The sequence below is a fragment of the Thunnus albacares genome, chromosome 6 (genome assembly GCF_914725855.1).
Source record: "Thunnus albacares chromosome 6, fThuAlb1.1, whole genome shotgun sequence".
Lineage (NCBI taxonomy): Eukaryota > Metazoa > Chordata > Actinopteri > Scombriformes > Scombridae > Thunnus > Thunnus albacares.
The window spans coordinates 17,359,891-17,423,844 of record NC_058111.1 but is presented as its reverse complement, the minus strand read 5'-3'; the positions used below and the strand labels follow the sequence as shown (position 1 = coordinate 17,423,844).

The window sequence follows — 63,954 nt, the reverse complement described above, 5'->3', positions numbered from 1 at the left end:
TCACACACTCCACAGGAAATGATACAATTAAACAGGCTAATGAAATAAACATAAATCCTGCCTGCAGAAAGCAGTCTCTTCCTTGTGTTGACATTGCCTACATCTTTCTTCCATAATGTCCTCTAAAATGCATAATTACTCTGCCTGAGCGGACAAGCAAAATCAGTTTCTGTTAAAGGAAGAATAAGTTAAGCAGCTCTACAGTAAATCTCTGGGGCGGATGGTAGTTTTCTTTCTAATTAATTAAGATTTTCTAATCTAAATACTATTACAGTTTTACAATTTAGTCTAATTTTCCTCTTTTATCCTCTTTCTCTGCCCTTCTTTTTTCTCTCTTACAACAGACCATACATTTAATTATTTAAAGTAATTATCACCATCTTACAGTTTAGTTTAATTTTATTTACTGTCATTCTTTCTCCCCTTCCTCCTTCAGAAAGACAAATCTTTTTGCTAATTTTTGTTTATTGGGTAGCATTTTGGATACACACTCCAGATAATACATATTTTCCTTTAAAACATAGGATGAGAAAGTCACCAAGTTGTTCCCATCATCTGACTGGGGGGGGCATACTTGGAAAGATACATAATTGGCAGGGGGGTAACTCATTCTCGCTCCTGTCTGTATATACACAGCGCGAGAGGAGAGTGAGAATGTTATCTGGCCGTAAAAAGAGATTATGAATTGGCAGACGATCTCTCTACTGTCAGAGATAGAGAGCAGAGACAGATCTTAACCAAGTACAGGCTCAGTGACCACAAATTGGCAATCGAAAAAGGATGACACAAAAAATCATGCAACTCAAGAAAACAGAATATGTGGTCACTGTTCAAGAGGTAAGGCTGGGACAGAGATGCACTTCCTCCTACAATGTAAAACATTAAATGAAATAAGGAAGATTTACTTTAATAAGGTCAACTCTGTAATTTCAGATTTCAAAGAGCTAGATGACTTCTCAAAATTAAAAATACTCCCAGGAGAAGGAGACAAGGCATTTCTTGCTGCCAAGTATGTATCAACATGCCACAACCCGAGGAACAGTGAAATGACCTAGACACAAACACACATACACACACACACAAGAAATGCATAGGATATACTGTGTATATACATATATATGTATATACCTTAAGAGGTACACCTATGCAGTCAAATGCAATCCAATACAACAGCTCTGCTATAAATTCTACATTTATGAAGCTTTCACATTTTCAGTTTTTGTTGACATTGTCAGAAAGGTGATAATTCTACTATGTTTCTTATTGAGGTTGTAGTGGGTCGCCATGGTGTGTTAGGGTGCATTATATTGAATGGTGTTCCTGATATTTTGGGGGGGCAAAATATTAGGAACACTTTTCGATATAATGTGCTCCAGTACACCATCACCACCCACTATGACCTCAATGATTATCCCACTGCGTGAGAAAATTAACGTGTGGCGTGGGAGCGTGTGAAAAGTGTCAATTGTGTGAGTTTCACGGTCAATGCATGAGTTGGCAGCCCTGCTAAAGCCCAACTGAACACAACAAAACCAAACAGTGTGGAACCCAGGGGAGAGAGAGCAAGTGGAGTCCTCCACAGAAAGAGTCATCACGATATGCTAATTAGCACTAAACGCAAAGTACAGCTGAACCTAGTGGAAATGTTGTTAGTTTTTCGTTGTTAACCAAAGTACTGGGCTAATTAAAAATTTCACCTAATGATGGCACCAGATGAAAAGTCAACCTGCAGGCAACATGGATGTGACCAAATTTCATAGCAGTTCATCTGAGCTAAAAAAGTCAACCTGCTGGTGAGGTTACAAGAAAAGACATCATCTGGGAACCATTAAGGTCTTAAGCAAATTTTCTGCTAATAGTAGACATCAAGATACACTGGATAAGTAAAACCTGCTGGTGGTGTGAAATGAAAACTTGTAGGAGGAGTGTGCTGCTGCTACTTCACCAGCCAACTATGTGCTCAAATAAAAAAGGAACAAATGTGAAAAAAACAACTTGGCAACACTAAGCTGACTAACTGGAACAATCTTCTTCACCGTGTTTTGGCACATGGCCTTCAACAGGGTGATTAACAGAATGGGCATTAATGAAAAGACAATGGATCACCAAAGTCATCACGATTCATCCTCTGGGCACCATGAAGGTCTGTACCAACTTTCATGAAAATCCATTCAACAGCTGTTGAATTATTTCAGTCTGGACCACCAGACCAACAGCATTTCCATCCCTAGGACCATGCCAGCTTGGTTAAAATTGGTTAAATTATTTTTCAAAACAGCTGAGCAATGTAGTGTCAAGCAATTATTATTCAAACAGTAAACATTGCTTTTGTTGGGGACTATTTTCAGCCGTGTATTACAGGAAAACAAATTTGGTGTGCTGGTAAGGATTGACCATAAATAAACTAAAATACATCGTAATGAAGGATCATGTCACCCACTGCAGCGGTGTGGCTCTGGTTTTTGGACAACAATGGAGGCATATGGCACAGGGGATTAAGATACTGTATATCAGGCATTTGATACACAGATACCTTGTGAGTAGTATCAGTTCATTGTGTTTTCGTGTTGTGGTATTTCTCTTGAGAGAAAAATATAGAATATCCCCAGGCTTATCCTTCAAATATCCCACTCTCCCTGGAGGTAAAGGATTCGCTAGTACTTCTCTCATATCTAGATATCTCTTCCCAAACTCTATCTCTCTCTTCCTCATCTCTCCTTCACTCCTTTCTGCTGTCACCATCATCTTTCAAACAGGCAGTCATGCCAAAACTCTGCCTTTTTGTCTCACTAACTCATTCAACACATAGTGTGCACAGGTTATAGTGCCAGTCAGGCAATGAGCCACAGCGTCAAGCACGGGATGTCACACAGGCTTATTTAATCCTAACCATTGGCAATATAAATTCTTTATATGATGAGGTGAACTTTAAAGTAATGACTGCTGGTGAATAAAATATAATTCACTTTCAGGACCTTACTCAATGGCTTAGAGTACGTGCGCTGTATGTGTTCATGTGAGTGAAAGGCAGTGAGAGCCTTTTATGTCACAGTAGCGTCCTCCTTCCTTTGCCGTGTCTGTGCCTTTCCTAGGCTGACCTCAAGTCGGCATCCGCTCACTGGTGGTGGTTCAGTGCCTCGCCAAGCTGTGAAAGGTGCTCGTGTGTCTGGAATCTACAATCTGCCTGTGTGACATGAGGCTGAAAATGCATGCCAAATAATTAGGTGAATTTACCCCCAGTCCGTAATTAACATTATATGCAATACTGTGGATCTCATGGCTGCAAAAAATCCTTGGTGGATTATGGAATGTTTCATTAGCATGACACGAGGGTGAAGCTGGTGTGTAAAGTAGCATGAATTGAACACTGTCACCAAAGTTGCTCTGATTTATTTAGCATTCTGCCAACATCAACTCATCAACACAAGTTAATGGAGGCTGTATCAGGCAGCACCAGGCTGCAATGTTTCCTTATGGCAGTCAGACGTTAGATGTGTCTGTGCCTCCCACAACAAGCCTGGGGACTGTGTGTGTGTGTGTGTGTGTGTGTGTGTGTGTGTGTGTGTGTGTACTGTATGGGCATATGCATCTGAGTGTGTGTATGTTGTTATGTGTGAGTGAGTGAGAAAGTCTAAACTGTGAATTTGCAAACTTATTGGGTACAGCTGTCCCCACGAGAGCACAAAACTGAGAAAAGCCATTCTGCGTGAGTGCTGCTTCCCACAGAGGAAAATTCCACGCTCGGGTTGTATCACTAATCAGTGACATTTCATCCTTTTCAGAGTAATTTTTTATGATGATTTCAGTTGTTGTAATTTAGCTTTTTCGCTTTACCCATGTTCCCTCAGCTTGTGTTGCTTACTCATGCATCAGTAACTTGTTTCCTACATTTCCTAGAATGCCCTTTGGCAGCCCCAGAGAACATCTCGGAACTTGTTGCATCCAGCTGGCTTTTACAAGAGGCAAAAACAGAAGTTATTACAGGTAGTATTAGTGCTCATGAGTGTTTCCAATAGGAAAAAACAATATTCAAACACAATAAATCTGGCTGTTGTGTGGCTTTAATGGGAGTTTAGTGTGCAGAGAGGTGTTGGCTGTTCTTCTGCCACGGTGAATATCTCCCAGAGTGATTGCTCATTGCATCATATGAATGCAAGACAATGACAAAAGTCCTTTAATTTTAATTCTGGGGTACTGAGCATAACACCTAATATTCTTACAAGAAATGTTTTAACGTGATGTTACGTTTTTTATTAATCATCACCAAGAATGACCAAAATACATAGTAGGTAGAAGTATTCAGATTCTTTACTTATGTAAAAGTAGAAATACCACAATGTCAAAGGTTACTGGGGTTATACTATTGTATTTTAAATATTTGTGTATGGCTGTAAAAAATTACTCAAATAGAAGTACTCTCTTTGAAGAATTCTTACAAGCAGTATTTTAATCTTAAAGGTAATCCAGGAGATGCTAACTACTACAGGTACATCATACTGTTGGGTTCATGAATCTCCATATTTTATAAGCTTATCTCATGCTGAATGTAAAATATTTATCTACAATATCAGTAAGTAAGTGTAGTAAAAACTACAATATTTCATTTATGGCATGTAATGTAGTAAAGATTAACATAATGGAAAAACACAGATAAAAAGTACCATTAATTGTTCTTAGATACAGTAGAGTAAATATACAAGGATATAATTTCTGCAAGTAATATAAGACAGATATCAATATTATTAATGTTTTTGTATTTTTTATGCTTTGTCAGTGGCATGAATTCCAGTGTTTCCTCCGGTGGTTATGTTTCTGTGCCTACAGTCAATGATTAATACTTCATGTCAGTGTCAAATTAATATAGTTTAAAGCTAAAAAAAAAAAAAAAAAAAAAACCTCATGGACTGATCTTCCCTGACAACACAGAACTGTTCAGTGCTCACCCTCTTTTTATCCTCTGGTAATGAGAACAAGCTACTCTTTTGATTGTACTGAGTGTTGTGTTACCGTGTATTAGCCAGGTTCGCTTTAACAAAAATCCTTATTCAAGTCTCATCTGTGTGGAGGAGTAGGAAGCAGGGTGATGTAAAACTACCAAATAATAATTGATCACACTGAACTAAAACTTGTTTGTCAGGAATTTAATTATAAAAGCATCTATGTGCTCCTTAAAAAATAATTACTGAAGCTCTACAGTAAAGTTGATATACACCAACACTGTCTCTCAAACGATGAGACCTGTAATGAGGATCATCACTCTAACTATGATGCTCTCCAGGAGGAGTCACACATAAGCTACAGAGAGAAACCACATTCAATGACAATTACACTTTATCTCCCTATTTTAAGCCATCATATATAAGGTCAAAAGTGAGTCCTGCTGCAAAACAATTCAGTTAGTAACCAAACATGCTCTTCCCATTATCTCAATCCACAGACTGAAGTGGTCTGTATGTAATCTTCGTTGGATGCATCTCAAGTCTACAGGCTGAAATGAATCTCAATGATGTGATGTGAAAATTGAGGTACATTGTAAATTAGTGTACTGGTTACTGGTTTCCTATCCTTCCAGCCACTTAATTGCATTCAAAAGACATCCCAGGTGTAAACCAACAAACAAGCTCCTGATTACATGGCAAGAATGAAAGCTAGCAGAGCTCAGAGGCCTGAGATATCAGTTTCTACATAATGACAGGGTTTATTAATGGAGAAAAAACAATTATGGCTTTTCTAACAGAAAAAGAGAGAGACAGAGAGAGAGAGAGACAGACAGACAGAGAGAGAGAGAGAGAGATTTGTTAATATAAGTGCATGGTTCCACAGTCTACCTATTTATTTCCCCGCTGTGTCCAGTTTTCACTAAATTAATTCAATTTCAGAAGCTGAGATACCACATATTCACATTTTTACTTTTAATCTATTACTTACTAATTACTAAAAAGCGCAGCCTATGAGGGAAAGTGGAGAGTGCAGTGCGACGAACTGTGAGGGAAGCGTTTTTTAATGTAAGGTTTCATGCTGGTAACATTAGAGGAAACATACGTCCCTGCCAGGATTTAAACAGATGTAACCCCGCCTTTATTTTCCACAGTCCTTTACGGTCACCGTGTCTCTCTCCTCCGTCAGTACCGAAGGTAACTCCGTGCGTAAAGCTGCTGGACACCAGACACACACCGCGCGCTTTCAGCCTCTGTTTCACTTCTCTCGAGACTGAAACTGCATAAAAGCATTCCTCGAGGTTTTCAGTAAACAACCGGAAAACAGTTAACGATTTAAAGCGTTTTATGTATTTATTTATTATTTATTTATTTATTTTCATTTGTATGTGTTTTTGGCTCTCGGTGGCGCATTTTTTCCCTAACAGCCTGTACGTATGCCTCGCACCCTCTCGGTAATTCATAAAGAGTAAACAATGTGCAAAGCAAATGAAGGATACAGTGGGAGTTAACTGTGGATACTCTTGGATTTAACAGTCGGTGACTGTAAAAACAGAGACTCAGTCAAACTTATGGCGTGAAGGTAAGGCATTTTTTTTCTCTGTGATGTGCCAAACTTGGCAAAGAATAAGATAATCTACAGCTTCAATCACTCTATAGCACTAAATATTGCCCTAAGATATATATGTAAAAGCATTTCGGTCCAGCAGTAGTCCAGTGCTACCTACCAATGAAAAAATCGGGGTGATACAAAATGATTTATTGGGTGTAATTCCTGTGATATTAACGTTCAAGGTGAATTTGGCGCTGCTGTTGTGAGACTATTTGTAGCTGAACAGCAAAGCACGTTTTGCACATTTCAAAATGAGTCCGTTTATGTGAATCAGGGAGTGTGTGCCCGTAAGCGCACTAACAGTGCATGTGTCACATACACAGTTATGTATTATAAGGAGGGTTTTATTTGTAAAACAGGTCGACTGTGTTGATCCGGGTTGGCCTTTAATGTAAATCCAGTCCAGGAAAAGTGCTCTGAGTGAGCTGTAGTTTATTTCTTGAGATGTGACGGTGCGCCTGTGTCAAGCTATCCTTCCCAGCCGGCGGTGCGCTGATTTCAGATCTGTTTGTGCCTTACAGTTTGTAATTAGTGCTGGGTTCTCCAGAGGCAGCGCTTCTTGCAGGGCAGGTGACTGCTGTTCTGGCTGCACAACCCGTCCTGTATCCTATCAACGCTCAATGAGCAGCTTTAACAAGTTAACAACAGCAGGCAATATAAATGTGCTGAAATAACGGGATGGTTTATTATCTGCAGCTCCCCTGATTAACATGTCATGCTTACAGCGTATCTGTGGCATTCAATAGAGTTTATAGTGGCCTTTTCATGCTTGATGGTATTTTAATAACCTCTGTTCATTTTTCTTGATTCATTTTTGCTGAGATGTATCTTGCCTCAGTATTTTAGTGCCTTCTTGTTTGTGGTCATTTTCCAAATAACAGATGATAGAGAGTGATGATCATGGTGATGCCGATATTGATAGTCAGCTATGTAGTTGTTTTATAATGAGTCAGTAACAACTAAGGACAAAAGGGGGAAAGAAAAAAATGTGATTGGCTAATGCAAAACATTGCCAAACCCTGACTCATAAATCCAGTAAAATATGAAATATAAAAACTGCTTTGACATTTGGTCAGCAGCTGTTCTGTCAGTCAGCAGGTATGTTTCTCTAGACAGCGCAAACATTTGCACCATGGTCATAACACCTGGCTGCCAAATTGGTGCTGGCATGAAAAAGGACACTGTCAAGCTTTATTTGACAAGGGAAAATGGGTTATGTCAACTCCACTCAGGCAGAATTAACAATTTCAGTGCTTTCTTAATAGAAGAAAGCAAATCCCAAGTGAAAGCATCTTTAGTTATATATCTGCTGTGACTGGATGTTGTGTCCATTTACTGTCTAGCTAGTGACAGTCTTCAGACGCACTGTTCATCCATATGGATTCTACACCTTCCTGCCTGTGATGTACCGCACCTCATTGTGTGGAAAACAGCCTTGCCTGAGCTGCCTGATGCAGCGCTTGTCAAGCCCAGCTGTTTGACACAAACAGCTCTATTGAATCAAATCCCCTGGACGGTTCCTGAGAATGATCCGTTCAAAAACAGATATTTATCTCTGGGTGAATTGAATTAATATCAGGAAATTATAATACAAATGACTCAGATTCCAGAGCATCCCATATATGCAGAGCTGCTATCACTTTACCTTGAAAGAGATTGGTTTACATGAGGATATTTGCTGTACATGAAGGTGCTACACTGTCTTTAAGTGGATAAGGCACATTATTAGCACAATAGTTAAGGGGTTTAAAGCCAAATCACTTGATGCAGCTGGTCAGTCAATACTGACATTTAAATTCAACACACTGCTCCCAAGAGAGTTTACATGCATTCAACAAAAACAACACCGTATCTCAGCCTGCGCTTATTAAATCCAATTACAACCCAAACAAAGTTGTTTGTTTGTGTGGCTCTGGCATCCAAATTTGATCCAACCTGTGAAAATACAACTTCTAAACAGACAGATCTGAAGGCTTTTCATTACTGAAACCCCACATGTGCTGAACTGTGGTGGTCCAAGAACAGAAACCATGAGCATACATTACCAAAGCTTTCAAAATGTTACATTACTTCCATTTTCACAAAACGCTACATGAAGTTATACGATGAACAAAAAGGGAATGTTTTTTTTATCTTTTCAGCAGTGGGCCATTAAACATTTATGATATAAATAAACTCTATTGGAAAGTGAAGTAAATGTTTACTGCCTTAATGCAGGTTAACTGGTGTCATGTATATTTTGATACTTACAGGATTATGTGTGTAGCTGAAACTATATTGATAAATGTCAAGGTCCAGAAGCACCTTCTAATCATGCCGCTGTGATAATGCAGGTCTCACACCAGACCAAGAATGTGAAAAAGCCATTGCTGTATCCCATAGGTGGGTCAAAATAAAGCAGATGAAAAAAAGCTTAGTTGTTTGGACCAGAATGAACAAAAAAGGCAAGGGAGTGGAGACAGTGACCTTTGCATGTTCTGGTTCTGTCTGGAACATAAGCAAGCTAAGATGAAATATAGATAATTTATCTTTTCAGCAAAACCAAAAGCATACTAGCCGGATGCCCCGAGTGACCTCCAAATAACAGACAGTGTAAACATGTTCCCCTTAACCTAGCGGTGGAATTCTTGCATATTTCAGAAAAGTCACATGTGACAGTCCACCAGCTTCATGGTGCAGTCACTATTGTACATCTTACAGTACATATACAGTGGTCATGTGGCTCAGGCAGCCCCATTGTCTTTTGACAAGTAAATCATTTAATTGTATTGGATCTATGTGAATGTATCCGACTGGCCTATGTTCTCTCTCTCTAGAAACCCATTCCCCACCATGTCAAATACGTCAACACTCTGGGGACTAGCACCATCACTGAAAGGATGGAGGAGCCAATTAGGTCCAAAAGCCAATAAGAGATCCATCACGATCTGGTTATGCTCCAGGTTATAGTTATATGCTGAGAAAGTTATGTCAGCTGGTTGGTCTGTACATTAATGGTGTGTCCATATTACATATTGATCCACATGGAGCATATAAACAGTTCAGTGTATTATGTATGAGTAGTAAATGTAACCCTAAATGAGTATGTTGCTTGTATTTTGTTGCATTCAGTAGGTTCTGTTTGTCGCTTTTTCACTGAATATTAATTTTTTAGCACTCATTATAATTGCCATCACACATATTTTGCTTCTGAGTTCCTACAGGAGTTACACGGTTAGGTGCACACACACAGCATATTCTTTGCCTTTACAGTGCAGTCTAAACATTTGAATGTCACTAACACCTTCACAGTTTTGTATTATATTTAGAAAACATGCATATGCAAATGCACAAAGTTGCCAAAGTGAATGCCTAGCTGTTACAAGAGTAACAAATAACTTGTGCACAGCTACTGCATCACCACTTTCTGTTTAATTTGAAAAACAGCCCATTGGTTTTGATCGTTTAAAGCAGGAGCAACAGGCACTCCAAACTCAAGGTGCACAGAAAGAACTGTGAACCTTTCCATGACTCTACCTCACTGATCCAGCATGGAGCCACACACACACACACCCACACACAATATTCCCCTGAGAGGTGTGAAAGTGCTTTAGCTACAGTTAGGCTACGCTGTCAGAGGATATCAGGCACCCCTTGCACAGCCACATATGAATGCATGAATGCACATGTGCACTGCATACAGACACACATGTACAATGAATATCATTGAACAGGGAATGTCCTAATTGGCTTTGACTCCTGTAGACCCTGATAAAATCTCAGAGGTATATGGCTTAAAAACTACTTCCAGGCCCATAAGGGAATTCTTTGAATGTTCCAACAAACTATCTGGACCAGTGGCATGACAGACATTGTGCAGTGAGTGACAGGATGACTATTAGAAGAGAGGAGAAAGAATGAGATTAATAATAGAAATAAAGAACAGAGTTTCCCAAGAGAAATAAAATTTCTTCCCAATTATCCTGGTGTGTAGTGTGTTTGGTCTGAACACCCTGACATGTGAAGGTGTAGTCCACTGAAGAGTTTTTCCCCATAGACTTTAAATTAGTAGCACGAGTTCCAGATCATTCCAACTCCAGCAGATGGTGCTTGACACACACAGACCCTTAAGGTGTTGAAAGAAACATTATTTTCACGGCTCACTCAGAACTACTGAATCTTAGCCTTTAAAAGGCCAAAAATTAAAAGGTGAAAGTGAGATGATGTGTCAGATTCAAGCTTTGCGTGACATGACTCATGCGTCACTTTTCAACAATTTTTTTTTAACCTCTTGTGTCAAGTGCCAAATGAAGCTGGGGTTGTACTAAACAGCATTTCAATGGCAGCTTCCTTGACATTTTCCTCTAGAGTCTGGGAGTCTTTTGTTTGGTGAACAAAGCAAGGATAGATCCTCCTGCCTGTACTGTATGACCTTTTGGTCTTAGCTTTGATAAATTATTGTCCAACCAAATACTTTCTTAGCAGCTTCTAATCTCTGAAAAGAAACACCTACAAAGAGCACAGCTTTGAAATAATCTACAGCAAGATCCTCAAAGAATTAAACAAGTGAGTGTCAAGGGCAAGTAATGCCTAACAAGATGAATAACAATTCCTCATTAAGGAGGTTATATCTGCCCATTTCAGCTCCATTTTGTGATTTTACCAAGGGTACAAGGATTGCAAATACACCCTCTGGAGATCAGGGGGAAACAGTGAAGAGCAAAATATGAAGTGAATTCTATATTTTATTCTATTTTTTACATCAACATCCAATCAAATGACTGCCTGATGTAAAATGGTTGCTTGTAGAGCCAACCCCAATGAGAAAAAACACTAAACCTGGCAGTTCCATTACGCTCGTAGCCACTTTCAACTAATTGTTTTTGGTTCTCCGGTATAGACTGGGTGGTTGCTTGCCAATTGTTCTCACCAACCCCCCACATAACCATGGGAAGCCATTTCCTGCAGACAAGCTCAGCTGAGTGTACACTGCCTTCCCAAAATGAAACAGCAGAGAAATGAAGGGAACTAGTGGCTGGTGAAACAGGTCAACAACCACTAAGCATCAAGCAAGAGTTTCAAGATCAAACCAGGATTCATAATGTGAATATTGGCCTTACAATTTTGTCAGGGGCCATAAACATGATCCCAGTGCTCAGATGCTCATGTTCTTCTGTCTCTACTGGATGTATTTGCTAATAATATGGTGATTTTATTTGGTCACACTCAGACTGTTCACCTGGTGCATTTTTAATATGGTAGTTCTGTTTTCACATAATGTGTGATGCCACAGACAGATACTGACAGATACACTCCCTGAGTGATCACAGAGCAGCTTGAAAGTAAGTGAAACATCTCTTGTGTAACTGGTAAAAGTGACAACCACGAGACAACAATGCAGTTTCTGTTGTCACTACCAATCCGTCTGCCCATGTGACCTTTTTGGAAACTAACACTTGTTGCATCTCAAGTCCCACTGTGGTCTGTTAATTCTGTTGCTCAAAATCAGATTTTAAGAAGTTGGGTTACACTGTGGGCATGAAATCTCACACACACAAACATAACACAATAAGCTGTGTTTGCTTGTAAACATGCTGTCACAAGCCCTAACATTTGTATAGGCAAAGATAGTAACACAGATACCAAAACTTTTCATTGAAAAGAACTTTCATGGAAGAGTGATGATTTTAATATAATGTAAATTACACAATAACTCACAAGTCACTGAAATTTTTCTCTCCCCTCTTCTCACTTTGTTTGAAACCTTGTATGTCCACAATTATCCACAAGGAAAGTGATTCAAACTGTGTCACATTTTCACCCATCAGTTGTGGAAATTGAGGACTGGGAGTGTGACCAGGTTACTTCTAATCTCTTCTTTGACAGTAGATGATGATAACGCAGCGGTGTGATCACAATTTACCAGCAAATGTGTTAAACAGACTGTATCTCTGTGCAAAAGGACATAGAGGAGGTTGAACACATTGTTTATATTTAGCTGCTGCTTTAAAAATCGACTACAGAAAGACACAGGTATCACGGTATCCATAGTTTTTATATCTGCTTATCACTAGAGCAAAGATTCTTTCTGCCTGATTGCATCTCTTATCCCAGCATGGCCAACAGCACCATCCAGGTCAGTATGGGGATAGGCAGGATTATAAACTGCCTCAGATGACTGTGCAGTAAGCTCAGTCATGGATCAGGAAGGAAAAAACCCTGTTTTATTTACCTCACCTATTTTATAAACAACACAGTTGCTGCAGACAGGTACAGTAGAACTTGATTTACCTGGGGCTTACAAGCCTCTGTTGAGCAGGGGTGTCAGGAAAAAGCAGGGATAGAGATGCTGTGAATGTCTGGATGTTTGTGTGTTTGTGCACACACACACACAAGCAGCCGTTCTTACATGTGTGTCTGTATGTTTCATAATGTGTAATGGAAATGCAGCCAGGGGTGTGTGTGCATGCAGCATGCGGCCTCACAAGAGACAAGACCGGTTGTTAGGTCGGAGCTTCCCTACAACCTAATGAGGTCGATGGAGGCTTGTTACCAACCTCCCTCTCCTCTTATTCTAGTGGGCGGGTGCTCTACTATTTTCCCCCCTCATGCCTTCATTTAACATAACATTAATAGTTAGGTGGAATTTGTTCCTCAAAGCTTTGGTCATCACGGATGAAGCAATGATGCATTTTAGTTAGCCTCTTATGCCCATCTCTCCCTTTCTTTAAATGTTTTTTTTTTCTTTCTATATGACTTTTCTTGACACTTCTTGGATCGTCTCCAATATTTAATTTGTTTTCACCTCTGTCTGACAGCATCACCATGGTGAAAAGTCCCTTGTCAGTGTTAAAATTTGTACACTGAATGCCATTTCCAGTGATACAGGTTATTGCATGTGTCAGTCAAATAAACAGCTGAATGGTCCTAGTTGGACTTTTTTATAAGTGAAGACAGGTATTTTAATATCCTGACTGTCTTCTTCTTCTTCTTTTTCCTCTTCATTTTCTAATTTTGCAGTTTGAGTATAAAGGTGTTAATCAGATGCACCATACCTGAAGATAGATTTGATTAGTACTCATGGATATAAACACTTTCCTTCATTATTTTTAGTATGTTTATTATTTCTAAGAACACAACAAACTGTGGTATAGTGGTTTGCTGTCTTTGATATAAAAAGGAAAATGCAGTATATTTCTGATTAAATATTCACCATCTTTACATTTTTTTGTAATGATAACCATTTATTGCCCTTACCCCAGAAGGGTAAAAACCAAACTGAATGAACCTTTATGGATCTTTCATAATGATAAGTGCAGAGACAAAAGGCCCATAATTGCAAAACCAAGATAATGACACAGTAATTGCTGCTCTGAATGAGCAGGTTTATTTTCAGCACAGTAAAAGTCATAGCAGCTACCACCTACTCTGCCAGCGCGTACAAAAAGTGACTACAAAATTGCGGTGCCTTGCTTCTTCACTCATATGGCAACAAAAGAGAGCTCCTTTCCGAGAAAGGGAATTCACAAGATAGTCATTGAGTTTGCCAGCATCAATTATTTTGACCGGGCAACTAAGAGGGCTGTTGCAGATAGAAAACTAATTAGGATGAAGGCTATCGCAGGGTAGAATCAAACACTTTGATAGTATTGACACAGTGGTATCAGCTTGAGGTTTTGCCTTCCTTTTGTATAGGCTGATACTGGGAATTAGGAAAAGATTTCATGTTGCAGGACTCTCAACCCTTTGAACTGCAAATGCTTATTATCTTATCTACATAAACAATTCTATGAGGATAATCAGGTGTGAATAATTGGTGTAATCCATTTATAATCGACAATTACCCTAATACATTATCCACACAAATTTGATTTATGAATCCACTATAAGCAGACACTTCCAGTTGGTTTCAGTTAGGATAATTTCCTTTTGAGACTAGTTTTTAAATATGATGCATTCACTGCTACTGGTATCATAATGCTTCTAACATAAAGAGAACATAGAGAAAAGAGAGCAAAACAACACTAATGAAGTGCATCTTGTATTGCAGAGGGATAATGAAGGAGTTGTAGTAAATGGTGTGCTTCTGTTTTATGTAAATGCTCTGTTTGTGCACATGTGTGATGTGTGTGTGCATCATGAAACCGTACATGCATGTGTGTGTCCATGCGTAAGTGTGTTTGAGGCGACTTAACAATCAAATTTCAGGGATCTAGAATAGCAGAGATTCAGTACAGCCAAATTGTTGATTAAATGAGGCTTATTGTAAGATAAACAGTGCAGTTTATTGCAAGGTTTAATAAAGTGATGACTGCATCCCTGCTGCATGACTGGATGAGATTAGTACTCAACTACAAGGAACTGGCCTGATTATTAGTTTTTCTCTACCTGATGCCAATTCACAAACCGTTTAAAGTGATTGGAGATTTGATTGCAATTACAAAACAGTTGCTATGTATGGTGCACTGTAAAAAAGGTAAATGTTAAAATACTATTACCATTGTAGCTGGCAGCAGTAGAAAGATTACAGCCAAAAAATAATAGTGTTCAAGTTTTATGTAATTGAAATAATTTGGGGTATAATACGGTTGTTACAGGGGAAGGGGAAGCACAAACTCTGAATTAAATAAATTTTTGTGCAGGATTAGGGATTTATACAGTAATTATAGTTAAGCTATTTTTAATTAGGAGAAACTTACAATTGCTGACTAAAGTCGTGCCTATTTTGCTCCACCATAACTAAATTATTTTACCCCATAATCATTTTATAAGTGCGCCATTATTGCAAATATAATTACGCTATAATTTGTTGGCTGTAATCTAAAAGTGCACTCAGTAGAGTGCAGATCTCCACCAGGTGTTTACAGTCAAGATGGTGGCAAAAATAACAAAAACAGGGATTTATTCATTTTGTATTCTGCCTAACTTTAGTGGATCATAACATATGGGGTATGGAACTAATCTGCAGATGCTCCGGTTCAAGATGACACCAAACTTTTCTATGGATGTAAAGTCTGAACTTTTGAGCCATGACCATGGCCAAAATGTGGCCTGCCTTGTTTTTAGCCTAGCCGATTGCCAAAAATGCCTTTTGCTATGTTGTAACACATATTATAAAATGGCAAGGACTGCTGAAAAGATGAAAGTCTAAACTTTACGATCGGCTCATAAGGAATCTTATGAATATTTATTTAAAGCCACAACACAACCCACTCTCAAGGCCCCGAAATTTGGCATTGATTGATGTAACGTGGCAACAAAGCATGATTGGTTGTCCCTAACAGAAACAAGATTACAAATTGAGGCAGTTGTTGATCACTTGCATCCCCTACCGACCAGTTAAGAGGGGTGAAGAGTCAGCAGTCAATGGTAGTATAAAACAGAGCAGTCAATGGCATTATACAATAGTAACTGCAATAATCAATGTAACATAAGAGGTCCTGGAGCAAACAGTCATAAATAAACACAAAAATATTAGGCTGATGGGTCCAGTAGTATGCAAGATTAACTGCGGACAGATACACATACAGAAAGACGCAGAACCAAAGGCAAGATCCCCTCCAGGCTTATGCCTGGCAGAGATAGTAACATGGAAACTAGTGAACAATAAGAAACACCCATATATTCATACTGCTATAGTAGCCACATTAAAAAAACAGAAGACTCAATCTGTATAAGTACCATACAAGTACTATAGAACAGCTTCTACCCCAAAGCCATACGAGAACTGAACACTGCCAAACACTGACACTGACTGTCTGGGACCTGTGTGACTATCAGTACTCCAAAACTTAAAGTTACATTTATAAAACACTGCACAAAAGTTTACATTCCAACTGCACTTTTGTGTGTAAATATTCTATTCTAATCTATGACCTGTCAATTCTTCTGTAAATGTTTGTGTCAGATATTGCTATTTCCTCTCGGAGTGAAATTCCTCACTTTATCTGATGAAAGAAAGCAAGCAGACAAACCCTGCATGGATGATGTGTAGTTACTGGGTACAAGACAAACATCCTCACTTGTGGTTCTTATCTGCTTTTGTTGGACAGTTGAGGCCAGAGAGCTCACCAGTCTGCAGAGAAAAGCCTTGTCACTACTGTGGAAATCCAGGATAGTCAGATAATGCCTCCTGCTTTCATAGATCAGTGCTGGGGTCACCTGGGAATAAGAGGATGCGGTTAGATGTGAGACTGAGGGATTGTGGGTAGAAAGTGAGGTCATGCTATTTAAGGATTATATCCAGGACAGGTCAACTGCTCACAATTCGCAGGTCAACTGGTTGGTTATTTAACCTGTTTAATGACGAGAGCTGCATACACTGTAGCTGCTGCTCAGTAATCCATCTGTTTAATATTATTAAACCTCAGCATGTATATATGAAAGAATATATAATAGCAGAAATAGCTCTCAGTGTGCTTGTTATATCGTAGTGTGTCTTTCTTGATACTGGTTGTGCTGTGTTTGTGAGAGAGGGACATTTTCAAAATTCATAGTGCTTCCAATCCACATTAATTGATTTAATATTCTCCAAATCCTTAAATCATTGCCTTTATAATAGATAGAGGTGTAAAAACATTTATGCATTACGGCTCATCAGTCGGGCTGTGCCCATTGATCGCATGTAGCATCTCAAAGACCCCGTTCTCAGGGTCTAGTTTCCAGCTTTCTAACTAACAATGAACAGTCTTGATGCATAACAATGTTAAATGACAATGATAAAAATGATAACGGTGGCAGATTTACTCCTTGAAATCCTTTTTGAATTTTTGAAACAATGGCTCAATTTCACACAGAAGTAAACAGATTTATAATTTCTGACCGGCTGCTGCTAGAATTACAATTGTCACTAGCAGAATTTATCTCTTGTAGGTAGCTCTAATGCCAACTCCACAAGAGTTAGCATTAGAAAACTTCAGCAGCCTCTTTTTAAAACAAAAAACATGAAAAAGGGTCTTAAATATGCAAAAATATGGGTCTTTCTGACTACATACATGATTTACTTAATGCTAAAAGATAGGCTAAAGTTATCTCAGGTAAAAAGTTAGCTTCCTCACCAGCCATGATTCATGTTAAAGACATGTAAAGAAAGAGCAGCATTGTTCTTGTATTGCAGAGTAGAGCTTGTTAACGCTAGTATTCACATTTTCAAATATGATTTACTTTTATATGAGAAAGGATTTTAGGATGATGACAATGTGTTTGACTAACATAATGCTACACCAGCAAACAAATTTTGGCAGAAGTTACTGGAGTGTAAAATTCCCCAAAGCCAATACAGAGCAGGACAAGAACCACACAGATAAATTTTGCAGAGTTGTAGTGTCTATAGTGGTTTGTTATACCACATCACCTCATTTTCTAGTCTATATAATATGCATTAACTTAAATGGCTTACCCTGCTTCCAGTCTTTAAGCTATGATAGGGTCTGGCTCTATGTATCAGTGCTGCTCAGTAATGAAATTGATCGATCTTCTCCTCTAAGGCCGAGTAAAACAGTAAAAGTGTATTTCTAAAAATGTCCAAGTGTTCCTGTTCCAGCCTGCAAAGCAGAATTTACAACACTTCATATCATGCACTTGTATTACAGTCATTAGTTTTTATTATCCACCCACAGTGTACTTTCTACAGTACCATGTATAACTCAACAGTATTGAGAGTCTGAAAAATTGAGTCTGTGAAATGATATTCGTTATTTCCTATTGCTGCTTTAGACAGTGTTTCTGAAGTGCAAAGAATGCTTGTTGCCCAGACTACCCTCATTTACAACCAAGCACAAAGTTTGCAAGTTATCATTCTAAAATTTGTCATGCTGTTTTATTACAAAATTGCATTGTGTGACATAAATTTTGCTCTATCAAATCAGGCCAGCAAGATGTCTGCTGCTCTGCCGTCTTGCTCTTCCCGAGAGTGAACAAGCCAAATCTTTGCAATGTTATTGTAAGTCTGTCAATTAGACTGAAAACAAATCCACATGAATAAAATATGTTTGAATTTTGATTGGATTTGAGGAGATATTTGAAACAAAGTGTAAACATATTGTAGCACACTGCTTGCACAGTAACAAACATTAGTTTTTAATATGTTTAATCAGCGTGTGTACATGTATTTGTAATTGTGTGCACTTTTACTATATGTGCTTTTACATTTGTGTATGTATGCTGGTGTACATAAAGTTAAACCATTATTTAAGCTGAAACTTTGAACTTTGAATTTGTTGTTCAAACTGAGCCTTTTTTTCTAGATGGTGATTGATTGTTTTATACATTTTATGACTTACTGGGCTTACTGGGCTTTCAGTTCTCTGGTTTACTGGCAGCACACACAATGCCCAAAAAAGGTCCAACAGTTGGAGCCAAAATAATTAAAGCACAAACTCACACTTGTATTACAAATCAACTGGTGCAACAATTTTCACATAATTTCAGCTAATACTCAATTTAATATTATTTTAGCAATGCTTTCACACTTTGTTTACTTTTCTGGCTGCTAGTTCTGTTTTACAGAACATGAAGAACACCCACTAAACTACTTCAGTTTCTATCTCCATTGTAAACTCCACTTTGAAGTTAAAGCTCACAGTCATATTCTGGTCATTTTATGACTCTGAGTTTGCAGGTGAGAGTTTTCTTACCACCAGCTTATTGGCTGCTGTTCTTAGTTACCCTTCACATGACACAAGACGAAGGATAGCTAATTACTAGAGAGCTTCAAAAGATAATACATCATGACAGCAATGTGACATTGTTTGCTTGTCTTCAGCCATGTCTTCTTTGTTTGAGCATCACAAAGTGTATATGTTTGTTCCAATACCGAGAGCACATGCTGAAAGGTGTTTTTCAAAGCAGCACTCAGAAAAATAATTACCAAAAAATGCTATAAATCAGCAACACAATTAAACCTTTACAGCTATGCAATGGCCAGGTTGTGCTCTGAGGAGGTAAACCTTCTATTTATTGCACCTTTTACATTATTCATTTTGTAAAATGATGAAATTCATTATGGTTATTATTTAATTTTTCAATTTGTGCATCATTTACACCTTTTATTTGACTGAACAAACAATCCAGGTTAATGGACATGATATCCAACATGGACCACCAGGACACAACATTTCCAGTGTTATTTTTATGGCATGATGGTTGTTCATCCTTATTCTATGAAAAGAAAAGGAGCAGAATGGACTCAAGAAACAATTAATGTCACTTTTTTATTTCAAAATGCAATCAAATCAGTAATATATAAAACCAAGAAGGTGAATCAAATATAAAATTATACCTGTATAATAAAATATCCTGCTTTATTTGGAAACGTTACTGAGCAGCCTTCAATTGCATTTGCTTTCTAAACCGGATTTGACACCTCTGTAATTTCATGAGGCAGTTTATTTCACTCCATTGCACCGGCATATATAAAGAAAATTACACATCCTAGCCTTACATCTATAAAGTTCAAGGTCTGTTGGTTCTGGCTTTGTGACAGTAAGGTTTTCCTCCCTTCTTAAAATAGTCAAGAAAGTACATAAGGACTCTACTCTTCTCTAAAACTATGAATTTGATGTGCCCTGTCCTCAAGTGCACAGAAGCTTGAAGAAGTGACACCTGCCAAATGACTCCTACTGAATCATCCAGCATTAGCTCAACTCTAATAGCTTGCTTTGTGTTCTTTGAAGTTTCGGTCTCCTTATCGTTGGCCCCATGCCATGAACTAATCACACAGACAAAAAGACACCAAAAGGGTGGCTGTGGCCCAGGAGGTAGAGCAGGTCATCCACTAATCAGAGGGTCGGTTGTGCGATCCCCGGCTCCTCCAGTCCTTGGGCAAGATACTGAACCCCAAATTGCTGTGAGTGTGTGTGTGAAGGGGTAAGCATAGAAACATTGTGTGGCGCTTTGGATAGGAAGCGCTGTATCCTGATGAGCAGGTTGACACCTTGCATGGCAGCCTGTGCCACCAGTGCATGAATGTGTGTGTGAGTGAGTGACTGTTGGCATGTATTGTAAAGCGCTTTGAGTGGTCGATAAGACTATAAAGGCGCTATATAAATGCAGTCCATTTACCAGACCAGGCAGTAGGCCAATTGCTCAGGCATTCAATTCATCATTCAATTTAGCTTTCCTGGCCAGGTATCTATTTCTGGCATTTTGCCTGCTCAAAATCTTCAAAACCAAGCACAACCCTGTGTCCTTAGCCTAGTCCTGCCTGAGTGTGGTAGAAGTCATTTAGGATTTTGCCCAAACCAATCACTGTGACTGATGTACACATCCGCTCGATGTCATTTACAGTCGACACAGAAGCTGTGTTAGCAGCTGTGAGCAGTGGCTTAGAGCAGTAAGCTGGGTGTTTGTCATGTGGATTGAGGTAGCATCTAGTTTGTGATATGAGTTTGTAATGAGTAAATAATTAAATATCCATTTAACTGTTCACTCTTCAACTATTTCATTGTCACTGTGTAGTCCAAGCTGTGTGGCTATTAAGCTTTCATCTTCTTTTTCCTTAATCCTCCATCAAAATATGAACAATCATAATCACTGAATCCTCCCAATCTATTTTCTCAAGTACCACAGGGGCCAATTGATAAGTTGAACTTTCTGGTCTTACTGTTCTGTTTCAGGAGCTTTTATTTCAGTCAGTCAATTTTCACCAGCCACAATCCAGCAGCTGTGTAGGCTGTCACCATGCTTGTTTGGATTCTGTCTCAGGGACCGTTTAGTGACATTCTCAACCTTACAAAGACACTGATTAGCTCAGCTGTTTCTGCAGCCAGGAAAACATGAAACCTGTGAATCAAATTTTAGAAGGGGATTCAGAGGCCTTGAACCAGGCTAGTAGCACCTCTTTGTCTGATAATCAGGTCTTTACCTTGCTAATCATTTGGTATTTACTATATTATATCTTTGTACTTTTGTGAGACGAAAATGCCATACCAATTACATGACAAGACAGTTCAGTCTAATTTTAGGGCTGTGTCAACACTGCATACTACCCTGGGAACTCCACAGGTACTGTAACAAGCTGACAAATCTCTACTGACCTCAATCCACATGTCCCTTACTGACAGATAAATCCACACCAAGAGGCATCGACTTGGATAGCAGAAAACCATGTTTGACCATGACGAAGGACTTTTGTAGGTGTAGTAGACAACTTATACAATCTGCAACATATAGCTATGGAGTCTAGCAAGATTTTCTAAAACCAGACTGAAAATCAAAAAGCTTTTGTTGGTGTTCTCAAATTTTGTATTTGAAAGCATCCTGTGCTCAATCCATGATTATCTTTCTTTGTTGATATCTTACAGTTGTGTGGCTAATTCACCCTCTCCAAGTGAAATCTGATTATTTCTGAATAATGGCTCTTAAGAAACAAAGAATCCTATGTCCTGGAAGAACCTTTTTGTACATGTTTCTGGTACAGTGGGTGAGAACATGATCACTTATTCGGTGCTTAATCACCTCACTGTGTGATACATTTGCTTTATCAGTCACAAGAATAAAATCAACAGAGCAGTGGGATTTGTCACAAACACAGAGCAGCTTGGCAATCAATTGGCTCAGACTAATTTGTGTAAGTTTGTATAAGCAAATAAATATTAACAGGACATTCACCAGGCTGGTGGGTAGTCTGTTTGCTTCAAATATCAAAATACTGAAAGCAAAATAAGTCTTGGAGTGTCAAAGTCACAAGGTGAAAAATTGTTTTCCCACAGAGACCTCTGTGCAATCCCTGATTTAACTGGATGACCTCATAAAACAAGTGGCAAGGGTCGTGAGTGGGAAGCCAGTGAGGGATTATGTCCTTGCTGCTGTTTATTGTAGGTGCCTCTGCGTCTATGTAATGTACACACACATTCTTTTAAATGATTTTTAAATTCTTTTCATTTTAAAGTTTGGTTGACTAGTCAAATCAAGTTGTAGCCGAAGTCAGGATATACAAACAGAAACTAGAAACTACAAGATTGCCATAGTGACACTGAATTCAAATTGGACACATTGGATCATGTTTTAGCATTCGGCTTACATCATTGGCCCTGACCTCAGACTTACCTGTGGAGAAGGATAATATTATTAGTAGTAATTTTTTTTTTAATCATTATCAGGTACAAGTCACAGAGGACGTCATTTATAGAATAAAAGTTGTGCATAGCAGCAGGGAGAGAGCAGAGGTTTTTGTTTATAAGCAAGCACCAGCTATCGGCCCAGCTGTGAGAACAGTCTCACGTACTGTAAGTAAGGAAGTAGAGCGGGCAAATAAATAAGATTAGACAGCGCAGGGCATCTGCAGGGTACACACACAGACTGGTGCCCCAGAGCAATGCTTACACATCCGAACAGGAGCACTCTTCCCTCACTCACTCCCTTACTCTCTCTCTTTCTTCTTGCTGTTTCTATCTAAATCCCTTTCCCTTCACTCCCTGCACTGAGGCTGTCCTCTGCCCTCCTCTAGTAACTTCTCTAATTACAGTTTTTCTTGATTGCTAAGACACATTTCTTGAAATTATGCTCCATTTCCCAAAACTCCAAACACAAATGCATAACTGCACACTTCAAAAACATCAAACTTCCATGTCAAAACCAAACTGTATTGCATCTGAACTAAACTTTGCCTTCAGACATCACATAAAAGCCATCAAATACACAAACACTACAAAATAGCCATTATACAAAGGTGGGATCAATTCAAAACACTACCATAAAAACCTGTTACTGCAATGAACATCTCTACATGATGAACACAATATAAAGACACAATGCATGTATAAATTTTCAAAATTTTTAATTCCTCAATGTACTGTGGTAAATTAAACTGAAATTGAGTGAAGAAGTAAATGTACTGTAAAAATATGCAGCTGATAAAGAACTTGGAATACAGTAAAATAATTTCCATGTATTTACCAATGTAAACCAATGAAAAAAAAAACAGTTGTACATAAAGAAAGAAATCACATTTATTGTGTGTCAGGTCTTTGTGGATCCATTGTTCCAAAACAAGTGAACTAACCCATTGCCCTGTTATCTATCCATCCTGAGGTTCTGACTGGTGTGTGAATATAATAATTGTGTATGATAATTTTGACTCTTAGCTTTTCCACCTGGGGAATTATGTGTTAATTGGGTTCCAGCTGTGATGACTTGAGTTAATGATATTGAATGCCAGTGCTTTCAAAATGAGGACATGAGTGAAAACAGGGGAATAGTGTTTAGGGTTTTGGGAAATGGATCTATCTTTTGGTAGATGGCATCATGGTTAGGCCTAGTAATAGTGTGTAAACGATTGAGAAAAACTGTAATTTAGCTGACTACTAGGCTTAAAAAGTGCCATTTGATGTTGTTCTATATTCTTATTTTGCTCTAAAAAGACATAAATTGTATGATCTTCTCAGCAATGAGAGTGAATTAACACAATCTGAATAATAAACATGCAACTACTTCATGTCTTTGCATTCCTGATCAAGGCGGAACAAATGTGCAAACCTCTGTGAAAGTATAAGGTAATCTAATCAGTGCAGTGACATTCAGATGTACTGTAGGTTAGATGTACGCGACCCTATTAAAAAATTCACAAATTACTAAAAGGGTCTGTCCTTCACAAATGAAATGTGTCCTGATTGCAGAGCTTTCCAAGGACTTCTGAATAAGAACACTTTGTGCTCATATGAGGCTGGAAAGGGCACACAAGCATCTCTAAAGAGTTTGGCCTTCACAAGTCAACAGTTAAGCAGATAAATAAAAGTAGAAAAAAAGTCAACATTTCTGTTAAACTGAGCTCAAGGGCTCCATACAAAGCTCCAGGAGGTGGTGAAAAGCTGTTGGGTACCAACCGTAGGCATCTGGCACTTGCTACAAGTACACTGATCAAGAGATGAATCATTAAGGATAGCATGGAGAAAAGCACTGCCTGGAAAAAACTCAAGGCAAAACATGGCTTCACATGTCAGGTTTATTAAAGGCAACCTGGATGTATGTTCCTGGATGTATGCCTCTGGCAATATATTTTGTTGGCAGACAAGACAAAAGACATCATGTTAGAAAGAAAGAAAACACTGCACAGAAACACCTATTCATGAAACATACAGATAGCGTCCTGGTCTTCTTTGCTTCCTCAGGATCCGGACAGCTTGCGGCCACTAAGGATCAGTTCAGTGTTGCAACCCTGTCTTATAATGTTTGCAAACGTGATTGCTGTCTGGATTATGTTCACAGGCAAATTTTTTTGCATGAATGAAGCACTACATTTAGTTGTAGGGAGAAGGTCGGGTTGGATGGCAGTTGTACAAAAATCAGGACGTTGACACTGAAGACAGGGGTTCTCATCCTGAGTCCTGTGTGTGGTTAGGTTTAGGCAACAAAAGCATTTCAGTTAAGGTTAGAGAAAGATTTTGGTTTATAAATATGTTGTGTTGAAAGTCGCTGCTGACTTTGTTTACTGAATTAAACCAAGACCATCTTTCCCGAATTTTAACTAAGTGCTGCCAGTACCTGAACATAACCATAAAAAGTTTAGTAATGGAGTAGTTATTACCTTTACAATATTTCTGATTATGTTGACAGAAAACATAATCTGGAAATCATTACATTTTCTTACAAAAAACATATTTTCTGTTGCAATTTAGTATGTAATTGCTAGGAGACAGGGTTGTATGTTTGTGACCTAAAAGATAATGGAGGATGGGTCAAACAAGTTTTTTAAAAATTTTCAAAAAACTGTCCTGACTTGTGGTTGGAAACATGTCACTTGCGGGAAGCGAACAGCGATCTCCTGTAGCAAAGTCCATTAAGTCAACTTTTTGCAAGATAGGATCTAACCAACCACCCAACCTGCCACCTCTGAATATGTAAATTTGTCACTGTATATAGATGTAATCTGAACTGCTTCACTTCTCCGGGTCATAATTACTACGACCGCTAGATGTCGTCTTTCACTCAAATGTAACTATAAGTTGTTTTTGGCGACTGACATTACAACCAATAGTGTCGTTTTTCTTGGGAGGACAGGATCAAAGAAAATTAGGATTTTGGAATGGCAAAGCCAGAGTGCTGATAATAGTGTGTCACCTGAAGGTAATCATGGAAGATATTCTAAATATAAAATGTACTTAGTACTGATAATGTTCTCAAAGTTAATTAAGAATTAGAAAGTTTTTTGTGTCACTTTTTGTGCAAAAACGTCTGTTCCATGTGCACATGCATTTTAGCGCAGAATACATCTGAAAACTCTTACTACTCTATACTATTCATTCATTCTTTAACTTATTTATTTATTTAACCAGATTTTACAGTAATGTCTGCCAGCCGTCAGCAGGTAACAGCAATAGATAACAGTCATACCTTACAACTAAAGCAAGTTAAAATTATAGTACAAAACAAAAACAATCTATAGAAACCATTTCAAGAGTAAGAAAATAATTGTTGTGTTCTGGAAACGAAATTAAGTGCAGAGATAAAATGAGTTAGATGTAGATGGGATTTGAAGAAAATTCCAGTCAGCAGGAGCAGCTGCCTGAAAGGCTGTAGAATCAATTATGGTGTGAGTGAGAGTGGGAGGGAGTGAAAATGGAGCTGGAAAGTGGGGAATGACAAACATTAATCTAGACAGGTATGAGGGAACTGCACTGCTAAGGGTTTTGTAAAATAAGATGTGTATTTTTAATGTTATTCTAAAAAGATGAGACATACAGCTTCATTAAGTTTGCAGAGGAGTGGAGAGGTTTCATAACATGATCATGGTAAATCTGAGATTTGAAGGATGTTTATTGTCAAATTTACTGAGAAGTGATTTAGATAAACGGTGAATGCCAATGTAATCCAACCGAGAAATTATGTAAAGTATACAGATATAAAAGTGCACAGACTAGTATAGCTTCCTCTTGCCAAAATCCCATAGTTTTTCCAGGAGAAGCTGAATTAATTTAAAATTTAAAATTTAAAAATCCTCTATGTCTACTCCAACTCCAACAAATTCAAGGGGTTTCAGCTGGGCTATAACAAGGTTATAAAAGTGTTCACAGTGATGATGCATAATGATGCATTATCATGCTTTCCTGTCTGGTAACCTAAGTCTGTTTAAAAGTCACATGTGTGGTTATACTCATTCTTTGATTAAAAAACAGAAGACACATTCAGTCTGCTCTAATGAAATGTGTTGCATTTTTCTAGCACAATACCATTAATTAGGGTTTCCTAAATCATGGTGATCCATCTGTCAGTGGAAGACAGTTCCATTTTCCTCACAAATACTGACACTAACAAACCTGACATTCCTTTTTTTCTCATTATTTTCAACAACCTCATGTGCAGAACCAAACCAACAATGAACTCATCCTACTCCCAAGTATAATATTGAAAATCTCCAGCCAAATCCTTTAAGCACACTCAGTGGAGTTTTTGACCATTAGTAGCGTCATGATGCAATATTTCAGTCAGTTGGTGTCTCTACTAGAATGTTAACAAGGATGCATGAATAAATGCACAAGCATGTGAGTGACATGGTAAACATTCCTGCCAATTGCAGAGGGCATGCAAGTCCCACTATTCCACCGATCATCAGTTGGTGGAGTTTATGGGCCGAGAAATGTAGCAATTTGCTTGGAACAGGCAGGTAAGAAGGAGACGGCTAAAAATTTAAACATGGACAGTGCAGGTTTCAAAAGATTTCAACAATGTTAATGAGGATGGAAATGCACTTTTTTGTTTGTTCAGCTTCAAGGATACAAACAATGCATTTTGGGTAGAAACATTGAATGTAAACACAAACTAGTGTATTTGCTTGCAAGAAAACTGACAACTTTGCGATTTTTTTTTAGAAAAAGAATGATCAATATACCAAAAGAGTGTTTTTAATGAGTACTTGTTAAACATGAGTCAGAATTCTGTGCACTGGAGGGAATTTTTAACTTTATATATATCACAATATGTTGTACTGAATGCAGACTTTGTGTTTTTAAGTTTTATACACAAGGTCATTCTCAAGCAGCTGCAAAATTAATTTCTACCAGTTCCCTAAATTAAGTTTAGCTTTCCCCCCTAAGTTCAAGACACCATAGTTTTTATGGTTGTAGTTTCATCAGATGGAAATATGGTTGATGCCTTCTACATCATTATACATACATTTGGGATCTCCATTATAATTTAAAATAAAGATGGATCCATTACTGGGTGCAGCAGGGTTAAAGAGATTAATATCTAAGTTTCTGTTAAGCAATTACAGGAGTACAGATTATTACCAAGTGTTACATTTTTATTTCTTCACTAACTCTATGGAAACTTTCACATTAATACAAGTACAAATCCAAATGCAATTTTCTCTCTGTGTGTCTTCATGTTTTGCAGGGCCTGTTCTTGGCCTTCGTCACTTACAGCTAATGGATGTCTTTACCCAGTATGCCTATAATGACAGTTTCTACGACAATGGAACATGGGGCTTCAACGAAACAGACCAAGAACAAAAGCACCCATACAACTACTATGCCATGCTGCTCACGCTGCTCATCTTTATTATCGTCTTCGGCAACGTGCTAGTGTGCATGGCTGTGTCAAGAGAGAAGGCTCTGCAGACCACCACCAACTACCTGATCGTCAGCCTGGCTGTGGCTGACCTACTGGTAGCCACACTGGTTATGCCCTGGGTCGTCTACTTGGAGGTAGGAGAGCAGATGCGCACACACACACACAGACACACACACACACACACACACACACACACACACACACACACAGACACACACACACACACACACACACACACACACACACACACACACACACACACTCTTTGTACATACTCGAAGAGACATAAATAAGCTGACATGCCCTATACAGCAGACATGCTCTCCCTATTGCTTTCTCAACCTCTTTTTCTCTGTTTATCTTGTGTCATTGGACCAGGATTAGAAAACAAAAGTGGGGATAAATGAGAAATAAGGATTTGCAGACTTGCAATGTAATAGCTATAAGAAGATTCATACCATTAATAAAACATAAGAGGGTAAGCTCTGAAAGCAATTAACGCTTCACTTTAGGAAAGAATATAATCAACTTAAAAGACAGGATTCAGTTTGGCATTAAGAGGTCAAAGATAAGAAAGCATTTTAAACATATGACAGGTATTTATACGAAAACTGGCACCAGTAAAATAATGGTGAATAAAGGGTTTGAGCCAAGCAAGCTGCCTGCAGTTATCAGCAGGTCAGAGGCTCAAGGTGAAACAAGGGTGAAGGTTAATGTGTTCACATCAGTATTGTAAATATCAGTCCTGCAGTGGTTAATGTAGCAGCACTATGTGACAACATCAAAATGTCAGACCAGTCCGTTCAGTCAGAGGTCAGATGTTTATGAATAATTCTTCCTAATTCTGGGATACATCATTTGGCATTCTCGGCTGTGTGGGATAATGCAGACCTGTTTTTTAAAAGCAGTTATGACACATAAGTGCCTGCTAACCAGTGCAGCCTAAAACAGAACAGAGACTGAGGTCAAGCATAAAATCATCTCTAGTCTAAGAAATCAATAACGAACAGGATGTGGGCTATCTTTTGGAAAAATATCTCTCTATCTCTCCATCTTTGCTCATCTCTTCTGTCTATCTACGTGGTCCTGGGGTTATTTCTGACCATCAGGCTTTAGGTCACGCTGTCTGATGTTGAGAAAGGCAATCTAAGACTACAGGGACTCTAATCCTCCTGCGTCTCTCAGTGAGCCATAATGATTATCACTCTGATCAGATTACAGTGTATAAATCCAAGGGATGTCATGGCCTCTCCATGTCACTATGTATATTTGTTTGTACATACAGAACAATGGTGATTGGAAATGTGTCACTCAGCCATCATACAGGAATATTAATACTTTTGCTATTGGCAAGTATTAAATTGCTATTCCAATGCTGTTGCTGTTACCAATGAACAAAAAAAGACTTTTTTGTGATCATTGGCAACAATTATCAGACTTTAGTTTGTTTGTCCATAAGGTATACAACCAGCATAATGTGTTTGTTTTTATCAGAATTATATACTTGCTTTCTCTGTTGATGTGGGCAGCTGGGTAGACACAGAGGGAGCCTTGATCAAACCATTTTAGAAAAGTGGGAGTTGAATTTTAACCAGCTCTCAGCTATCAGAGCTCCAAGTTGTAACATATAATATTCTCAATTAAATATTAATGTTTATATCATAACAGAAAAGTGAGTCTCTGATTATGTTAAGTGGTTTGAATTGCACAGATGTTTGTTGCTAACTGTTTTTGTTCATGGACAACACATTTGGACTGTGATGAGCACTGGAACCAAACTGAAGAAAGTTGTAGTACTGTGTGTGTTTCCTGAGCAACCCTATCGCTTTGGTATCAGACGATTGTGCAAAACCCCAGATCATGTTCAATTTGATTGTTTTTCACCTCCAGCACTATGGGGGTTTTTTTTGTTTTTTTACACTTTGTCTAAATTATTATTGCTTTGGTTAAGGCATATAAACTATGATTAATTTATGGTTATGATTAGGCAACATTGACATATTATCACCATGAACTTGTTAGTGAGCAGTTGTCTATGTACACATCCAGCAGACATATAGCAATATTAGAATTCATTTGGAGTTACGTTTCTATCCACCTGGCGAATGTAAGTCCAATATTCACTCTCTTTTTAGCTCTGTCTTTGCACTCCACCAACTCCTGAGGGAAATGCTCCACCACACTTACCAGTCTGTCAGCTGTTTGGTGCTGAGCAGGAGGCAAACAAGGGGTTTTTAGAGCATCTTCGCAAAAAACAGCTGACTGCTGCTACCGAAAATGACACTGATGAGAGCGGTGAGAGTGAACCAAAACAGTAAAGTTGTGGTACAAAAAAACAAACAAAAAAAAAAGCTTAAGGATGCTGAAATGCTCTGCCAGACTGAGGGGAACAGCACAGTCTGTTGATAGTCTATGGGTTTAGGTATAAGTGACCACTTTCACATACAGTGTAAGTAGTCATGTGATCCCCTGTTAATATAAAAATACAGATTATAGCCGCTTTAAGGGTAGGAAAAGATTGTGGTTATGTTTCATAATAAGGCAACAAAGTCCAGTCTCTTTGTGTTGAAAGGAATCATTCAGTATGGATGTCATTCTCAGGGATATTGGGTTGTTTTTGGAGACATATTTGACAGTTGTGTTTCCTGTAACCTTACTTTGTTAAGGACATATAAACATCAGTTTACAATAACACTTTTATACTGCTGTCTTGTTCCTGCTGGAATCTCCTGCTGTTTTTTGTGTTAAATTTGGAGAAAGGCCATCAGTGTCACACAGTCCTTTCTTACAAGATGAGGACAGGAACAAGCATGAAAAATGGTTTAAGTTATAGTTTAGGTAGTTCAACAAATATTTTGACTGAAAATGTGTCCTCTACAATAATTTCTCATTAAACTTTAAGCAATTTGGTATGTCTTAGGTGTTCTGTTGGATAATCCCTGAGATCATTTGTAAAGAAACTCTGAAACAGGATACTTGTGTGGTCTGTTGGTTCATATAGGATCAATGGCGGTGGAGCCACAGTATAGGATTGTTGCTATTTTGCTCACTAACTTATTTGCTGGATATATTTAGATACATTTAGATCACACATTCTGTCACAAAATTATTTATGTGAGCCACAGGAATTTCTGTAGCTCATAACAAGACTGCCATGATAAATATTTCATATAGTTTAAGAATTGATTACAGTTTCACAATGTTTTCCTGAACACATGTTTGGGGGAGATGGAGGGTGATACAGACCAATGCCAGGCAACAAGAACAATCCCATTTGAGCAGTTTCTTACACAGAGAAGTACTCCACCCTATTTATATTCTTATCTGTCTTACCATCGTTTTATCCCTAGACTAATAACAACAATCTTGAAGTTCTCCACAGATTAATATGCTGAGAACTAAGCACTGAAGGTTTGTCAGAGTCAAATGGATTACCCAGCATGTGTTTGGAGTGAGATGCTCATCTGATTTTGTCGTACCCATCTAAGGCTGTCAGCCCGCCTGCTAATGTGAAGTGGGATAAACTGAGACAGTATTAGTTGGACTCAAATACTCTAAATCCTTGCAAATAATAAATTAAAAGTTGGAATGTTGATTTTTCTGATGGCCTGAGTCTACTGATTAAGGTTAACAGTCAAATACAGATAAACACATCAAAAAGTTTATAATAATCTCTAAATTTACATTTGAGTCGGGAAAATGAAGATTAGGAATTCACAACAGCTGAGCTTTGGTTGAGAGGCTTCTTTAAATTTGTTTATTCATTTCATGTTGTTCAAAACATGCTTCCTCTTCCATTTCTTAAGATAATGACAACATTTAGCATTATCTGTTCAGTGTTTGGTAACAATGTTGTGACTTAACAACATCTATACTCGCCCGATACATGCTAACTATTTTTCTTTATCTATCTGCAGACATTTTTACTTTATTTTAGTGTCACAGACTGTGGCTGTGAATGAGAATCTCGTGTTAAAAATGCATTAGCATGAACTACAGTGAGAGCTTAGTCACAGAGTGTGGGCAGGGCATTTAACTTGCCCTTTATTATTAAATGCTAAATTAGCATTAATTACCACAGTTTTCGCTTTCTGCCAAGTGTGACTGATTTAGAGCACATATGGTGGGCACATTATGCTTGACTTCAGGTTTAAAGTTTGTTTAAAATCAAGGTGAATAAAAATGCATCAATGCTTTTTGGGGGGAAAATGAAGCTTTTCATCCCTGACTTTTATAAGGCTTCATATTGGGTTGACGATGGAGTTTTCAAGACTAGAAAATGTCATTAATGTCATGTCATTAAAACTACATTAAGATCTTCTTCAAGAAAGACCTGAGAACAAGAAAAAGTCATAGTCAACCATCCAGCTAGCATACAAGACCAAGACATTTAAAGCCAGACAACAACAGCAATAGACAAAGGAGAATTAAATTAAATAATTATATATAATAATAATAATAATAATAATAATAATAATAATAATAAAAATATTAGATGGTAAAACTTTAAAATCTTCAAGTGAAATTAAAGGATCCAGCTTCAGTGCAGTTTGCAGTTCGTTTTGCTGAGAAGGTGCATAGTGCATGAAACGTGCGTACCCATAATGCTAATCTAATGTTAAGTAATTAATGAAGTGTGTTCTGTTGTTACAAGATTTAAATGAGAGAGGAGATGAGGCTTTAATGGGAGAGCTTTGTAAATGAATGTCATGATGTAATTACAGTATTCCCTCTTGTCAATAAGCAAGTCCACCAAACTTTGTGATCCAGAGTAATGAGTATAAAATTATTTGTTATGCCAGTGATATGTAATATGTGCAAGCAATGTATCTTATGTTCTTTGAACAGATGTTTGTCTTTGTAGTACTTTTCAAAGTGTCCTTTTATGTATGCACTTCTTCTATGAAAGGTCCTACAATAATAAAGGTTATTGTTTATTATTATTATAATAAATTCCATAAAGACAGCCAAGTTTGAGATGAAAGAGCAGGATGTGTTGGTTTCATTTAACTTTGATTTTAAGTGATGTCTGAAATTGCACTGTCGTACCTATTTTTTCTCAGTTCCTCAGCCTCCATTACTGCATTTTCAATTTCCCAACACCTTACCTTTGCAAATTAAGTCAGAATGCTGATACATCCTGAATTATAATACACTATGCACATATGCACAGTCTGAAGCCATAAATTAAGTCAGAAGACTGGGGGCAAAATAGCAAGGACAAAATTGAGAAATTGTATTGTATTGTATAATGTATTTCCCTCAGTCAACATTTCATAACAGTTATTCTCTTTTAGCATAGCTTTGTTTTGATTTCATTGCCTGAGACATGGTGCAGTTTCACATCTTCTATGTGTGGCCCTACACTGATGTGATTAGACCTGTGTTGTAGCCATGAGGGCCTGTAGTGGTTTTTTAGCTCTTGTGAGCAAGGCCGTGGGAAGTAGGGGTGCCGGCTCAGTTTTAAAGCTAGAGTGGAGATTCTGGTATCATATGAAACTAGATGACCTAAGGAATCAAGGAATGTCATGCTAGCTTGTCAGGAAGGGGGCTAAATAACGAAAGTTAGGCTAAATTTTGGCAAGGGATAAATTGACATTGCCATTTTCAAAGGGGTACCTCTTACCTCAAGATATCTGAATGAAAATGGGTCCTATGGGTACCAACAAGTCTCCCCTTTACAAACACGCCCACTTTATGCTAATCATATGCAGTTTTTGCATGCAGTATAAATGTGTTATTTTCACCTATTCTAAAATGGTGTATTTGAATATTTCTGCATACTGGGGTCCCTAAACAGTCTCAGAATTGCATAAGTTGGGTATGACTGGAAAGCTGAGACTCTTGTGGATTCAATGAGCCCAAACGTATTCATGTGTGATGATGTTAGTCTCCATAGTAGCCAATTAATTGTATTTTCTTTTCTTTTCTAATCATGTAAGAAAACATGCACAGCCGATGTACATTTTACATTTGTACATTTTATTTTACTTTACCCCCCACTTGAAACATGTTCCCATGGCTATGCTTGTGAGCCTGATACATTTGTTATGGGCTACAGCAATGGTGAAGATATAAAAAGTATGATGTGGGGCCCATGGAGCTGGTGAGAGGAGCAACCTGTAGATTGAAAAAGAAAGATCAAGAAGAGGAAGTGATAGGAGTGACGGAGAGAGACAGGCAGAGTGAATGCAGAGGATAGTGTAGAGACACAGAGAATACAAATGTCAGGAGCAAAAGGTTGGAAAAATGCAAAAGAGGAGGAAAGAGGAGAGGTTGCGACAGGGAGAAGGGCACTCATTAGGCTGTCGGATCATTCTGCAATCACCTTTAGTGTTGTAGACATCAGCAATAACATATGTCTCTTTAAACTGGCTCTTAATTTTATGAAGACGCAGCCTGGGGATAAAGATTAATCAGCCACAGAGAGGTAGGGGTTGCACCCCAAACACACACATCTTTCTTACTCTTTTCAGAGCTGTGGGAAGAAACGGGTAGCCTGCAGTGTCAGGTGGGTTGGGTGGCGTTGGAGCACTCAGGCCTGTCAGAGCATCACTGATGATATTAGTTTTATCATGTAACAGAAAGCAGCAGAGATATGAATACAAATAGGTTTCTATCATGTCTTTGATTGAAAGCCACTTGGGACTCAGGACCTGGGTGCATGTTATAGGATAATTACCTCACTAACATTGAGGGTAGATTTGCAATAATCTATAGTGTTTATTTCCTGCTGTTGTCAGTGAGAAGATGTCAGGTATTTTACGTACACTGTAAAATGTATTTTGTTCTATATTTATCCGTTTTATGTCTTTCGCTCTTTCCTCCCATGCTTCAGTTATGCTCTTTATTCACTCTCTCTTTCTGTTACTGGTGTGGAAATAGTATTAAAGATATTCATGGAGGCTTGACTGTAAGGATTGCTTTTTGTTGCAGAAGGAAAACACATAGTTTCTGCTGAAGTGTGGGCAAATGCACTGTCTTTGTTGTGTTGACTGTTGCTGTAAACTGCTATTTGTTGATTTTTTTCTTTTCTAGGTAGTAGGAGAATGGCGCTTCAGCAAGATCCACTGTGACATCTTTGTCACTCTGGATGTGATGATGTGTACAGCCAGCATCCTCAATCTCTGTGCCATCAGCATTGATCGGTGAGTTCACCACTGTTCAGATTGTTTAGTCCTGCCTGTCATGCTTCCTGCATGGATTTCCAAAGGAAATCTTTACCTTCTGAATAACAAAAGAGAACGGGCAGCTTTTAAGTGCATGACCATCAAAGCCCACAAGTCTATTTACTGACTAAATGCCTTTTCCTGACATAGATTTCACACCATGCACAACACCTCATTTCATGTATATTTGCACGGAAGTACAATACTGCATGGAAGTACAATACCAGTCCTAATTACTGGCCTCCAGATGTTCCAGGGTTATAAATGTGAATATGTCAATATGACAAATTATGGCAATTTCAGAACTAAAAAGTGTGCATAATCCAATGAACGCCTGTAAAACAGGTGCATAGGAGAATGACATTTGATGGCAAAGTTGTGGCCTCCTGAACAATGTCAACACAAACTTGATTAAAGAAGCACATATGTTTTAGTCAAAGTGAGCCACTCCGGCCGTCGCCATCTTGGCAATGTGTGACTCTAACTAACTCCCGGCCAATCCAAAATGGGCAAAGAAGCGCGCCGATTGGCTGAAACAAGCCAACTAGCAGCTAGCAGACCTGTCACCAGCCTCAAGTGGTCATTTAAGGAATTGTTTTTGGCACTTCCGCATTGGCTTCATTTTTCAGCCCCGGAGGTTGCTGTTTGGTGCCGTCACGGGCAAGTTCGCTATCACGGTGACAATGTTGATTCGGTAATGATACCATGACGTAATTATTTTTACAGTCTATGCTCTGAGCACACCCATCAGTGATGCTGTCAGATGTGCAAAAGACTTGAAACTTTCAACCAGGAGGGCAGTCAAACACTGCTTTTCAGCCTGCTGTCAAGTTACTCTTTAATAATGGCCCCTGGGAATGTCGGTGCACAGCAACTCCATTCGTCTCCAATGCAATAATCTGACGTAAGACAATATGTTTTATCTAAATAAATACACAAATAAATAAAGTGCTATTTGAAACACCAGTGCATGACAGCAACTTATGTTTTGTCATAAGACCTTTTCCTTCTGAATTCATTAATACCTTGTCCAAAAATACATTCACAGCACTTGTTAGTTGTTTAACTGGCATGATGACTCAGGGATTAATGACGGTGCCTCAATTAAAGTACAAACAGTTGATGGAAGCAGAATTAAATTGGAAAGCTGCTCATCTGAAGAGCATGTAAAGCTTGAGCTTTCAATAAGAAACTGCAAGAAATAATCATGTAATCCTGACAACCAGGCCCTGGGTGTGTGAGAGATCTGTGTGTTGTGGATGTAGCGCTTAAATCTGAAGAACACCAAGGACACAACATCATCAAAATCATCATTCCCATATTCTCATTTTATAGAATCCCATCATGTTTAATTTTACATGATTTTCTGCTTGGCTGCAATTTCATCTTAAATCCATATGCAAAACAAATACTCACCATGGTCACACACACACACACTGACAATTTCAATTCTTATTGATGTGATTGAATAAGAATACAAATATTCCTCATACATATGTGGAGAAAATCTTATTAGTCTGAATACTCTCATAGTAGATCATTGTTTGTATGTACTTGAAATGAATGTGACAAGCATGACGGAGAGGAAAAGCATCAACATTTACATTTAGAAATTATTTATATGATGTGTGCATGCTTGCTGTGTACTTTTGAATACTTATCACTGACAGGATGAGTGTGACATTATCAAGATCCACTTCCCCTGGCTTGAGTACTTTTCAGTGTCTACCAAAATTATGCTCATTTGTGAAAGTTCAGATAAGAGTCACGGACAAATGTGTTTCCTTTTATCAGTTCAGCAGCTCCAGGCAGCATTGTAATTTATACATCAAAGGATTATATCTTTCTCTGTAAACTTTGTTCATCGATGTGGGGCGAATTGGGAGGTGATCTGTATTTCTGTGAATCCATGCACATACAAATATCGACAACTTACTTTTGAAATTTTGCGACTAAAGGCTGTTAAAGAGGTCACTTAGTTAGTTAGTTACTCTATTGTTAAAAGGATGAATACTTTATTAGCGTTTGGAGTTGGGGTGCCCTCCAACAATGGCCAGTTAACTCACAACTTCTTTTAATGCAGAACTAATGGGACCAAAATTGCTTTTGTGTAGGAGGTGATATGAATATACGCATGCCAAATATGATTTAACAGCACTCCAACAATGTTGACAAACGCCAGACCTTTTTAAGTTGAATTGGAAAGATATTTACTGATCATTGTGCTTTCAGTGAGTCATGGGCTATGATGTCTGAGCAGTAACATATAGTAAAATAAAAGATGTTTCTGTAAAGTTTATGTGCTGTTTATAATTTTTTGTTGCAAAAAGTGATTCAAGAGGATATATTCAGTTTGATATTAAAATGTGTTTGCATACACAATTATGACACAACAAATACCGTGAGAACAGCAAAAGACTGTTCAAGATGTGAATTGTCAGCTCTCTATAATAATCCAATTGATTTGCTTCCTTAATCCTTAATCTTAATCCAGAAAGTGTTTGGAGTTTTGCTTTAAGAAACAGAAATTCTTGAAACCAGATGCCATCGGGGTACAAACACTTGATGTGGCATACAAAGTTGCACATCAGTTTGATTACAAAATACAGATGTAATGCACATTTTGTATCATTCATGTTGCCATGCTACTCAAATTTACCGATCTGAAAGGGCAGGCCTTCAAGCGTTCTACAAGAATTTGTAGGTGGCACCATTAATTTAATGCAGCACAGATTCTACCTGTAATCACATTCAACTTATATTTTTATGTGCAGAAAGTGAAATATACTGTAAAGCTCAACATATGAATCTATGTGACTTTAGACAGGGCTGTGTGTGCACCTCTACAAAAATAGCATGGACCGCCTGTATGTTGTGTTAAGTCGTTCTCTTTTGGGGATGACTACTGGCTCAGTTAAATTTCAAAATTCATAGTCAAATTCTGTGTGACTTGACCTGCATTAACGCACCATCAACTGTGCCATCTTGGTGCCGACAGGTCCGTTTTCCAGCCCCAAAACTGTGATACAAGTGCAGGTGGACAAAAAGTGTAACTGGCAACATACAGTACATGGAATAATACAATTACCATAGATTTATCCTGATGTCTCCTATGTGACTTTATAAACAAAGCCATTCAAAATAGTCTCTTGAAAGCCTTACCCACTTGACTTTATCAGACTTTGAAGATTTTCAAACTAAATAACACAGAAATCAATGAACGAGGTACAGTAGAAAGCTATGCATTTCCTGGTGATTACAGCAGGCTCACTAATAAGGTCAACCAACATACCAAGGTTAAATGATAAGGTCTTTCCTGCAAGACACTGGGGGGAAAACACAACCTATCTCAGTACCTCCTCTTCATGTAAACTGCAGCACACAGCACATAGCTATTTCAAAAGGTCCACTCCACCATCACAAAGGATCTGATGAAAGATGACAAGCAACATTTCTTGGTTTCACCACTTGTACATAGGCTTCATGTTCTTGGTCCTTCTTTAAGCTACATCTCCCACTGATGAAGGAAGAAAAATAAAAAAAAAAACAGACAAAGGATAATATGTGCCTTAAGCTCATCAAATCAAATTCAAATCATACAAGCGTATAACATAAAGTTCAGATGAACTCCCTCATCATATTTCCCATGTTATCTTGTCAGAAAGTATCATGTTTTTAGACATTACAACTAAAGCGGCTATTTTTTCTTCACCCCTTTCAGTTACACAGCAGTCGCAATGCCAATGCTGTACAACACTCGCTACAGTTCCAGGAGACGGGTCACAGTAATGATCTCTGTGGTGTGGGTACTGTCTTTCGCCATATCATGTCCCCTTTTGTTTGGCCTGAATAACACAGGTAAGAAAGAATACAATACACAACTGCTGCGGAGTCTTTGAATCAAAAATGTTTTTTCGTGGTATCTGACTAAATTGGTAGAGCAATTGTTATGCTGTACTGTATTATTCATGGGTACATCTACTGCACAGTACAGTGTGTACATTATATACATAAGCATTGTGACTAGTTAGCCTGCATATCTTTTAAATGTTTGTTGATATTTACATTAATATTTCACTAAAACAGAATGTCAATGTCAGTGGCCATGTGCAGTTACTACAGAAGTGAATACAAGGTGTCAAGAAACATTTTGCGAAGTTTTATACACTCACATATGCCAGTAAAGTATTACTTCATACTGAGATATAGCCACCTTTAGCTAGCCTGAGCCCTTTAACTGGGCTTTAACTGAGAATTACAGCTAAAGCTGGTTCCGATTAAGGGCCTTTTAGGAGGCGCCAACTTGTTGCTGTCCAGCTCCCATGGCTCGCGTCCTGTCACTTTGAAGCTCCACTCATCCCTCTGAGTGCCTTGATGTAATGTTGATTCAGCCGGGAGTCAGACCTTTGGAGTTGTGAACACCACAACTGTTTTCATGCGAGCAGTGGCTTCAGATCCAGGCAACATGAGATTCAGGAAACATCAAAGTAGAAACCACAGCAGCAGGAACCACTGAAAATGTAGCACCAACTATAAAATACAAGCAATCAACATTTGATTTAAAGCTATAGCAACTCATATTTAAAACATTTCTATTTTTCACAGACTATCACAATCACAGATTTGTATAGGAAATGGGCTGCATTTGTGTAGTGCTTTTACCCACTTGTGAGCATACACACAAGTTTGTAGTGCATGGCAAGGGCCTAACATCCATATTGCAGTTTAGTGACGGGTTCCAGGACACTTTGACATGTAGACAGGGGATCAAACCTCTAACCTTGTGATAAATGGACAAACCGCTTTACCTCCTGAGCCACAGGAACCCTGTGGTGTGAAGATAACAAGTATTTAACATGAACTGCACAATGAGTGTGACATCAATAGTGTATCCATGACAACTCAGTTGTTATCTGTGCCTGTGTGGCGAAAATTGTTGCCTAATCTGAGCCTGCCTTTACGGTCTCAAGTTAACTTGGTCCATTTTGGTCTTGAATCCAGAAGCTGTCTAAGGACTGTCACCCCAGTCTGTGCTGGTATGAAGGGAGTTAAAACATCAGTGATGTAGCTTTGGGCAAATTTGGCTGGCTTTAAAAGTAAATCAGTAAAATCTAAAATTAAGAAGCAACCAGTGCAGAGAGGATAAAATTAGGGTGATATGATCTTTACATTTGGCACCAGTCAGAAGTCCTGTGGCAGCATTCTGGATAAGCTATAAGACAGTTCTGAGTGAGGTAGGAATAAAAAGGGTTGCAGTGAGTGAGAGAGGGAAAAAATAAAATCGTGTGAATGACCTCCAAGTGAGGCGAGGGGAGGAGCTGTTACAGTTTTGGATGAATTTTCAAGAGACTTTATTAATAATCAAAGAGCAACCATCAGTTCTTAGCTGTAAGTTCAAGCTGCTGCACATTGCTCATTTTATTGTGGAATTTTTTTCAAGAGTCACAGTGGCAAAAAAAAACCTAAAGTAAACAAAAAAACAATTTTTGGCTGGAACATAACATGCAGTCTAAAGCCTTTATTCACCCTGTGCTTATCTCCACAGCTACTCGCGATGAGTCTCTCTGTGTGATCGCCAATCCAGCCTTTGTGGTGTACTCTTCCATCGTGTCCTTCTATGTTCCCTTCATCATCACGCTGCTGGTTTATGTGCAAATTTATGTGGTCCTGAGGAAGCGTAGAAAACGTGTAAACACAAAACCAAAGCAGCGTGTATGTCAGGCTGCCGACCCTGATATCGCCCCTTCGCTGAAGGTGAGCTGCTGTAGTAATATCACTCCTGTTTATGACTAAGACTTTTATTGCTTCAATATGATACTGAATTGATTTATACCTTTATTATGCCAGAGATCTTTATCTTTCTGTACAAGTTTTAGAATGATGTTTCTTTTCAACCAGTTGGGAAAAAAACATCAGAACATAAAAATCTCTTGCCCTTTGAGTTTATTTGTTTTCTTCATAAAACTGCAGTCAATAATTTTATCGACCCAATTATACTTGATGGTCTTATGTAGAGGCATTGTATTATGTAACAACATATCATAAAGGGGAAAAACACAGACAAGAAGAAGATTGATTTTCTCTGAAAAAACAATGGAGATTGAAAGGGCAAGGCTCAGTTTCACCTAAGGCATTTTAAATGTTTTTCTCCTCCTATATGTAAATGAAATACTCCTTTTAACCTTAATGTTACATTTATTGGCACATTTCAGTGTCGAAAAGTCGTCATGCAACACTAATTATGATGGCCCTTAATTGACCTTTTGCTATTCTGGTTATTGATTTTACTGACATAGTGAAACTCAATGGGCTCTGCACAGGAAAGCCATGTAATGCTTTTGATCCAGTGCACTACATTACTCATGTTCATGCTTGGATTTACTCTGCATGAACATGGATTTTTCTGTGTGTGTGTGTGTGTGGGTTACAGAAAAAAGGCAGGGAAAACATTCATAACTAACATGGCAGTTTACAGGGAATCCAGACTATACATTAATATGTAATTTAATGATCTGTGAAGTCATTATATGGCAGCATATTGAAAAATGACATACATAATCATTATGGAGTAAAATCTAATTTCAATAAAGTTTCACTGGTAGTGTTAATTGTTGGATGAGTTTGTTTCATCGTAGTGAAATAATCTCAGCCAATACTTTATTACGCTGTCAGGTTTATGGACTTGACTTTCAACTACAGATGAAGCTGCGGATTAGATTCTTGCTAAATAGTCTTTCTGTGCCAGAGCTCATTGTAGCCTTATTTGACCTGGGAGCCAGCTGGACCTGTGCTTCGACAGTCCTTTTGTTTTCAGTTGTGGCTTGAAATTGTACCGTCCGCTAGCCTAACACAGCTGTTTTCATTTCAGGATAAGTGCACTCATCCAGAGGATGTGAGGTTGTGCACCATGATTGTTAAATCTAATGGGAGTTTTCCTGTCAACAAGAAGAAAGTGGTGCGTGGTCTTTTTTTGATGTTGTTGTTCTTATTCTTTTGTTTGCAGCATTTTTTCCCCTAAAAATTTAATTGTTGGAAACACATTTGTTTTGCTTGTAAAAGATTTAGCAAGGTGTCACCTTGAGTTTCTGCATTTTTCCACATTTCCGCTTCTGTGAGCACAGCAAACCTAAAAAAAAAAGGCGAAAGCATAATAGTTTATCTATTTATCTACAAATTTAATTTATCTGCTACCTATTATTTTAAATGTCTCCCATTTTACAATAACCTAAATGAAAAATGGCAACCTAAATCCATGTTTTGTTTTTCTTTTGCTCCTCCTCACCTCGCTCAGATATTTATTAAAGATGTAGCCAATGAGGGGGAGGATCTGGAGCTGGATGAGCTGAACCACAGTGGCAGCAGCCAGAAACAGAAGCAGCAGCCTGAGTGCGCTCTTGGAGACACTTTGGCCACCAGCCACCAACTATTGATGCCAAACAAGGCCAACGCTAGCCCAACCTCCTCACCACCCACACCCCCTGAGGAGGGCAGGAAAGCAGAAAGGAATGGAGACCCTACAAAAGAGGCCATGGGGGATCCAGCACCTGTTGTGGCCAAAGCCTTCCAGACACAGGCCTTACCTAATGGCAAGACTCAGACCTCTGTGAAAACCATGAGCAAGAGGAAGATCTCCCAGCAGAAGGAGAAGAAGGCCACTCAGATGTTATCCATTGTCCTTGGTAAGTTTGTTACTGAAGTTTTTGTAAATTCACATTCATTGGTAAATTATTTATAATCAGTTACATTGAAGTTAATATTAAAGTAAATGCTGTTTTATGTGAGTGTACACATCAGAGTGGAACTAACATTGTGAAATGAAGCATTGCCACAACCAAATAACTGTTTCTGATATCTTCTAAACACACAAAACAATGTTCAGTAATCACATCAAACATCAAATCAGCATGGTATTAGGTTCAAAGTCTTCAAGATCAAATATGTCTTTCTATTATCATTTACTACAAGCTACTGCTATCTTGTAATGTACAATTTAGAAACCTGTTTTCTCTTTTGCACAAGCTCCTAGCAATCTTAGGTCCTCAGCTGCCTCTGCATGGGTTTTTATTTCCATCTAAAAATTTTTGGTAAGACCTAAAATAGAGTTTGAAAAGGCAAGACAAGACAGCCAGTGATGCAACTAAAGGAAATCATTCTGATACTTGCATTTTAGAGTCCTCTGTATGTGTAACATACAGAGGAGTTGGACATCCACATTTGGGTGTCTAATATAGGGATGTCAACAGTACTGAACTTGGTACTTCACATTATTTACATTAGATCAATTGGTGCCAATTTTCGGTACCTTGCAGGACTGAGGGTGAGCGCAGCTACAAAATAAATTTAAAAACACACATTTATTGACCAAAGCGTCTCACACCGAGGCTCTGACACTGACGGGTGCACCAACTTGCAGATACAAAGAGACATTACTGATCTATTTTACCAACCTGCACAGCAGCTAGCAGCCAATTAGCATGGCTAGCATCATTAGCATAGCCATGCCATGCTGTGTGTAGCCCATAGACTGCATAAAAATAAGGTGTAGCTGCGGTGGATTTAAATTAACGCAGCTGACGAACTATAAGCCTAGCATGCTAATCCTGCAATCTACCTGTAATAACAACCCATCACCCAGTTGGTGTGCTGAATGATTGAGACCAATATGCTACCAATTAGTGTGGTAGAGGGTGAGGGATTGAAAGAGCTAGTTTGGCACCTCAAGCCTGAGTATGTTATGCCATCGAGAGCTACTGCAACTTAACACATTGAAAATACTTTGAGGTGAAGAAGAATGAGGATGAGCAGACCACTGACTGCTAGACAGCTCTCAGAAACAAAAGCTAGATCACATCTTTTCTTAAAAATTAAACGGTTAGTTACCAGTTAATGGGTGTCAGTCTATTGAAAGCAAAATTAACTGAAACTGACATCCCGAGTCTAATGTAAGAGCCTCCTTCTTTTTCACTTTCCTGAATCTCTCTGCCTTTTTCTAATATTTCCATTTTTCCCATATCTCCCCAGGTGTATTCATCATTTGCTGGCTGCCATTTTTCATTACACATATCTTGAACACCCACTGCACAAAATGCAAGGTCCCTGCTGAGATGTATAATGCTTTCACATGGCTGGGCTACGTGAATAGTGCTGTAAATCCTATCATATACACCACCTTTAATGTCGAGTTCAGAAAAGCATTCATTAAGATCTTGCACTGCTGAACTGCGGCATCACTTGTCTGATCAGACTGAGGGAGGAGTGATGAATAAAAAGCATTTCTTCTAGCAAATACCTCATCCTGTTAAGGAAAACGCACCACAGGGGGAAACTGCGATCTGCTTTTTAAAGTTATGGAGCTGAGTGACTGAAACACTGACAGTGTCTTCTTGAAAGACATGTTGGCTCTATGTGAATTGTTTGTGGAGTCATGTTCTCCAAATCACTGAATGTAAAACAAGAAATGTCTGTAACATTGACCTGTTTCATGGAGAAAAGAAAAAATGTAATATTGTTCTCTAAAATCATTGTGCTTGTCACGTAAGGAGCCATCTGTGTATACCACACACATTCAAGTTGCAAATTGCTATTTATTGTGTGTGTATTTTTGTGTTTTGATGATGGAAATCTTCAGCAAATCTTATAGATATCAAGTCAGTGTTCATTGCAGTGTTAAAACTGATACGTGAGCTCTTAATCTTTAAAACTTATCACTGATTGGAATGTGTGTTAATGACAAGAGACAATTTACAGTACTCACTGTATAATATGGCTATGCCAATATCCACATATTTGCAATTTTATAAATTGTAAAATCATATATTATTATTATTATTATTATTATTATTATTTGCTGTATATAGTTTTTCTTAACACATTAACTGTGATTATATGCCTGAAATGGAAATGTGATGCATGCTACACTGCTCCTCTACTCAACTTCTCATGAAATGTATGTTTAACAAAAAAATTACAAAAGATGTCCAATAAATGAAGTGATGAGACACTGTAAAGGGCCACATGAATATCAGTGTTCACTGTGTGTATACAGACACATCCATAGATGACTTTACATTATTCAGCAGTCTCCCTCTTATCCCCAGGATTGGTTTGCAGTTTGAGTGATGATGTTTACCGGAAGTGAGTCTGAGCACTGCTGCAGTGCAGTTGTTCGGTGGCAAGCTAATGACCTGTATGTGGACTTTGCAGCTTCCAGGTATAATCATGTGGATGTGTGCAACCCCCGAATCAGCTCCCCACGGCCTTTCGCTGAGTAAGAATGAGGTGAACTAAAATAATAGCTACAGCAATACATCTATGTGTTTTTGTTTTGGACAACAAATCATGCATTATTTTTAAGTTACACAAACTGAAACATGTCAGTTATTGTGAGAAAAATATAAACAAGGGAGTACTGTTGCTTAAAGAAAAAGAATTTTTCAAGTAAAATAATAGTCAGGTGCTCATATGAACATTGAAACAGCACATTTGAAGATCCCCTTCAAATGTGCTTACAATGTAAGCGATGGGGGACAAAATCCTCAGTCCTCATTATGAACAAAAATGTATTTAAAAGTTAATCTGAAGCTTATATGAGGCTAAAGCCATCTGAGTTAGTCAGATAAAGTGGATATCTTGTAGTAAAAATTCCCTTTGTTTCTTGACGGACTGTGTTTTCTTGTTCAGCTACAGTGGAAGGATTTTAACAAAAAGGGAATTTGGCACTAAAAAGACAGTAACTTTGAAAGATATTTACTTGATTTGACTAATTACTGCTGAAGCCTCATATTAGCCTCAAAGAAACTTTTTAATATATTTTTGCAAGACAGTAGGACTGTGGATTTTGTCCCCCATCACTTACATTGTAAGCACATTAGGAAGGGATCTTTCAATGGTCAATGTAAACAGGAGGAGTGATAACTGCAAGGAAAACCTGTTTCTATACTCATGTGGGCACCTTTAACACAGACTTATAAAAACATGTGAACCTATCCTTTAAATGAAATGGCAAAATTCTGTCATTTTCAAGCCCTATATTTAAAGTCTAGCTAAAGTGAAGTCTGCTAAAAGTGGAATTTTGTATGATGGAAGATTGATGGAAACAATATTTTGCCAGTGCTGTGTGTGTGTGTGTGTGTGTGTGTGTGTGTGTGTGTGTGTGTGTGTGTGTGTGTGTGTGTGTGTGTGTGTGTGTGTTGAGAAGCTGAGATATTCTTATTAGGAAAGGTCATTTTGTTGTTTGTGATTGAGAAAAAAAAATCCCGAATGAAAATAAAAATGTGAAATTAAAACTTTACAGTCTATTTGGTGTCATGTGGACAGTGTATCTCAGAAAACATATTCAGCGGATGTATCCTCGTGCGTTGGTCAGTGTCTTTGTTGTAGTTCTTATTTATTGGAGATTTTCTTGAGAAGCCGACATCACTGATGTTTACATCAATCTTTATGATGACCATTTTCAGGGAACAACAGTCTTAGAGCAAACTAACATATAGGGCAAGAGCCAGCATCAACAACAACAGCACAATATTGAAGTTTGTGTCCTGCTGTTTGCAATCGCCCACTCATAACAGAATCAAAAAATACGTTCTTGCTTTTCAAGGCAATTCATTAACTGTGATGAGTGCCACTGCTGCTGGCAGACAGAAATGTAAGTGACACAAATGAAGACACAAATGCAGAGTTCACCTTTATTTGTTGAGATGTTATGTTTGAAATGTAAAAAATGAGTTAGTTTTAGGCTAATGAATGAATGTGAGTAAACAGTTTTTTCCAGTGTGATAACAGTGAATTGCTGCAGTGTCAAAGTAAAGTGAAATGTACGGGTAAAAGTGAAACTGATTATTAAAACTTTCATATATTACATTTGTGTACCTTATAAAATATGAAACTTGTTTTAGAGGTGGGGTGGGGTGGGGTGGGGGGGGGGGGGGTGACAAATGAAAAGTAATTAAAGGTAGTGATGGCTTTAAAGAAATAATTTAATAATTTTAGAAATGTGCTTGTTTGCTTATTGCCAAAAGTAAAATTAGACACTCTCATGGTTGTATTCTCAATATGAAGCTGCAGGCAATAAAGACTGGAAACAGCTACATTACACTTTCCAGCAACTCAAAAACCAAAGTGTAAAACTAGTAATTGTTTTAGAAGGGGTTATTGATTTTTTTTTCTTTTGCTGGAAACAAGATAAAAATATGCTAATTTGTGAGCTTTAGAGGTGCTGGTAAGCTGACTTTTTTTTTACCTTTGGACAGAGCTAGGCTAACTGTTTCCCTTGTTTCCAGTCTTTATGCTAAGCTAAGCTCATTGCTCATATTTAGAATACATACATGAGATCATCTCACTAATTCTTAGCAAGAAAGTGAGTGTATTTCCCAAAATATTGAACTCTTTGTATACAGTAACTAGACACACTGATCTTTTTATCTATGTAGCCTAGTTGCGATCAAGAATGTTTTATTGTCAGACTGAAAGGAATCCTGGACTCCCATGGTACTGCAAAAGGCACATAGTGTTTAAAGATTCACTCAGTTACAGTTGATACATAGATACATGCATACAGAGATGTAAATTCCTGATTGCGAGACAAAAGTTTAAATTCTCTTTCAATTTTCTCTTTTCTTGGTCATACAACAACAGAATCAGTAGAGTGTGTGTTTTGTCAGTTTCACTGAGTCCCTTCAGGCGACGACTGATGTACTTGGTGACACAGCTTAATGGACTTATACCATCTTATAGGACACGTGGATTCTATTTGCCCACAGGCAAAACACTATCAGAGTGAAACTATTATGAAAGAACCAGGACGCAGGTTGTTTGATGACAAAGAAAAGAAAAAAAACAGTCAGTGACTGTGTATCTCATATTTCACTGTAGGTGGTCCAACTGGGACACAAGTGGGTATAAAAAATTACCTAGCTGAAAAATGTATGTGCAAAAACCATGCCATATTATAATATCCAGTCACATGCAATCTCTTTACAACCTGGTGTCTGTTTTACTGGCACAGATCCATATATGATCCATGTGTATATCTCTCTGCTATATATGGATCTCCCAAAGTCCTGTGTGACATATGTATATGTGGTATTCCCATAATAAAATCCCTGGAGAGAATTTCCCACACGTACTGGACCAGCACCAATCATGTCTGACACATATTGTATGTTGGCACTGTTCCTGTCTTGACATTAGCTACTGAATCATTTTAATTAGCATCTGTAGTGGTTAACAATTTATAAGTACTATTATTTATGAATTTTGTTTATTTTCTGGCTTGTCAGTTAGCCTGAATCAAACTTACAGTAAATGCACACAATTACAGTTAATTTGACACTTTTGGAGGTTATTTCTATTTATACCTTTCTGTCTGTTTTGAATTCGTGGTGTCTTTGTGTTGTTTTTTTTTTGGGAATGTAAATTATTAACATATCAAAGTCATTGACATGTATCTGAATTTAGCATCAATGGAAAATTCACTGGAGAATTAACACCTAATCTGAATTCATGAATAAGTGTTTCTTAGAGTAAACACAATGAATGCAAGTACTGTAATACATATTGACACACACAGTCACACATTATTCTTCACAGTGCAGCAGAGCTTAAGTTGTAATGCAGTCTTTTTGTATCCCTTCATTTTTGTCAGTCTATAAACAGCTACAGTTTTGATCCCTCTTTTATCATCATTGCTGCAGGGTCACACCATGTTTCTGATTAAATTTCTGATTACATCAGGGGAAATCTCTGAGTGCTAGCCAGCTTGCCCCCAGTGTCACTGCTTTTACAGCCCCTAGGGCTCCAATTCAAGCATCACTGATACATTGAAGCTCCGTTCTACTTTGGTGCTACCCACAACACGATCACACACTCTCAGCAGCACATCCACACATCCTCTCTTTTCACCCGTCAATCTCTAGCCTGTCTGTTAACACGGCATCTGAAATGACACATGACCAAGCATTGGTGCTCATCTGTGATTTATGATTTTACACACCATATGATTGATTCTGCTGTAAGGGGTATCAGAGAGGATGTCAATAACAAACCAGGTAACCTTGGCAGTCATCTGTGTATGAAGGGAGATTTTGCGGTATGAAACACGGAGTCTCCGAGGAGAGAGACTTCCTCATGTCTGTCTCTTCCCGCTTCAATCTTCAGTGGGTATGTTCCCTCATTACCTTTGTATACTCCGTAGCTATGCTGAGCTCAGTGACAGACAGGCATATCCAAAACTATTCCCACAGGTTGGAGAAGGAGAGTTCAAGCAGGGGTGCGGTTGCCTGTGCTGGATGTTCAACAATAAGAAGACTCCTAATTAACTGAATCATGATAGCTTTCCTGAATTATTAAAATCTTATACCTATAGGCACATAAATCCTTAAGTCTGATTACTGCTGGACAATCAGCCAACAGCATTTATTCTCTGCCTGGGCCCTGAATGCTTTGTGCTTAGCAATTTGGTAATACATTTTTAATAAATTACTTGTTATCAATCAAAAAGTTGCAAATGCAATTGTTCTGCCTTCTCTGGAAATGTTAAAGAGACTGCTTTGTTTTGCCACTTTCTGAGACATACAGTATATGAGTTAGTATTGTCCACATCATATATAGTAGCTTATGTAAAATTTAGCAGACATTTCCATGCAGGGTTTTTTGAATTATTGCACTTACAACTACCCAGATAGCATACGGAAGTGGGCCACTTCAGGCAATGATATGGCACTGATGGCCTTCTTTTGGCCCGTTTAAAATGGATGTGAGCCTGAAGTGGCCTACATGTATAATAACAAATATGGCCCAAATATCCCAAAACAAATGTGGGCCATTTTTGGCAAAGGTGTGGTGCTCTTGGCAATGTGAAACTGGATGTGAACGTAAAGTCGCCCATGTGATACATAGTGAATATGGCCCAAATATCACAAAACAAATGTGGGCCACCTTTGGCAAAGATCTGGCAAAGTCGACAATAGTTAATGTGGGTGTAAACCAAAAGTGACCCATATATGGTGCAGCAAATGTCGCCCGGTTATCTTAAAACATATCTAGGCCAGTTCTGACAAAGATATGGCACAGTAAGCACTGGCTTGACTTGATGTGAGCCTAAAGTGGCCGACATATGATATGGCAAATATGGCCTAAATACTATACAACAAATTTGGCCCACTTTTGGCAATTGTATGGCACAGTCAGCAATGTGGTCCACATTTGAAATAGTAAATTTGGCCCAAATATTGCTGAACATTATCGGGCCACTTTAGGTAAAGATGTGCCACAATTGGTACTGGCTTATCTGAATGTGAGCCTCAGTGTAGGTGCATGCACACTGATAATGTTTATAACTGGAAAGGTAAGATTATCTGGAAATGCTCCCAGAAAATTATTTTTCTACACCAAAGTATGCCTTGGCCTCCTCCTCTTATAATCATGGAATTTACTGTTCTATGTTAGTCCAGGGATCATTGTTCTAACAGTCCAGCCACAGTCCCCACCTCTAGTCTAAGAACTGGTTTCCACTGCCTTGTTTGGCGCAATTAGGGTTGAGCCCCACATGTACCCAATTGAACTGATTAACTTATAGCACCTTGTTGAGGCTGCACAGCTTAAGGCAGCTGTCTTTCCAGTGACACACAAATGCTTTATCACAATGCCACCATTCCATGCAGGATGTGGGCCATATGAATGTGGGCTAGTTCTTGGGCGGCTGTGGCTCAGGAGGTAGAGCGGGTCGTCCACTAATTGGAAGATTGGTGGTTCGATTCCCAGCTCCTCCAGTCTGTATGTAGATGTGTCCTTAGGTAAGATACTTAACCCCAAATTGCTCCTGAGCCCCAAATTGCTTAGTGTGTGACTAGATTTCCTCTGATGGGCAGGTGAATGTGTGTGAATGTGATTTGTAGTGTAAAAGTGCTTTGAGTGGTCAGAAGACTAGAAAGGTGCTATACTGGCAAACAGGAGCGGACTGCCCAAGTGCCATCATTCCACGTGATATGTGGGCTGGAAGAGGATATGAAATGTGGGCCCAATCAGGGCCAGAATAAAAATGAACTGTGGGCCAGATCTAGTTTATTTGTTTAGATTTTGGTTTACATGTGGCATTGCTATGGTTTGCTTGTGGTCCAAATCTGGCAAACAGGAGTGGACAACCCAAGTTCCATCATTCCATGCAGTATTTGCCGCATGAAAGTGTCGAGTGTGGACCGGATATGGGCACAGCAATTTTGCTATCTGGGTACTCTGGTATTATTTTAGTTGTAGCCTCATGTTTTTTAAGGCACTTCCATACTTGCTTTAGTTTGTGGCCACAGTGGTTTGGGTTAAAATCTGCATGGATCGGTACTTCTGGATTCTTGAGACATGCCTGGTTCTAATCCAGATTTATAGGGGTATCTCTGAAATGACAACAATTTTTCTGAATCTTTAATAGGACATTGGATTGGTAGTTGGGCTATTTGCAGTACTTTTAAGCCTGACATTCTCTGAAATGCTGGGTCAATATATATTGGGAATAGAGAACAGAATAGATCCTTCTTGCACTGTTCTCATGCTGTCCAGCAAAGCAACTGCCTGCTCAGTAACATTTGCAACCTAAAAAATAAATGATGTTTGAAGGGCACTGCTGCTGATAAGAGGTCCTAACCTTCACAATCAGGTTAATCCATAATGACAGACAGCCTTTAGAGCCTATGTTATAAACATATATGCATTATTAGACTCAACAGAAATATCCTCACTTGTAGGCAATGCATTGTAACAATATTCGGTTTGCCTCTTTTCTTTTTTTCTTGTCTCATGGACATTTGGAGAAGTGTGTTATGTGTATTTTAGCTTTCAAAAACTGCACCTCCTGTGAGATTTTTTGACATTGTGATTGTTGAAAACTACTATTACCATATTCCTGTTAACTCATCTACCACTACAAGGAGACAGAAGTAATCATTAGTGTTGGAACATGTGGGAACCTGAGCTGCAAGACTTTTTGTGTGCCCCTCAATTTAAAAGATAATGGGATAGGATTATACTTTGAGCATCTATTACTATCATTAATGTAGCTCAGTATTACCATTGTTACAGTATGACTTATTTAATATTCTATTAGTGAAGCACTCAGATGGTCTGCCCACACTAATTGTCAAGGCGCTGATATGGCATTTGAAGAAGGCCCCTTTGAAGCAAAGCAGGCCCTGTACTCTTATCATCATTCAGGCTCCAATGAGACTCTCACAACACTCTGAACAGCTCTTATCATGACCTTTTGAAAAATGTGTTTGTTGTAGTGGCTGTCCTACAGCTTGAGCACCCCTCCAGGATATCAGCAATTATTAAATTATTGCATTCATTTGGATATTGAATGAAATGTCTGTTAAATGTGGGTACATTCTCTCCTCAGTCATAGTTCTTGACTAAGGCAATTATTACTTCATTTTTTCTGGCTTTCTCCACTAAAGTAATGATGCATATAAGATGAAACAATTAACGAGGAGGGGGAGCTTGGGACACCCACTGGTTTTTTAAAGGATGTCAGTTAGTCATGAGTAATAACTGCAATGCAGTTCAGTGAATGTTGTTTCTATTCTACATTTTCTGACTATGGTAGCTCACACGAGAGATGAATAAATATGGAAAACAATAAAGAGACAGGAAAATGCACAATTAAATCTAAATTATCTTGATCCAAATGCATTAAAAGGTTTAAATACTTACCATTGTTGAGCTTGGTGTTCCAAAATCAATTTCTTTGTGGATTTATATCTGCATTGAATATTTCCAACTTGATGTAAGGCACACACTCCAAAATTATTCACATAACGTCACAAGATGTTCATCAAGATGCATGGTGATTATGGTGTACCTGTTCATCTGTATTCACACTAAATCGTTTGCATCTTTTGAAGAGATGAAGCAGTGCCAGTCATGATGGCGCCATTAGGGAGGGAACAGTCCCTCTTCCGCAGTAGCACCAGCAAATCAATTGCATGGTGAAGGCAAGTTAAAAGTGTCAAACAAGAACACAGTAAGGCTTCAAAACATGAAGGTCGTTTAATCTCAAAGTGTGCCCCAGAGGCGGGGAATTGTAAGACAAGGAAAATGTTGCAATTGATATGATTGGATCGATTGGATATGCCTCATGTCTCGTTTCTTCTCTGATTCTGCAAACTTGGCTTGATATGCATGACAGTATGATGTTGAAAGCAAATGACTGAAGTGATGTTCACTGAGCTGAGTATTTCAACTCGACCCACTTCCCCTTTCCTCCACTTTCTACCCTGATTCCACCTGGCTCTTCCCTGCTTTAGTGTAGGTCTGTGAAGATGGGCCAGAGTCATTTGTAATCATTTATCCCCTTAGGCAGAGCATCAATCCAAATCTTAACACAATCTATCAAATCATAAGCCTGGGTTTGGTATAGGAGCAGTGGGATGTGTTGTTAATTGTGCTGGGAGCGAAAGTGAGAGATTGGAGAGCTCTCTTGATGCAGATAGTCATAATCACATTCTTGGTGGAGATGAGTCCTTCCCTCTCTCACTCTCCGTCTCCACTTTAGCCTTGTTTAATGCCTTCCACTCTCTGCTTTTGCACACCCCTCCTTCCACTCCTTTCCTCTCTTCCCCTCTACAATCATGAAACAGGAAAAGCATTGGAGTGCTGCAGCTGACCCACAAAAATAGAAATACATCCAGTTTTTTTGTTGTTGTTGTTTAGCTTTATTTATGTACTTCTTGAGTAGTTATTTAATTTTTTAGTTAGTGAGATTGTTTTTGACATTAAAATATTTCAAGAAGGTCATTACAGAACCACTTAATATCATAATACTGCATGTATTTTGAAAAGGCAATATCAACATTAAATGAAAAGATACATTTTTAAAAATCTTTGCTGATCCATATTTTTCTTTGTTATACAAACTATGTATCAGTGACCTTTGGTCCAAATGAGTGGCAAATATTAATAACCACATTTCTAAAAACAGCACAAAGACAACATAAATAAAACCAAAATACCAGAATGGTGCCCAAAAGGCACAATTAACTAAGTTCTGCAATTTATGATTTATGAAGTAAAACTCACTGTAGCAAGCAGAGGGGTAGACAAGGAGAGCTTTACTTTAAAATGATAAGAAGTCTCACTGTGCAAGATGCTAAAAGGTCTGAATGATAACTCTAAGATAATTTCTGTGACCATTTAAGTTGGAGTCTAGTCTAGCCTAGTCTACCTGTAAGTGTTGGTGAACATGGGCCCAGCCAAGATTTGTGTCTCTCTACTGAACCTACATTGCACTATACACTTGCATTTTATAGGCTCTTATAGAGTGATTTTGGACCCAATATGTTTAAATTCAAATAATTGTAGAGCCTCCCTCCTTTTCCTTTATTATTTTGGTATATTTCGTCATGAAATAAAGGGACAGGTTGACACATGCACAATAGTGCATAGAAGGCAAATTCACAAAGGCAGTGGTAACAGCATTTAATGGTGTTTTTTAGTTTCTCTTCCCACTTGACTCCACTCTGTTCCACTTGAGTGTGAGTCAAGGAGGAGGTCACACATTCTTCTTCTTCATTGATTTCCTGATCACAAACAAAATTTTAACGCTTTGGCACCATTAGACTGTGCAACAGGCTGCAAATTAACATCAGAAAAGGTTCCTAATACTTTATGCATTCAACCTCAACAGGGTGGCTATGGCTCAGGAGGTAGAGAGGGTCATCAGCCTATCAGAAGGTCAGTGGTGTGATCCCCGGCTCCTCCAGTCCACATGTTGAAGGGGTCCTTAGGCAAGATACTGATACCCAAATTGTTTCTGTTTTATCTGTGTGTGAGTGTGTGTTTGAATGGGTTGGCATAGAAACATTGTGGGGCGCTTTGGATAAGAAGTACTGTATCGCTCGTGATGAGCAGGTTGGCACCTTGTATGGCAGCCTCTGCCATCAGTTTATGAATGTGTGTGTGAATGGGTGAATGTTGGCATGTACTGTAAAGCGCTTTGAGCGGTTGGTAAGACTAGAGAGGCGCTGTATAAATGCAGTCCATTTACCATGTAAGAGGATTTCAGTATACAAAACCAAATTTAAAAAGCAATTCTCAGCCTTGGGCTATTCGACATCCTATCATCCTCCCAGCATCTTAGCATAATTTTGCTCCATAGTCAAGAGACCACTTTAACATTGTTGCAGCCCAGGCATCACAGATACTTGACACTCATTAAAGGATAAGGCTGGCGATTTTCTATATACCATCTTATTGCTGTTATATCTCTTTGGAGCCGTTTCTAAACAAGCTACGATAACCACTCTCTTCAGGGACAAAGGAGCATGTCACCCAGTGCAGCAGTGTGGCTCATTAACATATTTTAATCATTTTTGGACAACAACGGAGGTCACACATTTAGCACAGAGGAATACAATATATCAGACTTTGTATATAAACGCAGTACCTGTAAATATGATGACTTTATTGTTGGTTTGGTGCTGCATGTAAGATTTGCTGACAATAAGAAAAATAAAGAAAATCGCCAGCCTTATCTTTTAAGAGTGTGTGATTTATCATGACATCCTGATACAAAGGCAAAGAGGGAGAAAGATAGAGAGATTTATCACCAATAACTGAATGAGCCTTTTCCCACAAATAAAAGGTACTGAAAAGTATGTTAGGTTTATCATCCTAAATACTGGAAATTGTTGAGGAAATGTTTTAGAATGCATTATATCTACACTGGCAGTGTAAGCATTGCTTTATTAAATACTCTATACTCTTTCCAATAGTCTGAAAATTCCATTCTCACCTTAATCTACACTTGCATTGAATGTATTGATTCATTTTCTCTGCTAGATCCCGGCTATATGACTGGGCTGAAGGAGTCTGGAAAGGCTAATACAGATAACCTATTCTCAATTCATATTTTCTACCTTGCTGCTAAGAATATCAAAGTGGGAGGGTTCAGCGGTGCATTTGAAAGAGATATGACCCAATTTTTCTGGAAATTCGAAAGTGTAGCCTGTATGACCTTTCAGGATTATAGATAAAGGTAAAGTAGGCCACTTATCAACACAGATAAAATGAACCATCATGTGCAATTATGATTTTATAACAAGGTGAAGGCACCTTTAACTTTTTGTTGTGGGATATTCACAATAAATCCTTCCCCAATGGGGGCTGCAGTGCGATCCTTGAAACATATCAAATTCATAAGCTTAGCTGAATCATGCTGTGTCATCATATACAGTATTTTTAAATGCTGTCCCATCTCATACAGTGCAGTAAATTTGTGTGCCTGCGTGCATGCTGTTTGACATGCCTGCATGCCATGCATAACTTGTACTACATAATGCAAAAGTGACTGAGGAGCCTGTTGGAAAGTGACAGGAAGTGAGCAGGAGCAGCAGCATTAACAGATGGTTTTGGAGGGGTGTTGTTTCAAGGGAAGAAGAGGCTTGTGATCAAACAATTCTTGTTCATCTGCAGAGGTTTGGTGTAATCTTTGTTGAAGCCTGAAGGACATGGGGTGAAGGCAAGAGGAAATGAAACAGATACATATCTGAGTGGTGTTTAATTCACTGTCAGTTCAGTCCTCCTGGCAGTTTGTCCAAGGAGAGAAGTGTTTGGACGTTATGATATCATGATCTCCAGTAGACACAGAGCACAATGTGTCATACTCCGAAAACCACATCCATTGGAGGGGAAAGACCATCGGCACCATAATATACAACCAAAGGCTGAAACACTAACATAATGCCTGTAGCTAGCTAAAAACATTAGATTTCAGCATGTCAGAGGAATAATTTAGCACCCTATGTGTACCAGAGAGTAAAAGGTATATTGACAAACTCAGTATTGTCGGTCTATCTCAGTGTTCCTTCTCCTTATCTTGATTGCTTGCAAACATAATACTGCAGAGCTTTCTGATTTATCCACATTTCACTATAATACACGTTGCATACTGTCAAAATGCTTTAGCTTAACTTACAGAAATATAGTTAGCCTAAAACTGACATTTGAATATTTGACTTACCAGAGACAAAATGCTTGCTGCACAGCTAGGCATACTCAGTGTCAGGATCACACAGTTTTCCCTTTCTTCCTGCTGATGCCTCACGTCTTATTGCCTGTATCCACGTTTCTCTTCTTAAAGGCTCAATTTTTCAGTTCAGCAGCTTATAAAAACTTAGTTCTGGGTTCTTTACTCTGTTGGTAGCGCATCCCCCCACACAGCACTTTTTAGGCATTTTTCTGTTTGCTGGCAGATGTAAGTGACAAGGAGGCACCTTCACACAATACAGAGTCAATGGAGAGCAATGAATTGTTTTCCCCTCCGGGGTGGGCGGGACTTAATTGTGCTCTTTGCTCTACAAGGGCAATATATCTTTGGCTGGTCTACAAAGTTTCTGTAATGCCCTGCATGACTTTTCTTTTTCTCTTTATTCATTTACTCATGATAAAGTTAGTGAACAAAGAAATTTAGAGACTGAAAACTCAACTATAGTAATACATTAACATACAATACCAGTGTTCAGAGGCAAGATACATGGGGCGCATTCATAAGGTTGGTTTTAATTGAAATGTAAAATGTAGTTCTTATTTGTTTATGATAAAACATAAAACATTAATTTCAGAATATTTCACTTGTACAATTTGAATTTTGACAGAAAATCCATCTCCTGAATTGAGAGATTGAAAACATGCTTCTCTTGAGTCATGAACACTTAGTAGTTAATCTTGCATAATTAAAAAGTTCCATAATCGCCTAACCCATGACTCCATCACAGTCTTGGGGAAGAAAACCTGAAAATAACTTTCAAATGATATTCATAATCATAATGACACACAATGTTCATTTCTTTGTAGCTTATCAAAAGCTACAAAGAAATGACTGCCTTCACCAGCTAATTAAGGTTTTAATTTAGAAATCTGACCACCATACTACTATAACTATCAATGATCATTGAACACAGTCATTGAACCTTATGCTTGGCTTATGTTTGTTTCATGTCTTACTTGGAGGAACATCACAGTCTCCTCATCACTCCACATAGATCTGATGTTTTCATTTCTTCATTCGAAGCTTAGGTGATGTCTAAGTAACATGCCTGTTGCATTTCTTTTTCAATACATTTCCACCTCACACAAGCATAAAAACTTTTTTTTGATATTTGGACTTTTTAATTAAATTTTGTAGTGTTTCCACTACAAAACCACACAGGTTTTTCGACGCAAATTGAAAATGTGCAAATTGCGCTTAACATAACTGGAGACAACAGAGAACTAGAGCCTAACATGAGCCTAACACATGCAAGTGTAACTGTATTGCAGAAACTATTATTTCAATTGAATACCCAAGGGGCCTAAGGCCAAATAATAAACAAATAAGCTATATGGAGAATACATGTTTTATAGTAAGCTATATCACTTGTGTACTTGTGCTATATTTTATTTCTGTTACACTTTTTTTTATAACTTATCCATTAAATTTGATTAGAGCTTTTGAGACAGGACACAAGGAACTCATGCACTATGTGAAATTGTGCAGGGGCAGTGCTGCACACAAAGCAATCATCAAATCTTTTGCTTTGTCTGACAACCAAAAATAACTTTCCTGCAAGTTTGCACAGACGACACTTTGAACCACAACTTCAGAGGACCGCTCTGCATTACGGCTGCTAACGTTATTGTTGCTAGCCTAATAACTATATGATATTGTATAGAGTTAGTGTTCAAAATGGCTTTTCACTTAAATGTAGTCAGGAATTTAAGATTCTTTGACCCACAAATGATTCTGAGGATAAAAAAAATGAAACAGTTGCCAAATCCTTACATCCTCTCAGAGTCGCTATGGATAACTTGTTATAAAAGACCTAAATAATTTTCATTGTCAAAGATAAAATGAAAGAGTGACAGGGGAGCATGAAATTGCACTCATGGACTTTATGATTTCTTTTACCAACCATTTATCTTAGCAGATATGGGAATACAGTCCTCCCCAGTGTGAGACACTGCCAAACTATGCAAAGTGTACTGTATAGTGTATTCAAATAGTGTAAAGTTACAGAGTAACTAGGGAGATAGCAGTGAGGTACGCCATTAATCATTTTACAGGGACACAACAACACCAACGAAAGGATAATAAGAATACACTGGAGAAAACAAGGCCATTCAGTGGGAATAGTTCAATAGCTTATACTTATACTTAATAAATTCTGCTTCCTAGGAATAGAATATCATTTTAAAAAAACTCAAAGAAATAATAAAGAATATCTATCTAGAGGCAATGTGTGTTGTGTCTTTTTGTAGGTTAGTTGTTCGAAGTGTTTCTGTGGTGAGAAAGAAAAACGCTTTAATTTTAAATGGAGGTTCACTGCAGTGAAAAAGAACAGTCACTTGCACAACAGCAAGCAACAACCTTAGGGATTAAGAGAGACTGACCTGGGGTGTTTTTCCACTGTCATATTATGAAGTGAGAGGTCGCTAAGAGATGACAGGGGCGTAAAATGTTTTCCATATCATCACTCTGGAAAAAAAATTACCCCTCAGGAGACTTGATGGATCACTCAATCAATTACCAAGGCAAGGACCAGAGATGCCCGCCTAGATGCCTGCTTGGCCCTGCTGAGATGGCACACCTGGGTCAATAGACACAGCTGTAATAGTCATGATTGCAGCTGCTTAACACCACAGGGCACAGCTCAATGGTGAGTTTAACCCTGCCAGGGGGGGCTCTGCAAAGAGCATGTAATGGCTCTCCTCTGAGAAGCTAAATATACCGATAAGTAGCCAGATTACATCCTATCATTAAGACGAGAGCTGTGAGTGTCAGACAGACCTTCTTAACAGTGTGTCAGGGTTGTTTGATCTTGGTACAAAAGAAATAAATGTTTAAATCCTCATGCAAAGACAACATCTTCAGACTCCTCTCAAGTTTGGGTAAACAGGCTGCACAGTGTATAGAAGTTTAGGTAACATCAGACAATGAGATTAAACAGCTCATCCATTGCAGACCCATATCCAAATGATCGAATTGTATAACTTGTTGAAAATACTATTACATATGTAAATTACTCCTGATGAGTTTTACAGGAAAGCCTTTGGAGCCTTTGGATGCAGCAACACATCTCTAATTTGAGTAGGTGGAAATACACCGTGGTGGGTTGTATTCTTGTCATACTGAACCACAGTTATTGACTTCACTTGAAGCAATTATGAAGCAATGTTTCTCTTTAATTTAGTTTAAAAGAATTGTACAAGTTGATATTATTACATTGTGCAAAACATAAACAAGAGCATAAAGTGGAGTAGCATTTCAAAGCCTTTCATTAAGTAATTTATATTTTTTTATGAAAAATATAAATATAATACAGAAACAGTTATTAAAGAATATAGCAGAACATTGTGTCTCCACTAATTTAAGAAAATAAAACACATTACAGCTCTCCTCTTTCTTCCCTTAGCGTTTGTGGCACCAGCAACTTACATCACATTATCCTCTTCCTGCTTATCTCCGCGTTGGAAAATGAAATTAGTTTAGGCGCCTGTAAACCCAATTACTGGCTAATAGAAGGTATCCGATGTGTCACCGTATGGGTAAAAAGGTTGGAGCAGCACCATTGATTTCGGTAGGTCTGATTAGATGTTGGAAAAGTGAGTTTAATGTTTCAGCAACTGACATTACAAACAACAGTCTGGTTAAACACAAAGGCTCGTTTCAGTCGATCACTAGAAAGACAAAAACGCCGTTAGACAGGTTGGACAATGACATAGCTCTGTGGATTCCACAGATGCGTGTCATTCCCATCTGTTAAATCATCACCAGACTGTTTACTGTAAATAACAATCACATAAATGTGCTTTGCTTCCAATTTTTAAGACATTGAAGGCTTCATGAATTTCAAATAGGAGTTGCTGCCATAAAAAGGGCACATTCAAATATCAATCATCCTACCCAACCTGGAATTTACGGTGCCCTTCCAGAGAGCTTCATTTCATAATGTGATAGCTGCTTTTCAAACTCTGGTAGATAAAATATAGTGAGAGCAGGGTCAGCAGATAATTTACTTTGTGATATAAGCCTTACAGTATGTCAATATAAATCAGGGTTTTGCTTATCGTAATCTAAGGCTCTAAGGCAGCCTGAGCAAGTGCAGCTTCCTGATAGCTGTCTAAAGAAATGATGATGATGAAAAAATTAATTGAGTGCAAGTGTCACAGGGAAAAACACATGACCAAAGACTTAAACTGTTAAAGTAACCTAAGCACTTTGTGAGACTACTTAAAGAGTAAGCTTTCTAGTGTATGTTTAATTGTGAGTCCACTAGACTCAGCTTAGGCTAGTTAGGTACTTGAGGTTAGATGTTTGTCTAAGTCTGCATTTGCTCATTTTAACTACTTGTCATCAGTGGAATAGTTTTACGTAGATTCGAGATTCAAGACTCAATACCTTTATTGTCCCCAGAGGGAAATTGTTTGCACAGCAGTAGTACAACACAAGAAACACAGCATGAAAGAAAGACAATAGCAAACATAGAATGCATTAAAAAAAAAACATGTTTAAAAGTCAAACTGCTAAAATACAAGAAATTCACATTAAGTTATTGAGACTAGCTTTTTGATACTGAATTTACTAGAGTAAAAGCAGAGGGTAAAAAAAGTGCTTGTATCTGTTTAATATGTTATTATGTGAACAGACAGAGGCAGCTGTGCTTTTAGAAAACCTCAAACTCAGCCCAGTTTGAGTCCAACTTAACTCTGCTCAGTTCATTTACAGTAATTTGATGCAGCTCGACTCCCAATCCACCATCAGAGTCGGTCGCTTGCAGTTCCAAGGAAAACCCTGTGAACATGTAGATCAATACAGTTCCACAATCCATGCATTTCATTTCAATTTAATGAGGTGTCACTGTGGTAAATGACTGTTGCATAAGCTGGGCAGTGCTGTCTACAGTCTGCAGGGAATGACTGATAATCAGAGGTATCTTCTACGATCCCCTTTGCCTTCCTGTAATGCATTTATACATTTATAATTTGAAATGTGCTGCAGAAAGATTTAAATGGTGCCAATAACAGTAATCATGGATCTAATTCTGTCATCTGTATTTTTTACCAGATTATTAGACACACAGTGCCCTCATAAAGTGCGACAGGTTTAATCAAATTAATGCCTCTATAAGTCATTATAACAGCAGCTCTTTTATATTTTCATTTTCATCCACATGTGGCAGCAACATTGATTCAATTCACATATAAGAAGCTAGCAAGGTGGTTCAGAGAGAAGACTCGATATGTGTTTTATCATTATAGTCTACTTCACCTGATTCTGACCCCATGTGTTAGCTCACTGCTATTTTCCACTACAACCCTGTCGAATCTTACAGACTTTATGTCACTATTTTCACTAGAAATGCTTGATTTGGCAGCAGAAAATTGACTTACATGCTATTTCTGTTGTAACTTAAAGGAAGGTAGCTACTGGCAAAACTAGGCCAAAAGTTAATTTATTTGTAAATCAAAGAACATGTTGATTATATAATGATGTAGAAATTCTAAATTGCATAGTATTACATTTTTTAGGAAATAAATGTATGAAAAATGGAGAGGAAATTAAATTTCACAGTATTCTTGAGTATACTTGACTAATATAGAAAATAGTCTTTGTGAATCTTACTTTTAAGTGTGTGTATAATGTAATAATGGAGCTATAATTGTACATTTCTAAAAATAATAAAACATTTAAAAATCCATTCAAAACCTGCTTTTAAGTAGCTTAAGGGTCCTACTCAAAGGGAGGATATTATTCCAGCTGTGCCACTGACATTTTCATTGTACTGTAATGTTTCTGCTCATGTTGCTCTCGCCAAAACTAGAGTCATGGTCAACATCCCTTCTCTAATAGTTGGACTATTTCCAATTTTTCACACCTCTGGGCCACCTTCAGGGCTGTGGATCCAGAAGAGTCCAGCAGAGTTTTGTCTGCTCCATTCAGCAGTAGAGCCTTCACAATAGGCACACAACCATGCTGGGCGGCCAGGTGTAAGGGTGTCGCCTTTCCTGAGTTTACTGCATTCACATCTGCATGATATGATATCAAGTGGAGGACACTTGGGAAACTAACACTGGTACAGGCTACATGTAGTGGTGTCCATCCTTCACTGTCCTCTGTCACATTCGGATCAGCTTTGGCTGCCAGGAGCTTTGCCACCACTTCTCCCTCGCTCTGGTGGCAGGCTAGGTGGAGCGGGGTCCATCCATTCTCACCTCTAGCGTTCACACAACCGCCCTGACACTGCAACTGGTCCACGGTGGCTTCATGTCCCCTCAGGGCAGCCAGGTGCATGGGAGTCCAGCCTTGGAGGGTCCTGGATTCTGGGCTGCCTCCGTTTGACAATAGCTGCCTGCATATGCCTGTATGACCCCTCAGAGCTGCCAGGTGTAGTGGAGCGTATCCTCTGCTGTCTGCACTGTCAATACTCGCCCCGCTTTTCACCAACTGTCTGACTAATCTGTTATGGCCTTCGTCGGCTGATAAGTGAAGAGCAGTGGAGAGAGAGTGGTCATTGGCGTTGGGATCTGCTCCCTGAGAAAGGAGGAGCTTGGCAATATTCAGATGCCCATAAGCGGAAGCTAGATGGAGCGGCGTCCTCCCTTGTACCTTCTCCCTTTCCCCAACTGCTTCACCTGACAGTCGTGAAAGCAGCAGGCGGACTACTGTTTCATGTCCGTTCTGGCAGGCCAGGTGGAGGGGCATCCAACCGGCTTTTTCACGGGCATCTGC

General features: G+C 38.4%; 2 protein-coding genes across 2 annotated transcripts in view; one reads left to right on the top strand and one right to left on the bottom strand.

Moving 5' to 3' along the window:
• The first annotated feature begins 6,244 nt into the window (after window positions 1-6,244).
• On the top strand, window positions 6,245-45,021 carry drd2a (dopamine receptor D2a). The gene is made up of 8 exons (XM_044354218.1): window positions 6,245-6,519; window positions 27,859-28,169; window positions 35,074-35,183; window positions 38,926-39,062; window positions 40,750-40,958; window positions 42,073-42,159; window positions 42,496-42,883; window positions 44,226-45,021. The coding sequence occupies exons 2-8, from the start codon at window positions 27,891-27,893 to the stop codon at window positions 44,420-44,422; spliced, it is 1,407 nt and encodes a 468-aa protein (XP_044210153.1). The 5' UTR covers window positions 6,245-6,519; window positions 27,859-27,890; the 3' UTR covers window positions 44,423-45,021.
• Window positions 45,022-61,608: 16,587 nt separating this feature from the next.
• The window catches only part of ankk1 (ankyrin repeat and kinase domain containing 1), a 9,353-nt gene continuing 7,007 nt past the window's right edge, over window positions 61,609-63,954 (bottom strand). The window contains exon 9 of the mRNA XM_044354569.1: window positions 61,609-63,954. This exon is cut by the window's right edge and continues 142 nt beyond it. Within this exon, the coding sequence (XP_044210504.1) occupies window positions 63,055-63,954 (900 nt within the window). The 3' untranslated portion in view covers window positions 61,609-63,054.

Coding starts and splice junctions, on each gene's coding strand:
- drd2a (XM_044354218.1), top strand. CDS start 27,891: ATGGATGTCTTTACCCAGTATGCCTATAATGACAGTTTCTACGACAAT. Junction 28,170..35,073: donor CCTGGGTCGTCTACTTGGAG/GTAGGAGAGCAG, acceptor TTTCTTTTCTAG/GTAGTAGGAGAATGGCGCTT. Junction 42,884..44,225: donor GATGTTATCCATTGTCCTTG/GTAAGTTTGTTA, acceptor ATATCTCCCCAG/GTGTATTCATCATTTGCTGG.